The sequence below is a fragment of the Camarhynchus parvulus genome, chromosome 3, assembly GCF_901933205.1.
Source record: "Camarhynchus parvulus chromosome 3, STF_HiC, whole genome shotgun sequence".
NCBI classification, from domain to species: Eukaryota; Metazoa; Chordata; class Aves; order Passeriformes; family Thraupidae; genus Camarhynchus; species Camarhynchus parvulus.
In genome coordinates this window covers 27230320-27291272 of record NC_044573.1, presented here as the reverse complement: position 1 = coordinate 27291272, position 60953 = coordinate 27230320, and the positions used below count along the sequence as shown (strand labels likewise).

Genomic DNA, 60953 nt, shown 5'->3' with positions numbered 1-60953 from the left:
AAGGTGCTCTCAAAAATGTAAACCCATGTGTTTTACTCCAATGTGTTGTAAAATTAATGAAATCTGGTATAGTAAGAGAGTGGAAAAGAATCCAATGCATTGGATATTGATTGATTGCAAGTAGTTTGAGAAACATATTTTATAACTTTAAAAGATGGAAGAATTTTATATATATATATATATATATATATATATATATATATATATGTCTACAGTAGGCATATATAAGAAGAATATGTAATGCTCACAAAAAATCTGGCTTCCATCAATGTGTATAAACCCTGTTGGGCCAGCTCCTCAGCAGAATAAGCAATGGTAATCACTCTGAAATCAATGACTCCAACTCTGACAATTTGGACTGGCTACAGGTCTGCCTGTATTCATTTTTCACATGATAAATACAGAAAGAGCAGTGGTAAGACTGCTTGCCATGCAGGGCAATTGCTTAACTACCCCGATCAAAAGGGATAATTCCCAAATCAGAGTCAGATGATTAATCTGTGCACATTGTTCAGTCCAGGGTCTTTGTATTGTGGTCAGCAGCCCATGAAAAACCTGACTGGGATGGAGCACCACCTCTTCTCCCCTTGGCTGCCAGGCAGTAACAACTTTCTGTCACTACTCATGTGGTCCAGATTCAGTCAGTGGCCTGGAGCTAAAAGGTACATAACAACTAATGAATCTTTGGAATTGGAATTTGGAATTCCACACTTGAATTATGCATTTAAGACTATTTACCAAAATGACACAGTATTCTTTGAAGACGAAAGTTTCTGCTTTTCACAGGCATAATTTTTTATGTCCTCTCTTGGAAAATTGAGGGTGGATTATGTTATGTAACTGTTATGGGTGTTTATTATTATCTGTACTGGGAAATCAATTGGTGCTGCAGAGGATAACAGCAAACACTTAGAGCAAAGAGGAGAGGATACTCTCCTGTGGTGATACAGATGACAATGATGGATGGTAAATAGATGGTCAGAGAAAACCCTACTGTTAGCCTGGCAGGATTGACCTTAAACAGCTATGTAGGCTTACACATATTTTGTTTTTAGCCTGGCACCAAAGCAAAAGTAATGGGTGCAATACACATGGAGGCTGTGTGCCAGCAACAAAATTGCATTTGCATCACTTTTGTTTGTATTTAGAAAAAATGCTCTTGGGTCTGTTTGCTTGAGTAGTGAAGCAAGAATTTCATTATTTCAATGTGAGGCTCTGGCCTGAACTGGAATATCAGCCACTAGTCCTTCACTGCTTTTGCAGGCAAAAAACAATACAAAAATATATCTAAGTGTTTGACTTTCTCATGGTCCTCTGAAAACCTCAGTGACAGTGTCTATTTGGTATCCCATGACCGAAAGCACGTGCCAGTACTCACCTGCACTCCTGGTTCCTGGTTCAGCCTTTCAGTTTGTCCTTTCTGTAGTTTTAAGTGCTGGTGGCAGGGATCTCTCCAAGGATTATCATCACATAAAGGCTTACAGAGGTCACAGTGACATGTCTTAGTGCCAGACTAAGACAAACGCATCATGAGCCACAACACCTGCCTGGAGTGAGGCACAATCCCTATCTGTGGCAAGTAGGAAACCCCCAGTGGTTTCTGCAATAAAGATACAATGCCTAGTTTAATTCCAGCTTGGCTATTTAAGTGGTCCAGCCACATTTGCCAGTGGTATCACTGGGATATAGCACTGTGCGTTTCCTGCTTTGACTGTGGCTCAACAAACTGTTCAGCTGTCACACTGTCACCTGGTACTCACAGCATGGTCATGGGCATTCTCATGTCTGGGAAACAAGCAGAGCTGATTGAACTGCTCCACATCACACTGCAGAATTAATTGCACCTCAGAGAAAAATGAGGTTTTTCTTTTACTAAGTATAGGCCTACATCTACCTCCTCTGAATTCAGTAACAAACGGTGTGACTGATTCTGGGGCAAACCTGGCTCCAGTCCTTCATTAGCAGATGGGCTTTGGATGTCAGTGAGTGAAACTTGCACTGTATGTGTAAGATAATATTGATTTTCTATGGGGCCTAATAAATAAATTTCTGTTACTTCTTCAGGTCATAGCCTTGGCAATTATAAAATCTTGTCATTGTTTTCTGAAGGGCAACATTAGCATTGTTGGGGAAAGCTAGCAACATTCATGTGAAGAAGAAATATAATTAAAATGTGGTAGACTATTAGAAATGAAAGACCAAATTAATGTCTACTGAGGAAAGTGAATCTGAGTGTGTCTAATGACATCCTTTAGAACGTGATACTCAGCTAAGAAGATATATTGTCATTTGTATTGATAATCTGCTATATTAATGCTTTAAAATACTTTAACTTAGGCAATTAAAAAAATTTTAGGGGGTCTGCATTTAAAGATCCAGTGGAGTACCAAAGTGACAGACATTTCTTTCCCATTGAGATCTCAGATATGCTTAGAGTTCATGGTATCAAAAAAAATGGCAAATGAATATGAAAGCCTAAAAGAAAGAATGCTTAATACACTTAATTGAGATGGCAACCACAGTAACAGATGTCAGAATAAATATGTTATAATGCTAGTGAAAAATAAACTGAAATAAAGCAGATTTCATTCTGGCCCTATTAAAATTTGATATAGTTTAAGGCAAGTTGAACAGTCCCTGTCCAACCACAGCTACGAAAAAGTCAAATTAGATTGTACCATCCTGGATACAAGGTTAGCTCATATAGTGATGAATAGGATTTAACTTCATCTCTGATGACTGTTCAGTTGTGATCAGCACATTCCAACAAATTTACCTTGATTTTCCATAACTGTATTTAAAGCATAGTAACATCTGGCTGGGTAGGCAAGGTTTTAGTTTGTACTTGAAGGCTTTGTGCTTTTTAGGGTGATTTTTATGACATAACTACTTCAAAAAAAGCTCTTGCATAGACACAATAATGCAAGGGAAAAAAAAAAAATAAATCAAAAAGAAGTGGTGGTTTTGATGTTATGGCTTATGTTGCTTGCCAGACTGGAATGCATCTTATAGGCAAAAAGCCTCTAATTATGTGGGAGGAGTTTACTGGCAGAACTCTACCAGCACGACAAAACTTTCAAGTGTAAATGGGAGCTAAGTGCTTATTTAAGTCAGCGTGTCTTCTAAACACTTAACAAAGCATAATTTGTTTTCCAAAACCTCCCCTTCCCCAGCCTCACAGTGGGTCTGACTCTTACCCCACTCAGAAGTTAACAGAAGGACACCAGCCCACCTGAGAGGGAGGATCAAGCCTGATCCTTTGGAGAAAGACAGCATTAATGGGATTCTCCCACTAGCAGAGGATGGTATAATGAGAAATGCAACACCTTGGGAAAAACAAAAACATGCAAAAAATTAGTCCTGCTTGTCCTACTCCTAATTACTGACACACTTATGTGACTTTTCACCCTCCTGTGTAACTCACCCCAGCTCTAACTCCCTTACTGATCGGTGCACGGGTGCAGCTGGGACAAAAGGGATTTAAAAGATGTTATGGGACACCAGGCAGTCTGAGCCCTGCATGGAACAGGTTCTCCCTCACCCCATCCAGCTGCTGGCTTTGGCTGCCATAACCAGCTGCAGGAGACTCTTTTCTTGTCTGTGGTGTGGCTAGACTGCATCTGTGTGATGCTGTGTGAGGAAGCCTCACCAGCTCAGGTTGTCAATAGCTTGGCTTGGTCCATTCTTCCAATTCACAGAGCAGATGCACACAGGAAGGCTGGGCAGGAGGTCACATTTACAGGATTACAGCAATGAGCAGTACCGTACCTCCCTGTTGTATTTCTGACTGTTGGCATCACTAATTTAGTAAGCTCTGCCTGTACCCTTTCCACTCTTCCCCCATCCAAAAAAACCCAACATCTAAATCAGACATGGAAACACCTATTTTGTACTTTTTCTTGCATTTGGGTTGAAAAGGGCAGAGGAAAAAAAATAAGAGAGAGAGAGAAAACTGTAAGATCGCATTCCAGAAATATTTTGAAAATCCACAGGCTTAATGAGAGAAAAGAACTAAATGCATGAATGTTGTCACTGGCAAGCCATCTGGAGCATGCAAGTGAAAAATGCTTTCAAAATCTTAAAAGTAAATGATCATGCAAAAGCATGAATAGTCTGCACTTGAGGCAAAAGGTGTTTAATTAGAATGGGAAAAGTCTTTGTTCTAAGTAATTAAAGTTCCAGAGTAGACTAGAGAAATCCAAACTCCTTAAACATTTGACAGTTTTAAAGAGAAATCTGCAAGGGTTTAGGCATAAACCCACACAAGGAGAGGCAGGGGAGGAGGCCAGACTGCTTAGGCAGCTCTGCTGAGACATTGCAAGGGCTGAGAAGTCAGTCCCTGTCCATGTAGGGTGATTCAAAGCACTCAAGTCAGGCATACAGGCATTCCCAGTAACCACAGAGTAGAATAAGCAGCCTCCAAAGGGTGATGAAAAATCCCATGTGCTCATCAGAGAGCTTGAATTAGTCAGGCACCTCAGCTTTGGTCCTTACTCTCAGAGCTGCTGTTGGATTTTATACTAGATGGCATCTACTTTACATGGGACACAAAGAACCAGGGACAAGCAGTAGAGCCAAAGGAATGAAAAGTTCAAAGAGCCTCATGAAACAGAGGTGTTGGAGTACCAGTACTGCCTGTGCTTGGACCACACCTGGCTGCTCAGAAACAGGACTGCAAGTGCATGGAGAATGTCACAAATCTGAGATTCATCACCCAAAGCCCTCATTTGGAGGCTGGTAGGACAACTATGAGCATTATGGTTTTGGGATTCGGCATGGCCAGAGGGAACTGTCTAAGGAGCGAGGCACCCCCATAATTTTGGAGGTCTAACTAAAAAGATGCACATACTGCAGTGACTGCTTAGCATGACAAAAGGTTTTATATGACACAGTCCAATTTCCTAAGTGAAAAAAAAACCCTGAGGAAAAATCCTCAGAGTGCTGTGAGCTGAAAATGTTCTTTTTTCTTTTTCATTTGTTCTGGATACACCATAGTTAGGTATTAGTAGTATAATCTTTGGATTCCAATTGTTTCCAATAAAATCCACACTTTGCAACAAGTTTTGCTGAATGAATGTCATGACTAATCTTTGAATAATTTGGGTCCTATTATATTTTTAATAGCATTTTCCAGTTTAGTGCTTTCTTCCTTCTCTGTAATGGCTTCCATTATAAGTTTATAAGCAGATTTCCCAGCAAGAGGATTTGTTATCACCTAGAGCTTTCCTATGGAGACACTCATCAATATTAGCAACCATTTTTTGAATTATACTTATGACACAATTATACAGCTACCAAGTGCACTGCATTTCTCCCCATTAACAAGATCACTCATGTTTACTGAAATTTATTTTATTGAATTTATGGATATAAGAGATGACACTGTGAAAAGCTGTATTTTTTCTCATTGTTGGCCAAGACAAAAACTTTAAGATTCTATTCCAACTTCTGACCAGCACATGTGAACAGATTCATCATCTGCTTTGAAGCCTAAACCATTTTCTAGCTACATATTTTAAATGGGCTTTCCAGAAGTGGGAGTGTGATAACCTAGGACTATTTACTGCAAGTAAATCATAACAAGCAGGTATCAAATGGTATGAAAAATACACAGATGGTTACCAGAATCTTTCCTTCCTGGTGGAACAGAAGAGTTAATTTATACACTGGCAAACAGAAAGTAATCTCATTGCTCTCAGAAGAAAAAGGACAAATGCAGCTGAGTTTCTTACCCTCAAGAAGGAGTTAAAACTACCCAGTGGTAGCTGAAATCCTGTTATTAAGATCCCTAACCAGACAATTACAGCTTACTCTGATCAAAAAGCACTCTTATTTTAATGGGTGAGTACATGAGATTTTAACTCCGTCACACTAACTTTTCTGGTCATTTAATTGGAAAGAAAATGCTGAAGATTCCTGGGGACAATCCCAAAAAAGGAGCTCAGCTTTGAATGAAGGATTTACACTGCTTAACTCTGACACTCAGCTTGTGCAGAGTGTTGTTTTTAGAACACCAAACTCTGTGAGAACCACACATTGCCCAGGTGCCACGGCCCAACTGCCTGCACTGCAGTATGTACCAAACATGTCCAGTGCACAAACAGAAGTGTCCTGCCCAGCCCTGCTGTGTTCAACACAGGCAAGGTTCTTGGGGAAAAGTAACAATTTTTGCTGTTTTTTTGTTTACTGTGTTGGTTTGGTTTGGTTTGGAATTTTTTTGCTAACAATGTCAGTGCTCTCCCTTTTTTTCTATGTATCTCAATGCTTTCTTGTTGCTTCAGACTAAGTCTTTGGGTTTCTGAAGGTCCTCATTCAATGACCCAACTGCCTGTGTCCCATGTACAAACATTCTGGGAATCTCTACAGGGGCAGAGGACTGCAATGCTTGTCACACTTTTGGCTTTGGATCTTACACAAAATGCAGCTCTGTCCTTTTTTCTTTTACCCCTGTGAAAGCCACGGAAGTGTTTGTAAGAAAATGTTTTCTCTTCCACTTGTGATAGAGACTTAGTAAATCAGCTGAAATTGCTTGGATATTCTAAACTTATAAGCATCATCCCACCAGAGATGTGTTCTTGAATGTTAAATTTAGGCTAATTGGAGGCATATCCTTTAATTTAGCAAGCTGAGGTTACTAATACAGATCAAGAGCTAAAAATTAACAGCGGAGCTGATGTGTGCTAAATGCCTAAGTGATATCTTAACCTATAATTATACAAGTTCTGTTAATAGTGAATAATTCAAATCTTCAGGGATTTCAATAGTCTAATGGGCTGTAGTTATTTCCAATTTACATTATGGTTGCTAGGTTTCATTAAAATGAGCAAAAGGCTGCATAGTATAGCTGAAGAAAATTGGTGTTTGAAGTTATCACCCAGAAATCAAAACATGAAATTTAAATTAGAAGGTGTCCAAGCAACACAATGACACCAAAGCCTAGCACTGATAATGAGAGTAGGAAGACAGGGAGTTTGCAGGGATTATTAAAGGAAGACAGCACTACTAGCAACACGCTCCATAACAGCGATACCTTAAATTCCACACTAGTGTATGCAAGGAGTTCAAAACATATTACAAACCTCCATTAAGCCTTGCTACGTTCTTCTGAATTATTTAAATTTTGTTATCTCTGATTTGCAGGTGGCAGGCTGAGGCACGATAAGGCACGAGGCTTATCTGGAGCCATGGGATGGGTCAGGAGGATGTGAGAGCCACAGCTGGGGGCTGTAGCCTCCCTGCCAGCCTGCTGAAGGTACAGCTACCCCACTGCTCTGGGGGCTGCTCGGCCAGCCCCCTCCTCCAGCAGCCACTGCCAGTTTCAGCCTCCTACCACAGAGTTCAGTCCTCAGCTGGGCTGAGACACGTGTCTTTGGGAGATTGCAGTACACCAGATCACCCAGAGCAACATGGGTTAAAGCTACTGCTTTCCAGAGAGCCAGAGGGAGTTGTTATTCATCTGGATCACTGCAGACACCTGACTTGAAGTGCAGTCCCAGAAACACATCAGCACGGTGCCAAGGATGGAAAATCACTGTGGGGAGGGAGAGCAGGAACTTGGAATGACCATCTCCAGCCAGAGCTGGCACCAGAAAAAGCGCAGCGTGGCCAGCCATGGCCACGTGTGTTTCTCCAGACCTGGGATCCACTTTTGGGAGAGCATGTGTACAATCCCAAACCCAAATGACTGCTATGGCCTCCTCTCAATCAAGCCCACCCAGGTTTGAGAGTAAGGCCAGGTTTTGCTGACTCAAGGCTTGAACCTGTCAGTGTGACTCATTGCTGTGGTCTCACCTACCTCCCGTTCTTCTGAGCCATACTGTATGCGAGTGAACTATTTTTGGAACAAGAGGGTTAAATTAGATTACTTAATAGGTAATAAAAATGCCACAGAATTTAATAGGAATGAGAAGCATTTGTTACAATTTGGTAGAAGTCAAGCTGTCTGACACATTTTGATATGTAAATTTGACTTTAAATTTCTTTGTAAGTTCTTCTGGAGTGTACTTTAAATATAGAGTGTCTACTTCTTATGAGCAGATTAACAACTAAAATAAGTGTTCTTTTCTTCCTAAAGATTAGCTATTTCCTTCATGTTTAGTTAGTTGTTCATGCTGCTTTTTCAAAATTCAGGCTCAAATTCCTCATTTGTATATAATTTCAGTTTATGAACCTACATTTAAATATCTGAATTTCTCTAAAGAGACGGAAGTACAGAGAGGTTTTGTTTGGTCTTCTTTTAAAATTTAAACACTTTGAAGCTCTGCAGTTTCTACCTTAGTGAATAAGCCATGGGATAAAGAGTTATAATTAAATAGTTATTTCTCTATAATATAGGTCTTTCCAACAGCTTCTTTTTACTTCATTCTGAATCAAAGTAACCTCTTACATCTCAGCCTGAAATAGACATATCCATTTTGCAACATATTGCTAAATTTCTCTAATTTACATAAGAAGCAACAGCAAAACTCCACATACATTATGTTAGCTAAATTATTATTATTATGTAATTACATAATGGAGAAATAGCAAATTCAAACTCTTAAAACGCTGATCACAAAGTATATTAAATTATAGCATTGCCTCAACTGCAGGGCAGGTGTGCTCAGTGGCACACCCTCCGTCATGCAGACGATGGGATAAACTGGAGCACAACACAGCTCCTCTCCAAGAGACTGAAGGAGATATTGTAGGCCTTTGCTCTGTCCTGAACCAGGACTAGAACCCCTTTAGGGCTCATGGCTGTGGGTCTAAGGAGAAACAATACCTAGTGATTCACTGTAAATACATATTTCACTAAGTCGTGAATTAATGTGCTTTTGTGGGAAGCTTCCCCCTGAAGCTGCAGGTAAAAAGAAATCCTTCCCAAGCCTGCTTTTAGGTGCAGCAGACAACAGAGAGTCAGCAGGGGCAGATTTGGCTCAGGAACATGTGGTGCATCCATCAGTGACTGCTATGCCCAAAGCCCCCCTGTAGCTTTGTCCTGCAAGCTATGAGTATTCTTGAGCAAACCACTTCAGCCTCCCAGCAGTCCAACAGAACAGTGAGAACCTATAAGAATCACATACTTTAATAATTCACTGGCTGGAAAACACTCTCAGATTGACAGATGCCTTGTTACTACAGAGTCATGTTAAGCAATAACAACACAAATCAATAAAAATCATCAAATAATTAAGAACTTTCAGTCACTTAACACCCACTGTGACCGCCATTAGCAAGAGGTTTGAGGGCTGTTCATAAATCTCTTTAGCATATTATAAATTCCCCATAGAGCACTCAGATGCCCCAGCTATGGTGATTTATGCTGCAAACACTGCAATCCTGTCCCTGTGCTATTACTGTAATGGTTTCACATTTAAAAATTGTGTCTTGAGAATATGGTTGAGGACACAGCACACTGGAGAGGCATTAGTGAGAAGAGACATAGAGCATGCAGGAGACCAGACCATGACTCACCACATAACCTGGAGGAACTTATTTACCTTCTCATTTTAAGTGTAACCCTCAGTGTATGAAATGTGTGTCAAAATTTAATCACTTCATGGACTGTTATGTAGTCTGATTAATGATATTTAGAGAGCACTTGGAGATCCTGGATAAAGGTTGGGTTTTTAGTCAATCTGTTATTTCTGCCTTCAGAGCTTTCATTTCTTGTGTCAGGTCCCAGAGTTTAAAGGAGTTCTTTCCCACTCTCTGCATGCACTTTGTAAAAGTGGCTGCTGGTGTCAAATGCCAGCATATTCACAGGGCGTAAACCATCTGGTTTTGCTGAAACTAAATATTCCCATGTTTACTGGGGAAAATAGATGCAGACACTTTCAGTTCTTGCAGCTGTTCCTTCCTGGGAAACAGTAGTAGAAGATTTTTCTCTCCAAAGCAGAGGAATAGTAAGCTTGATTGACATCCTGCAAACTGCAGATCTTGCAGGCCCAAATTATTTTCCTTGTTTTGCTTCTGAAGTCCTTCCCCCTTCCTCACTTGGGGAGTAACGCCTCAGCAAGTGCTGTGTATTTCTTGTGGTTTGTGGGCAGTAGGACAGGCTGTCAGGGGAACTGAGATTGTATCACATGCTAATAAACATAGTTTAAAGAAAAAAAACCAAAACAATGCTGCTCACACTTTTAAATAGTTCTGACACAGAAGAAGTAACCTGTGATACATAACCCTGGTTATGCTTCACCTTGTCCCTATTTTGCATGCAGCTCCTGGGAGACTCTCTCCTGCCTTCCAGACTCTCTAACCCACCTGGGAGCTGTAGGATAGGGCAGGAGGAGCTGCTCTTTTTTAAAAAATGAGATTTTTTTTTTAATTTTTTACTGTTTCAGCATTGGTTTTTAAAATAAACACTCTGTTTTCTGGGAACATCTAGACCTGCCCTGCCCTGCCTTTTAAATATACATAAAAGGCAATGATGGCATAACTAAATTCACAGGAATCAAGGGTCAGTGTTAATCTACAAAACAATCTTGTTCTTCAGAAAATACTATTGCCTTGAGGAGCATAGCATTTGTGTCTCAATCAAAGATCTCATGATATGTTTCCAACAAAAACTATATTAAGAGAGACAGAACAGCACTAACACTGAATGATTGGGGCACTAATTGGACACAGATCCAGACTGGAGCACCTGGGCCAGTGGGTGTTGCACTGTTTATACAAAGTGCTGCAGTTCCAAGCAGGGATATCAAGAGAACCAGTATGGATGCAGGAGTTCAAAGGAGAGTTTTCCACATCCTTGCTATGTGCCTCCAAATGCAAACTGCTGGCTAGTTTGAGACTCTCCTCCTTAATTTGTGAGGAAGGTTGAGAAAATCTTGGTTTTAGCTCAGTGTTGAAGAATAATTATTTTATTTTTACATCTTAAAATGTTATAACCAAACCCAACTATTTACTCAGTTTTAATGCAAGTACTGAGAAACAAAAAAGGGTCATAAAGTACTACAGAATGGGATTTGTTGACTTTTCTTCTTCTATCTCTTAATCTAAGCTTTTTGGACAAAACAGGAATAAGTTATCTGCAGATTTTGTTTATTTTGAGATTACCTTAATACAGTTCCTTATAATTTCTGACTAAAGAGATAGGATCTTTAAATATTTTTGTAAACAAACTCTCCTAAGGAAATACACTGTCAGTTGGATCACTAATTTCTGCTGGAAAAGGGCACTGAGGAGGCAGCAGTGGTTTAGCTATTGCCACTCAGGGAGGATATGCTCCTAATTACACACTGGAAATTTAACCACATGGCTCCTACTGGCCTCTCCCTCCCATCCACATGAGAGCTGCAGTCAGCCCTGAGTTACAGTGTGCCAGAGTGATAAAGCACATTAGAAATGAGCTGTAGTGATGGCATAATGCTGTAAAATACTGCCATGTACTGTCTACCAGGTACATGATGACAGACCTAGGAGGGAGATGGTTTTTGAAAGTTACAAGGCCATAGTAAATAACATAAAAGTGTTTGCAGTGCACTAACTTCAATGTGCAGTGAGTAGCAGAAGTTCTGTCTGAACCAACACAAGGTCACCAGGAAAGAGTAGGTAACAGCAGAGATGCTGAGTCAGTGCTCTGTAGCTGGGGAAGCAACTCTCTCAAATTCCCAGCAATAGCAGCCTCAGTGAGAACTCATGTCCGCACAGTCACAGTTGAGGGAATGACATTTACTAACACACAGTTGTTTTGCCAATTTCTTAGGAAATTTCTGTCTTTCAGATCTGGCAAACTGAGCAGAAGAGCAGTGCAAATTGAAGGACACCTTGAGACAGCATGTGGATAAGGAAAGTTGACATATGAGGTATTTAGGGTAAATGGCTCTGAGACCAGGTAGGGGAAAGTTAGAAGCAAAGCCATCTTCGTGGACATGAGAGGAATTTCAAAATAACTGAGAGACAAGTTAGAGATTAATTAATGAGATTTTGACAAGGCATCAGTCCAGCTCCCCCTTGTACTTGAATCACCAGTTAGCTGTCTTTGACCTGTATGTGTGCATGGTATATTGCCAAAAATTACTGAACATCCACCCTTGATCACAGAAAATGCTTTCATTGACTATTGCTTTCTGTATTGCAGAAGACAATGTGCCTCATTCTCTGATCTTCTAATTCTGTTTTCTGTACTTGGATTATGTCAATGGGACATGCTAAGTTTTAACCCACTGAGGGAGAAATCCACACACTTGTGTCCCTGCTCAAGCTACAACGAAAGGGGGGTGCAAACTTGACAGGGTTATGCAGCACAGTGAGGGGACCCTCCACCCAGCTGACAGCCCAGGTACAGCTGGTCACTGCCTGTCACCTAGCCATGCTCCCAATAAAGCAAGACACTGGCACAGAATCTACAAGGAAAGAAATGAGCTATTTTTGCAGCTTGTTCTTTTTCATAGCATATCTGCTTATATTAAATTATTTTGTTGTTATGATATGCTGCTGAATTGTTTCTGGAAGATGCTGACATGCCTAGTAAAAACAGTTGTCAGGGGATTGTTTTGCTCAGTGTACCTGAAAGTTTATCATCCTACGGAGTTTGGGAAGGTGCCTTAATTATATTTTTATGCCACGGTGGAAGATAATTTCACATCCCCATTTAATTATCAATGCAGAATGTTCTGCAATAATATATTATTATGTCTGAACTGTCTGAACCTGATGTTGTGATGGCTTAAAATAGCCTCCAGGGCAGTTCAGTTGTGTGAAACGAAACTGGGACAATTCCTAAATGCTCAAGAGGGACTGCAGATCTATTAGTCTTGGCAGCAATAAACTACTTGAGATAAGGATGAACTTTAAAAAGTGGAATAATTATTTTTCCTAGTTAAATGAAAAATGAAAGAAAAACATTTTAGGATTTTTTTTAAAATTTAGATTTCCAATATTAGAAGACTTTGAAAAACAACAAAGGATAGCTGTATGTCCTATCATGAGCAGATAAGCTGAAATTTTATTTCTGTGTATCCTGTCCACCTGTGCACACAATTCAAGAGTGTTCTTTCACTTGACTCTCTGGACAGTTAGCATCATCTGATACCTGATGATACCTGCCCCACCTTGTCCTAATTGCTTTTGTTTTGCTCATACTCATTTTCTTCTAATCAAGAGATAAAAACTGGGTTTCAAATATTATATAAGGTGGCAGCATTTTGCTGGCTTGTAGGGACTGATGGAAAAATTCAAGTTTCTACATCAACATCTATATTTAGGCATATAAAGGAGAGGTCTGTTTTTCCTAGAACATCTGCACTTTGTTACTTTGTCAACATACATGTATTTATCTGCTCTCCCAGTTCACAGAGGGTTTTCACCACCTACATTTTAAAGCACTTCTCTGTCCATCCAAGGCAAGCATCTGCTGACAGAATTATGTAAACATGTCTTAAGAGAGCTCATCTTAAAAAAAAAGTTCCAGAAATCACCAAAAAAGTCCTCTTAGCAGCTCCAGCCGCAGTGAAACACGAACCACAGAGTTTTCTCTGCGAACTGCGTTCGCAGAGCGCTGCAAAGGGCACAACTCGTCGTTCCAGTTATGACACATTTTTTTGAAATGATTTTTAATGAACTGCGAGGTGGCACAGGTGCGGTGCGAGCAGGCGGAGGGCTGACCCTCGGCTGGCACGGAGGCTCCCGGGGCTCCTGTTCCTGCCTCTCCTCCGTGCCCGACCCCGGCGCCGCCGCCGCGGCCCGAGGCCTCCGGACCAGCGGGGCACGGCCCGGCCCGCTCCGCGCGCTGCGCCGCGGGGCCCACCGCGCCTGCGCGCTGCCGGGGCGCGGAGCGGCCGCGGCGGGCGAGGCGGCACATGCGCCCTGGCGGCTGCTGAGGAGGGGAGGAGGCGCGGGGAGGAGCGGTGGCCGCTTTCTCCCATTTAGCTGCGAGGGAGCGGGAGAAGCCGGGCGGCCGCCGGGGACCGCCGGAGGGGGGGGGGGGAGCCACTGTCGCTGCGGCCGCCGCTCCCTGCTCCTCCTCCTCCGTGGAGCGCCCTCCACCCCGCCCTCTCCCCCGCCCGGGACCGAGTCTGGTGGCCACAAAATGGCGGACGGGGAGCTGAACGTGGACAGCCTCATCACCCGGCTGCTGGAAGGTGAGCGGGGCGCCGCGGGGAGCCAGAGGGCACGGCCGCCGCTCCCCGCGGGACGAGCCGGGGCTGCCGGTGCGGTGCGGGGCGAGCGGGGGCAGCGCCTTCCCTGCGCCGCCGGCCCGGGGTGGCGGCCGGGAGCGGGCTCGGCGCGTCCCGCCGGTGCCCCGACCGCCGGCCCTGCAGCCCCGCGGAGGGAGGGCGGGGTGCCCGCCCCTTCTGGCTGCCTTGCTATTTAATAGGAAGAAAAAAAAAAAAAAAAAGGAAAAAAGGCTCGTTTTCCGTCTTCCCTTCTTCACCCCGCTGCAGCTGCCTGGCTGAGGGGCGAGCTGGGGGCGCCTCGCTAGCCGAGCTCTTCTCCTCGCTAGCTGAGCGGCCTTTTCTCCCCCGTGCCTCCGGTCGGGTTGTAGTCGCAGCCCTCCGTGTGTAAAATTACGTGTGCGAGCTGCCTTAGGTGTGGGGTTGTGTGTACGTGAGCGTCGGTGGGAGCAGAGGGATTTAGTGCGCTGACATTCCTCAGCCTGCCCACGGGGCAGTGTCCAGAAGTGGCTCTCATGGGTGGCTGATACAGGCTGTAGAGGGTTTTCTGTGTATTAAATAGTGTTTCTGCCATTTAAAGTAAGCTCGCTTATTGCCTGCTTTTGGAGAAGCTGAGGAATTATTGCTAGCGTTTTCTTTTTATTTTAAGTTTCGTCGTGAATGTTTAGTCTTCTTGGGCCTCTTCTTCCATTAATCTTTCATTCCACATTCAACAAATACCTGGTATGCCGGAGATGAGATGAGAGTACTTGCGTGGGTATGCGCCGTTCATTTATTTGGTTGCTGTACTCCTTAGATAGTTGGATCACATTGCAGAAGGCTTATAGAAAGGAATTTATGGAGCACGTATAGTTTGGGACGTGAAACAAGTTTTGTAAGGCTGACTTTTGTTTAGTCGAGTTACTACAAAGCAGGGGGGTTAGGGCTTCAAGGACTTCTTAGCAGCTGCTATCTCATCTTTTTCGATGTGAAAGAGAAGAACAGCAAAAGCAGTATTTAAAAATACATCAAGTCTGAACAGTTGTGCTTATGTTTGTGATTTAAGTATGCAGTGTAGTATAGTATGAAGAAGCAAGTATCAGTTGAAGTTTCTCTTAGATCGTTAATGCAGATAAAACTCCCTTTTTCTGGATGTTGAAACACAGATTAATAGGTAGGGTTTTAAGACAAACTAAATAGTAACCTAGTAAATGTTGACATTTTAGGGCAGATTTTTTGGGGGGAACATTAAGTTACATGTATATTTATGGTTCTGGGGTTTTTGAGACACTTTAAATAATATATTTGAAAGACACTTGTTCCACAATAGAGTAGTTATTTATAAAATGCTTTAGGAGGAGGGGATTCTGCAGTGTTTTGGTGTGCAACTTGTTGGATTGTTCTGTTCCCTCTTAAGTATTACTCTGCTTTTTAAAATTTTTTTTTTCTGAAGACTTATAAAATACATCTTCCATACAGTTTGCATCCACCATAAATACTTGTGTTAACAACTTCATTGCTTTTTGGGTTATGGTTCTTACTTTGTGTTTCAGCAGCCCACTCTGTGCTTCTTGTCTTCCATAGTACTTTAACCTTTAGGGACATACGCATGTACAACTTCTGAACCAAGCCTTGCTTGTAATTTTTCTTTTCTGTTTTTGAGTCCATTTTTAACTCTGAGCAGAGACTATGAAGATTTTTAAGGGGAATGGGGTGCTTTTTTCTGCTTGTCATCTGCTAACATTCGAGGAGTGCCTGGTTTAACATCTCGTATCTGAAACGTAATAAGTAATTCTTACAGGTTTTGTTTGGGAAAAAATGGCAGCAATTAAAGGAATGCATTGTGTGTCAATTATTTTTGCTTTCTTTTTAACGTCTTTTATTTGTTGCACTGGTAGCATATAGCATTTTAACCTGTTGTTCAAACAGCAGCGTTCCACAATGAAGGTTGGGTTTTTTTGTTTGGTTGGTTTTTTGTTCAATTGGCAGCTCACATTCTGGAGCTCATGCTGTTGCTTAGCTGACCTGTTCTGGTAAAGTGAGTTTGAATCCCTCCCCACACTGGTTGCGCAGAAAAATTTCTGTTGACTCTTATCTCCAGTTAAATTGTTCAAAGCAAGTTGTTTGGCTCCATTACACACACTTCAACTTTGACTTAAAAGGATAATTTAACATGGCTTTTGTGGTGTAAGTGTAAGCACAGTGAAATAATAAAAAGACATTTTAGTTAAATGTTGTCATGCAGTATATATTTAGTCCTTTTGGTTGCTTTGAGTGAAATGTATGGCTTTAAGTTTGAATAACAGTCCACAGTTGTCTCTCAGTGGCTGCTACATGTAATTTTTCAAGGCTAGCAAATACATATCAAAAGCCACAGCAGTAGGAAACTTCAGTGCTGTCACTGTGTTGCTGGGTGGTGACACCTGTTTCTAGGCTGTGATATTAACTGTCAGGAGTTCTTGCTCCTACTTTAATTAGGTTACTCTAACTGTTTTTATCCTTCTGGGTTATATGACACATTAACTTGCCTTTTGATTGGAATTACCTACTTAGGTTGTCTTACTTTCTTTGTGTTTAATTGTGATATTGGTTTCTTTTTGAGATGTCAATATGAAGTGGCCTACAGCTGGGCTGCTTGGGAGAATTCAAGAATATCTTCCCAGTCCTCAAGGAGTGTGCCCACCTGCTTATATTGAATGTGTACTTAGTTACTTTGTAGATCTTTTGAGTGCTGAAAGCCAAATTGATTAACTCTTGAGTTGAATTTAGCGAGAGTTTTCATAGACTCACCTGCACCAGGGTGTGATGAATGTTAATAGTCTTCTATGACATCAGCTTTTAATTTCCATGTTCTTTTGCATATACCAAGTTCTTCTCTATTTACTGGTTAAGTGGTGAATTTAGGAACGGTAAGATCTCGTTTTGAATTTACTTTCTCTTACAATGTGTCTATTTCTTGGCCATTAGTTAGTGGTACCTTATGAATAACTACTGTTTGGAAATGGTAGGAAGGTAAAAACTCAAGTGTGTACATGAAGTCTGAACATGGCAGTGTTTACTTTTCTTTTATCTCTGTCTACCAAGTACCACCTGCCAGATTTAAATTGTCATTCCTGTTGCTTTACTAGAAGAATGAGGGAGATGCTGATGCTTTGACATGTGTGCCTCACTATCTTGATCTTGGAGACACTTTGAGTTTTACTGTCTGTCATGAGTGAATCTGCAAAGATTTGCAGGTCATTTAAATACAGAATTCCATATCTTTGTTAAAAGACTCCTAGAGTGATATGTGACCATGAAAGTGAATAAGCCAAATTCATTGAAAGAGTGTTTCCTTCTTGTGCTGGTATACACAATCACCGATCAGGCTTAGCTATGTTATGGTACATGAAGATGGTGGTCTTATTTTTGCTTCAGTGTGTGTACTTCTAATGTGTTATTATTTTTTTCCTTCCTACTATCCCAGCTATGCCATCTGGTGGATAGATTTTTTCCCAGTCCCTTCTAGCTGTGGACATTAACAGGAATATGCACACATGATACTGGTATGAGCACATCAGATGTGGAATACAGAATAATACCATGGTTTGGGTTGGAGGGAGCTTATAAAGGTTACTTGGTACAGCCCCTCTCCAGTGGAGGGACTGCTTCACCTAGATCAGGTTGCTCAGAGCCATGTCCAGTGTGATCCTGAATATTTCCAGGAATGAAGCCTCCACCACCTCTCTGGGCAACGTGTTCTGTGTTTCATCACTGTCACTGTAGAAGAATTTCATCCATATATCTAGATTTAAACCTACTTTTCTTTTTTAAATTTTTTTTAGTATAAATCCATTTTCCTTGTCTGATTGCAACAAGCCCTATTAAAAAGTCTGTCCCCATCTTTCTTATAAACCCTCTTTAAGTATTGGAAGGCTGTGATTCAATGGTCTCCTTGAATCCTACTCTCCAATGTGAACAGAGAAGTTTTTTTTTCTTGGGCTTTGCAGCTGAAATTGCTACTTGTGTTTTGCCTCATCTAGGAATACCATGTATCCCTCTCTGGGAAATGCCCTGAAATTTGTAACAATGCTGAGCTAAATTCAGTGCACCAGGTCTACATTTAAGTCACATTCTAAGCTAATTTTAATTTACCTTAGATGTGTGATGTGTGGAAGAGGTTGCCCCTATATCAAAGCAAAAATACTGGAATAAGTGTAACCTTGACTTGTACAGAGTGCTGTGAATGGTGTTAAGATTTCCATATTTCTGTCAGGGTGTTGGGCTTCCTGTTTCTGTGCTGTATCCTTAATTCTGGGTGTAAGGCATCCCAGCTGGAATGAATTTCTGCTCTTTTAAATTTATAGGTGTCTTAGTAAACACTAGGGAGTTTACCATATGGAAGAGAGGATGTGCTCAGGGAAACCCAGACACAGTAACCTTAGGTACAAGATGGCTTTCTTGTAAAGGGGCTTCATTTCTGTTGCTGTACAAATAAATTTGCCTTTTCTAGGCAAGACATCTAGCTTTCCTAATTAAAATTAACCATTTGAATTAATCTGACTGAACTTAATGTGGATCTTTTCTAAACAAATGTATTTTTGGTGAGGCTGAGGGCTACTTGTTCTGGTAGTAGCAATGCACCAAAGAAACTGTGAAATATTTATCCAAAAAGCTACAGGTTGGACTACCAGTAGGTGTAGGGAATGGTTGTTGCTTCAATGTTCAGCTAAAAAGGGGATTAAAGGTGATTTTTATGATTGCCTTAATAAAGCTGATTGCATGGTGTTCTTGCCATGTCATGTGTTGTCTTCTAAGAAAGCTGCAAGCTTCATTTTCTTGTGATTTTGGAGGTCTTATAGGTTGTGATAAACATAAAAATTTGAATGTTACTCAACTTTTTAAATGAAAGTTGGATTTTAAATTCTTATGAAGTAGAGATTTTTACTGTTAGTTTTAAATGGTATAGAGCATACTGGTCAAATGTGCTACATTTCTTATTTTGTTACTGTCTTAACTAATTAATATATCCAGCCAGCCTGATGGTGTGGTATTATGATACAGTAGTAATGCTTGCAGTTCTAGGCTCTGTAACTGATGCTGAAAAAGAGAGGTGGTTGTAGAGAAACAAAATAGACCTTAATGATCTATTGCAAAACAATATAAATAAACCATGGAGATGAATCCTGAATAAACAGGAGTTATTACCTGGCTTGATGTGAAATCACTGGATAATTTGCTACTAGAAAAATAAACAAGAATAACTGTGAAAGGACTTGCTTGCAAAGGACTTTTAAAAAACAGTCTTTAAAAAGAGGAAGAAAATAGGCAGTTTTGGTATGTTTCTAGGAGGGTAGGTATTGTATTAACCAGAGAGGAGGGATAAGAAATGAAGTTTGTTTCTGGGTTTGTACAGCAGTGCAGCTATCAGCCACTTCATCTTTAGCTTTATAAGTGCATGACGAATGGAATGGTTGGCCTGAAACTCCGAAGGCCAGGAGCCAGCGCCAGGCACTGTGCTGGGGTTCTTTATTCTGCCTGCCTGTTTGGCCACTTGAAGGCTCCATGATTCACTAACTGTTTCATTTAGATACTCTGCAGCACAGGTTTTACTTGAGTCATTCCGTGTCTTTCTCCCTGCTCAGCTAAACCATAGTATAAAAAGAGAGAAACACTGTTCTTATTTAAGATAACTGCAACTGTAAAGTGTTAAAATTTCTTTTAAATGCTCATTAGTTACCACCAAAGGTAGGAGTGTAACTTTTTCAGAAAGGAAGAAACCGCACTGTGAACCCTGGTCTGTGGTGAAGGCAGCCTGCTATATTTGGCTGTTGCTCACCAAGGTCAGATGCAGTGCTCAGTGAAGGGGCTGTAGAGGGGAATCCACTCTAAACTGAGGTGCCTTTCAAGGTATTGGGTATCTGCTTTATAATTTGAAACGTTGAAATGAACCTTCTGTTGTGTGATTTGTCTTTGTACATTGACTAGGACATTTTAGTTTTGCAGTACCATCTTTTCTGCGTTTTGAGGTGGTATTTTGTGTTTGTTTTTTGGTATTCTTATATCAAGCTTGATATAAAGCTTTTTGTGTATATATCCCATGTAATTGTCTTGGTTAAGTACCAGTGACACTGAGTGCAGAAATTACCTCCAGCTTTTTGTATCATAACTTCAGTAGCTTCTCTCTTTGGTTCTTCTCAGAAGTTACTTCATAACTTTTGTAATTTACCTCCACCTTCCTTGAGTTTTAGGAATTTTATTAGCACTGCTTTAGGAGAAAAGAAAGTCATCCTTTGTGAAATAAGCTGAATTTCTTCATTTCATGAAATTTTTATGCTAGGTTAGCTTTCCAAGTAGACCAGGACAGGAATTACTATCACTGTGTAATACAGCATTGTGAGAGGCTTCTGCCTTTGTTTTTGCTGGTTGCTTGAGTTTTAGCTTCAAGTGTACTTAAGCAAACAGTAAATGCAGAACATGTGATCTTGTCCTTCAGCATTGAATTGGGCAATTCTTGGAACCATGTATGATACAGAATGACTGAGACATCAGTTAGTTTGTGGAACTTCTGTGTAAGGCAGCAGGTGGTCCATGAACAGCTAAAGGATTGGATAAAGGTTGCATGTTTTCATGGGCTTACTGGAGCATCCCCTGAAGGAATTTTACATAATTGTTTCTAAGTAATTTCAAAGCCTCTTCTCCGTGAGTATTAATTTTGCTGGATAGTGTGTATTTGAAGAATGTAAATTCAAGTTTGGGTAGAACAGCACCACTTCATTGTTAGGGGTTTTATCCCATTAAAGGCTTAGGCAGTCTCTTACTCTTCAGTGAACTTGTGCTTGATATTAAATAAGCCTGCTAGAATGAGTTCATAAGCAATCACGGTTCTTTAGCAAAATACTTAATATCAAGGTCATCCAGTGAAGGCAATTTTAGAAAGACTTTAAGGTTACTTGGATGTAAAAGCACAGTTTTTCAGGAAAAAAAAGCTCCCCAGAAGACTGATTATTCTATTTTTAGTGAGAAATTTGGGTGATGTACCCCAGGAAAGATGCAGGGTTGCTGGGTACCCTGCAGAAGAGCTGTATGTTCAGCGATCTGTCCTTGCTGAATTGAGCAAAGTTCTAACAGGTTCCTTTATATTATTGTTGTCCACCAGTGTAACTCGTGAATGAGAGCTATTCTAAGCTTAGTTCTGTCACAGCAGTTCTGAAAATTTAAAACTTGTGTTGCTGGCTTTACTCTCTGTTTTGCTGCAAGGTAGGGAGTGGCTGCTTCTGGATAGCAGCTGAACAAGTCAAATAACAGAAGATATTCTGAGGGAATATAAATTGGGCTTTTAAAATTCAGAATTGCTTTTAAAATCCAGTATGGGATTCTTGACTTAAAGTCATGAAAGTATGTTATTTGGATTTAAAAAATACTAGGAGCAGATAACTTCAGAACATATTTCCAAAATCAGTGTGAGGACTGCTTGTTTTTTTCTCAAGTCATAGGTAATGCTGCCTTAAGCTTTAAAATCTGTTCTGCTCCTACTATTGACAGGCTGTTCAACATTTGCCAAATACTCCAAAATACTTTTAAGTAAAAAAAAAAAAGTTAAATGTCGGAGTTGTTAATCACCAATGATTAAACATCCCACAGAATGTGGGGGGAGTGTAAGCTCAAGGGAATTGCTTGTGTGCAGTTTGTAAAATTGCATGCTTGCAATCTTGTGTTGTAGTCTGGGGGCTTTTTTTTAGATCTGCTCTGGCAAAATTAACTCCTAAAGACATAATTTCAGATGTAAGCTTGGCTGGAGCTACTGTGGAAAGAAGCGGAAGCAGCTCCTCACTCTTTCACTAGCCCTGTCTCAAGTTCACAGAGGATATATTCTTCACCTTGGGGAACTATTTAGATTACATTTTTGATTTGTTGTATCTTTGTCCTAGGAAGAAAATATCGGTTCACTGCAGTTTACTGTGTGGCCACATAAGTGCATGTCTGCAAAAAGAGCAGAGTGAATGGAAAGGAGAGTGCTTATTAGCAATAATGCTGACCCGGTTTTTTATGATACTAGGGAGAAGTCTCTGGGTTTTGATGTTATGATAAAACTGTGAGTGTTACATCCAGTAAACTGGACACTGTGGTCTTGGAAAGCAACACCAGGTGAATGCTTAGGGTAGCTGTGCATACCATAGCTGACTTAGTCATTGAAGAAACTATTAGTGGTGGCACAAAATGAGCACCTTAGCAGCTTAGGCACACCAGAAGCAGTGTGACAGAATAGGTTAAATACATTTTTTTCCATTTCATGAAAGGCTATGGAAAATAGCGATGGAAGTGGAATTTGGAACGGCCAATTCTTGACCCGCTTTCCTTTTCCTTGCCAGTATTGCCTTACATAATCTACTACACTGGCGTAAGTTTAGAGGGATTAAAAAAAATTTTTTTTTGCTGAAGTTTTTCTTACTGCCACTGTGCAGCTCATGTCTTGGATTGAGAATTATTGTTACTGAACTTCTTAAGATTGCTTACCAATGATTGTGTAGATGCAGAGATTATTCTAGTATTAATTAGAGTAGCTTTTAGGTAACTGTAGGATCTGTTGTGCTAAAATGAGTCTCAGTGTTCAATGCATATATTTGCTTTTATTCCTTTTTATCCCGTGCCATGTCACTCTGCTTGAAGCTCACTGGAGGAAGGGCTTGTTCTTTCACAGCACTGTGCACGGGAGTTTGTGTATTACAACAGAAGTACTGTCCCTACTGTCCCTATCTAAAGGCTAATTTATGCAAATCAAAACTTGTTTACAGCATTTTAGATTAAAGAGATTTACCTTAAATGTTGATATATTTCTGCGGTGGGTAACTGACAGCTGTTAAAAATGATGGTTTTCCCAATGCTGTCAAAGGCTGTTTGAGCTACAGATTTTGCAGTGTGTGAAGCTATGATTGGAGTGGTTAGCTATAGTAATTCCTAAATGAGTCTGAAAAACATCTTCTGTGCTCTTGATCTGGTTCTTAGAACCTCCCCTTCAATCTGTTCTTGGGGATTTGGCTTTTGAAAAACTAAAGGCAGTGCTGTTTCCAATCCATACAAAGCTCAGCTGAGTCAAGGGAACTTGAACAAGATTCTAGTTGTAATGTAAGCTGCTGAAATAAGTGCTTAGTCTTACTTGTGTACTTGTACCACAGCTGGGGCACATCTGTTCTGGATGACTGCTTGGCAAACCTTCCAGTGTCTTTGTGAATCCAGTGAAGTGCTGAGCCTTTCAGGGCTCACAGGAGCCTCTCATTTCTCAATATGTAGTACCCTTGCTGATCCAGGAACTGTGGGAGAAAACTGCTTTTATCTTAACTAGTAATGATGATTATTCCTCATGAAACTCCAGGTTTTGTGTTACTTCAAATGCAACTGAACCTGTGTGTTTACTCTGGAGCTGCAGACTGTTTGGGTGGAAGGGGCCTTTGCAAAGGTACAATGGCTCAGATCTGCACCCTTCCAAAGGATGGGAGTGCCTGATCATCATGTGCATGCTGTCTCCTCTTCTGAGAGTGATAGACCTGTCAGAGTTCTAGAAGTGTCTTCTAACCTGGAAAATCTGAAGTGAGGTAATAAGTTGCTTAGTTGATTTGTCTGTTAAGGACTTGCAGCGTTTAGAGCTCTCCTGTTAGAATTAAAGAAATACCATCAAGGCACTGACTTGGCAGTTAATTATGAAGTCAGGGACTTCATGTTCTCTGTGTCTTGCTTCTCATGAAAAAATCCAGCAGCACTCAAAGCATCAATCGTATAAAGCAAATGTTCCAAGTTTAAACCTCTGTGTGACTTTCAAAGGGAGCTAAAGGCTGGTGTTGTAAGAAAAACTGATTGGGTCAAAGTTATTTAAAGTATTATGGGCACCCTACTTAAACTGTTACCTCAGTTTTGGTCTCAGTGCTTGCTCTGGTGCTGCTTCTGGTAATGTCCATGTGGTATATAGTGGGCTTTCCTGGGTTTGAGTTCCAAAATTAGAGTGGATATAAGTGTATGGTTCTGCTTCTTGGTTTTGATCTGTATGAAATGACGTCATTCTGGTACTGCAAGACATCATGAGAGTTAAATACAGAAGAGAATGTCATTGCTTATGGTTAAAAGAATGCACTGTCTGTAGTGGGAAGACATGACTGGAAAGCTTGTTGTGCTGCATGGTGCTTTGATGTGACTTTGTTGCAAGCTATGGGTCTAAAATAGAGCAATTGTTTAAATAAAATTATAGCCATTGTAATATGAAGACTCTGCTTGCAGTTTATATAATGGCAGTTTATTGTGCCTGTCAGAAAGAGTCCCAGGTCTCTGATGGGGGATCATTATAAACTATTGGAACACAAGCATTTGAAATTAGGATTATTGGAACATTTTGGTACCTCACAAAGTGGATAGTGAAGTCCTGTGCAAAGTTGTCAAGCCTGAGGTTGGTTGGTTGTGCTTTTTTTTTTGCTAATAATGGGGCTGAAGATATATCTATAAGAACGTCGCTCATTTGTTTGAAATGTGATGGAATGGAAGCCTCTAGGCATATACTGTTTGCAAGTCACATTGATTGTTTCTGATGTCTGCCTTTGTATTCTTCTAATATGTAAGTGAACATCTTAATGCATGAGGAATAATGACACAGAAATGTTGCTAAAATGCTGTTTACTTTCTCAAGTGTAGTTGAAATCTTAATTAGCAAGAGCAACGTGACTTACCATGTCATAAATATCACCTGGTAGTGATTCACTGAGCAGCACTAAAGGAAGTCCTTTATGACACAGCCTTTTTCTTGTGAGGTTCTAATGAGCTAAGTATTTACAATATATCCTCAACTTCAGAGATACTATTCCTCCTGCTCTTTTGGCACTCAAACTAGCAGTCCCAGGATCTAATTTTGCATCTCTTCCCTGCTTTTGAAAACCGCTCTTCAGTTCTGCCTCTTCATGTGTTCCTGTGACTGCTTCCTAACCTCTGTTTACCAAGTGTTTATTAAAAATAAATATTTATAGCACAGTGTTGGCATGGTCAGATGTGCAGTTACACTGGGACAAGTATGCAGTGATAACCAGAGCAGTAGTACGAGGTGACCTAGGACAAACTGTTTTCCCTCATATCCTTTCTTCCCCATTGCACAATGTAGATAATGCTAGATGTAATTATACTGACCTCCTCTATATAGTAGGTTTTCTAGGATCTAAGAAGAAATACAAGGAAAAGGGAGGTTATGTTAATTAAAAAAAAAATTGACAAGCTTATTTACTCTTCTGTTTTGAAGAGGGAAAGCAGGTGACCTAGGAATTTGCTATGTGTGAAGAAATAGTTCTTGCTCTTCTGTTCACAAATTTATTAGACTAACTGAAGTTGCAGCTAAATTTTATGAAGTAAAGTCTTACTCTACATTAATTTGAAAACATTTGGATTTGAGCTGCAAAAGTTGCATATTACCTTCCCTTGAAGGTACTACCATGGTTTGATGCTGAATGTTACTTTCATCTAAAACAGATGGCAGGACAGGATGTTCGCCTGTTGTAGGCACTGATAGATTCTGGCTTATTTGTTTGAACTCTGAAGTTTGGTTTGTGCTGAGATGCAAGACTGAACTGGCTCGGCCAAAGTGACAACACAATTGTTCTATTTTGCTGCCTCATTAGACACACTGCAGCCTCTGACAGGAATCCTACAGATACTTGTAGAAAGAAGCAGCTGCAGATAGACTTGCCAGAGGATATGGCTTGGAGTGCAATGACATGCAAATGCTTTTGATTTTATGCTAAATATAGGTCTGAGTGCCTGACTTACAGGTTTTGAGAATTCAATTTCACTTCTAATTAGAATGTTCTTGACTGTAAAGGTTTCAGTAATTTAAGAGCCATTATATATGAAAGTTCCATCAAACTTTCATAGTTTTTAGTGTGATGTTTCTAATATGGCAGTTCCAGTTTATTTAAACATAATAATGTCTATGATTTTTTTCTTTATATTTAACTAGTGCTGTTAAACTTAACAGTCCTAAACAAATTTACCTTGTGCTAATGTGGAAGTGTTTTCAGGTTTTCTGTTCTCAAGATTTTTCTTGTCTTTTATGAATACTCTAGCATAAAGGAATTGTTAAATTAAGCACTTCTTAAAACTGCTATTTATTCAGATATAGACAAAAGCACAGCTTAAATTCTTCTATCCTGAGACCTGATTGAACAGGAATGCATACAGATCTTTAAGCACAGATTACTACAGTATCAAAGATTAATTTTATGATTCATTGGACAGCGTAATTCCAAGATGTTTGGTACATATGTAGAAGGTGATGCTGTCTTTTTGTCAAATATAGGTTTTAAATACAGATTATCTGCATTTAGCTATTGCTGTATATCTGTGTGGCAGTTACCTTCAACTGTTAAATATCTCATTTCAGTACGAGGATGTCGTCCTGGGAAGATTGTTCAGATGACCGAAGCAGAAGTTCGGGGCTTGTGCATAAAATCACGGGAAATATTTCTTAGCCAGCCTATTCTTCTGGAACTAGAGGCACCTCTGAAAATTTGTGGTATGTAAGCTTGATAAATACATGTTATATGTAGGTCTATTTATCTAGTTCTGTGCTAGAGGGATTGGAAGAATACTGAGTCAGGCAAATGAGGTTGAGTTGGGATTAGAGGGAGGTCTTCAAAATCTTGAATGTAGTTTTCAGGCAGCTAGCACTTGGTACATTGCCAGTGCTGCTCACGCTATTTTGGAGCAAGTTTCTTTAGCAGTAAGGACTGCTTGTGCCCTCATCCAGTGCAAATTTTGCAACCTGTTCCTTGCCTGCACAGAGCTGGTGCTCTTCTGATCACTATTTCAAAAAGTAGTTAGCTGCTTTTAAAAGGCTCACATGTTGCACGTTGCAGTTGCTCACCTCACAGCATAACGAAACAAAGACCTGGTGAAATGAAACACTTGAAAAATTGAAGGCATTGTTAGTCTTTCAATTGAGAGAGTGAAACTGAATGCAGACTTAAATTAGGCTTAGTTACCATGTAGCAAATTCCTTGAGCTTTACAGCATGTTTTAAAAAACATCAGTATTACTGTGAAACACAAATACAGCATGTGCATTTTTACCTCACTAGGCATTGTAAGATGCTAGACTTCTTCCAAAGTGCACTGCAACTACAAGCTTGTAAAAATTGTTTTAAAAGTTCTGTAAATACCAGATTGTAATCATCCTTCAACTTGCTTATTGCAATAGACAATGCCTTTGAAAGCATAAAATTCCTTGAATTAGATTAGTTGAAGTGTCATATTATTAAAGGGGAAGCAATCTTTGTGTTCATTACTACTTACATCCTCAAACATAGATTAGCTTCTTCTGGGCAAATGCAATGTTTCTTACATTGGGAGGATATTACCAATTAAAAAAACCCCAAACCCCAAAATAAAACAGCCAAACCCACAAACCAACCACAAATGGCAAAGTCATTTTTAAATGACTAATTGCTTGGGAGGGTGGGGAGGAAAAACCAGCCCAGCTTGCCTAATGACATAAAGTTGAAGGTAAAATGCAACTTTATCATGTTGTGGTTTCTTTAGACTTTTTGTTGTAGTGTAGTCTTATTGTATTCCTAGATGAAGAAAACACGGAAACTCGGGTAGGTTATACATAAGTCAAAATCTGCAAAGAATAATTTTCCTACTTCAAAGTAAAATGCTCCTCATCTGTTTAGATGGAGGCAGTTGAATGGACTGTTAGGTGTGCAGTAATAGGTGTAGCTAATGCACAGCTAAATAAGGCATTTGTTATCTTAAATCGGATTCCAAACACAGTGAAAGTACCAGGAAGTGTCAGGTGCATCTAAATTTAATATTGGAGCAATTGTCAAAGCTGCATTCAGATAAAAGCAAAAGACTGATGATTGCTTTCACCAGAAGCAAAATATGCAGCTGGTAATGCTTTGAACTATTACTTTTGTGTGTTCAGGCTATGCCTGAGGAACCATAATAGGATTGTCTTGTCTTACAATCAAGTCAGTTCAAAATAAGCTCTACATCTCAAATGGCTGTGTTTTAATGTAAGATGAAAGATGCTCTTATGTAAATGTCCATTTTAAAATAGATGTGGTTTTTAATGTAAGTCTTATATCTGGTAGACTTCAACTTGTGCTCACATGAAGCTGTATTTTAAAGCGCTAAGTGCCCTGAATGGAAAGGCAAATGCCTTCGTACCTTTGTAAAATTGTTTCTGCAAAATGTTTTTACCCATTAAGTGCATTTGTCCCTCTGGTGCATGTGTGTAACTGAAAGTAGTTATAGACAACATAATAATAATAATAATAATATTTTCTGGAGTGTGTTTACTTGGCAGTTCATTCTGTTAGTGATGAAGTCTGGGGATTTGATCACATGGTTCTGGAGTACTAGACTCAGCATAGAAACAATTTGTTGAGGAGTCCTCTGCTTCTTCAGGTTGTGACCTGGAGACTTCTAAATATCAATTAGAATACAAATAATTCTTGTTGCAACATGTATGAAAGAGATTTTAGCCAGTGAAGCTTCAGATTGTGACTGAAACTGGGTAGTGGATACTGACCACCTCTATTAGAAGAAAATTGGAAAAGTGATTCTTCTCTCTGAGTGAGAAATAGTTATGGGGAAATGCTGCCTAAAGGAGGAAGTATTGCATTTTTCATGGAAAGTTTAAAGGATTATAATAGAGCGTGTACTCTTCTTACCATTGTATGCTTTAAGAGTTGAACCAGAGAGCATACTGGTTTGGGAACCTTTTATCTTTTTTAAGATGAAAAAAGTTATGTGAGTTGTTCTTTTTTCTTTTTTGAGGCCATAGTAGCTCATGCATAACTGGAGAATAACTCTGCTAAGCGAAGTCAGGATTTTGTCAGTGAACAAGCAACAATAGTGAAGATACATCTATGTAATGCTTAATGTACAGGGCCAGGAGGTACTGAATCTACATAACATACAGCTTGTACTGAAGGCTTTTGGCATATCTGTTTTGGATCCAGTCACTCTGATAATAAATTTTCCAGTCAGCTGGAATACATTGCATGTATGCTGGAAGTTACTGTAGAGCAGTTTTGGCCTCTTCACCCATATGGACAGCTCGGAGATAGTTTAGCTTTGGCTGCTCTGATGTGATGCACTGTGCTGGTGTAAATGCCACACAGAGCTGTTCTGTGGAAAACCTAGCTTTAAAACTGGCAGTGGGGAGAATAACATGACAGGTATTTTTCCTAACAACAAGCTGCAGGGTTGATTATCTTGTTAGGGATGGAGTCTTTTGAGTCTGTGTTGCTTGTTACATGCGTCAAAGGAGGAGTTAGTCTAAATGCTGGGGGATGGGATTCTTAGTGCAGCAATGTTATGGAAATTGACCTTTCAAGTGAGTGTGCTTTGCCAGCGCAGTGTTCAGTTTCTCTCCAGTCTGAATTCTTCACTGATCTGTTTTTGCAGTAGATAATGTCATTTTTTTTTTGAGGTATGTTTGCTTCCTGGTCATGTACCTGTTCAATTAGAGGTTTTCTTTCTGACCTTGTTTTAATTTAAGTGAATGAATGCTTGGTTAGAAAGCTTATGCTTTATTGTGAAGATTTTTGTAGCTTTTGCGTTTCAGACTGGCTTTGTACCTGACATAGCAGTTGTGCAGATATGATGAGTTATTTATATCCTGTGAGTACTTCAGCTTTAGTATTAGCATGGTTCTTACCTTTGTAATGCATATTGCCAGTTTTTAAAGGGAATATTAATGCCTTTTTTAATATCTCTGAATAAAAACTAATTAGCTGGCTTAAGTTCTTGACTTGTGTAAGTTTTTATCTTGTTGCACTAATCCTTGGTAAACTTTTTTTTTTTTCAGGTGATATCCATGGTCAGTATACAGACTTGCTTCGATTATTTGAATATGGAGGATTCCCACCAGAAGCTAATTATCTTTTCCTTGGAGATTATGTAGACAGAGGCAAACAGTCTCTGGAAACAATTTGCCTATTACTGGCATATAAAATCAAGTACCCGGAAAACTTCTTTCTCCTAAGAGGAAATCATGAGTGTGCTAGCATCAATCGAATCTACGGATTTTATGATGAATGTAAGCAAAATCTATTACTTTTGGAAGACTATACAACAGACTAATACTTTGTTTTGGAAACACTTGTAGTGGTGACTCTTGTAATGAAAGGATTTAAATATTCTGTGAACCTGCTTTGAAACTTTCTAAGTTCCAAGCCAAGGTTAAAGTCACTCTGGAGCGATATTATTTTTTTCTTCTGCTGTCCTTGAAATGCTGTTGTAAGAGACTGAGATGTAAGTGTGCTCACAGAAATAAAACCCTATGAAGACAGTTTGCTAACATTTTTGCTTAGGCTCTGATATGTATTGCAAGTTGTCTTTAAAAACCAGCTTCCTCTTCCTAATATCACACACTGTTTTTTAGGCAAGCGGAGATTTAATATTAAGCTGTGGAAGACCTTCACAGACTGTTTTAATTGTCTGCCTATTGCAGCCATTGTGGATGAGAAGATCTTCTGTTGTCATGGAGGTAAGCTGATGGCCGCTTTTAAAAGCTGTATCTAAACTTGATTTTGGGCTAATGCTCTACCAAATGGAGTGTGGCTGTGTGTACCTGATATTTAGCTGGAGATATTTAACCTTGTGTTGTCTGTAAAGGTCATGCTTTTCTTTGCACCGGTCAGTAGACTCTCTTTTTTACCTGATACACATGGCCCTGGTTGTGCCTGAGGGGGAAGTGGGTCTGTAAGTATTCCCAGCAGTGTATCCCTCCCTGAAGGTTACTTAATGCTGGGGTTATTGCCTAATTTGCCACATTACCTGTTGCTGTTACTATATATCAGTGCAGCCTTCTCTAACATTGGCATCCCTAGCAATGAAGAGTGGCTGTCACAAGTAACCTTGGCTCTCTGCTCTCAGCTTCTTTAACTGTTTCACAGCACTTTGGTGGGCGGGACCGCTGAGGTCACACAGTCAAGCCTGCAGCTTGAAGTGAGACATTTGTTAACACTGGAACAGCTTGGACATGGCTTGCATGGACTCCATAAAACCTTTGCTGCTAGACAGTCTACATTCTGTGGGTACCTGTCCCAGTGCTGCCCTGTTGGTGTACTGAAAAAAGTGTTGGGTGTTGATCTGACTGAGGACTGTGACTTGTCTGGATATTGCAACATATTTGGGTTCTCTTCCTTGTAGAGCAGGCCTTGCCATGACTTTACAGGCAATGATGCTTAGCAGGTTTTCAGAAGCTAGCAGTGTCAAACAGTTGACAAGAATTTCAATTACTTGTAGAAAAAGCCATCCTGCCTTTTGCAGCTGTGTTTGCAACTGCCTCCATTAATAAGCAACTTAATACCTTTCTCTGAGTGATCTAGAAATGGTTTGGTAGATGTCACACCTGTGTTGCCAGTGAGATGGAAATTAGTGGAAATGAAAGCAATGCAGAAACATCTAGTTTGAACACGTCCGTTTCCAGACTTCATGAGGTTCTATTGATGGCTGCCATCCTGCCTTTGTTAATTACAGGTATCAATTCAAGAGCTATGCCAGTATGGAATGTGCTTTAAAAATGGTCTGGAGTATTCTTGTGTCTTGTATTGAGAGCTTCTGCCTTCACTGCCTGCTAGAATAAGCTAATAGGGTCTTACACATAACGTGCTCTGAGATGTTGTTAAGTCCCTGTAAAAACATAGTTAATGCAGTAATACACTTGGGTCTGCCAGTCTGTGGGTAGCACTGACATGTCAGAATTACTGTTTGTTTGCAGCTCATCTTTTAATCTTATTCTCAAGCCATGTGGTGGTGCTTTCTTCTTTTAAAGGACTGATATCTATCTTATAAGCTAGGTCTCATAGTTTTAAAAATGTGAGATAGAGTCACTTCTGCACCTAGGTAGCCAAATACCATTGGCTAAAAACCCGTGTAATAAATTTGTCTCCAAAACAACTTATGAAAGAATTACTGTTTTACTATCAACATATGTTTTAGAATTTTGGTTTTTGGAAAACAGAGCACGAATAGTAACAAAATACTGGAGTGTTTCAGGCAAACAATTATGTTTAGGCAGAAGATAATCAAAGCAGCTTAGCAGATAGAGCAGAATTCTATGCATTTGAGACCTGAACCATGAGAAAGAAGCCTTGAGAGCTATTTTTCAAGAAAAAAGATTTAAAGTTTCATTGTACATTGTAAATGGGGTGGTGGGGTGAGGCATGTGTAAATTAAAAGTTTTCCTGCTTGACTAAACAAGAGGTTATTTTATGCATAGTATGCTTTTAAGGATCTTTTTATGAAAAGCAGTATTTACTTTGTTATTTATTGCTTATTGCCCTGGAAATTGTACAGGCTTAGTCTGTAACTGAAATTATTGCCACTCTGAACTGATCTGTAGCTGTGAAACAAAGTGAAAAGATTACTAAAGTGCTGTGTGCTCCTAATAAATGGAAGTGGACGTTCAGCACAGAAATAAGTTTTGCCCTTTTTCCACTTTTCTCCAGTCCTATCCAAACTGCATTCCAGATCCAATGAAGTAATGGACTGTCAGCGCCTTTTCATGATGTTACTACTCTAATAGACACTGAGGCAGCAGCACAAACCATTCAACTCTGCTGGAGGTTGAAGCTAGCATATAGATATAAGGTAGGTGCCTTTTTTACTATATTGCGCATTTTTGCATAGTTTATTTTAAAAATATTGTCCTCTGGGATATAATAAAACTTTGCAAAACCGCATAACATAGTAAAACAAAAGGCACCTAACTTCAACCCCAGTAGGCCATCTACAATAGTTTAATATATTGAGTCATCTCTTTTACCTAAACTTTTCTGGATATCTGTTTTGAGTTACCCATCTTGCAATATAACTCAAACTTCTCTTGCTACCCCTGCCTTTAAAATGTTTAAGCTAGTGAGAGCATCTTTCATTGTATCTTTTCCATCAGCTCCCTCTCTTCCCACATTCCTCACACATGTAATAATTTGTCCTTTTTTTAAGGCTGTCCTCTGAACTAACTTCTGACTTTGCTCTTTATCTCACTTCATTAAAGCTTATTCCTTAACTATTTCTGACTTCTCCCTTTCTCTCTGCATTGTATTCTGTACAGCATTGGTCCTTTTATCTATGACAGCACTCTAGCTCTAATCTTTAGAGAACTTACATGGTTAGTTTCAAGTTTCTATAAAGTAAGTCCATATTGTAGTGTCATATTGATGGAATACATTGGTCTTACCACATTCAATTGAAACTCTGAGATGGGAGTTGTGTTTGTACAGTAAAATACTGCATTTATGTAGTATTTTTAGGCTCTGGAAATCTGTTTTTCTTGTGACATTAATGACAACAAACTGGATGTTGATGTTTATCTCTACTTAATTTACATAGTATTCAAAGACTACACTATAGAAATTAGTACCTATCACACTTACTTTACCAATTCCACACAGTCAAAGAGTGGTTCAAATCAAGTTTGATGAGTCTGCCAGGAGTAATGAAAATTCTTTGTTTTCCCTTGGAGAAGAGGTGGTCTTATGCTTCAAAAATATTGTATACTGAGTATACTTTAAGGTATTTTTTCTGTGCTTAGCTGTTGTGACAAGACAACTTTAATGGTGTACTTTGAGTACACTGTAGGTTTCAGCAATCACTTTACTGGCAGCAGCTTTACAGTGAGCTTTGGCATTCTTATATCCTCCAGTCAACACTGATCATGTAGGACTTGTCTCAAATTCATACCTACAGGGAAATCAGCCATTTCTTTGTGTGCAAGGGGAGTTAGGAAAATACTTTGGGAAAGAAATGGTTACAAGGAAGTCTGCAAACCTGTAGGCAATTTGGTAGGGTTTTGCTGTTTTCCAGTAATGCAAAATAGGACAAAAATGGACAGCCACACAGTTGAGACATGGTTTGTAGTAACATTTCCTTTTAAAGAATCATAGAGTGCTTTGAGTTGGAAGGAACATTAAAAAGTCACCTAGTTCCCAATGATCCTGCTGTGGGCAAGGAACCTTCCACTAGACCAGGATGCTCTGTCCCATGCAGCCTGGCCTCGAACACTTCCAGGGATTAAAGGTTTATTTTGGGTGCAGCCTGAAATGCTGAAAGCTGTAACTTCATAGAAAGTCACAGACTGGTCGTGTTTATTTCACTGAGACTGCCCATTGCAATCTCTGGGTGTGTTGCCATGTGCTAATGAGATGTGTGTGCAAATAGATCAGATTGCGGAAGAGTAAGTGGTAGATTCATCAAAGTTTGAAAGATGATTTTCTACTAGACTTTATATTATTATTCCTGTATTGCTGTGTTTATAGACTTGATTAATACTCCCTTCAAGTAGTTTACTGTTAGATCTCCGCCATCCTTTACAACCTCAAGGCAAGAGCATGAAAACATTAGCAAGCTGATGATGATAGAAGGCTTTTACCATAAGACTGCTTCAAGAAAAATAATCTAAAATCTTCATACTTGAAGAAAAGTTCCTCAAGTCTGTATCAAATGCTTTGGTTCCTGTCAAATATCATTGTTCTTGTAACATATACATTGCCACTGTGCAAACTCTGATGTTAGCTGAAATTATTTTACATGGCAAAGTGACCTTTTCAATGACAGCTTTCTTCTGTCCTGTTCAGAGTTCTGGACTGAGTCAAATTGATATGGTTTGTTAACATGAAATGTGTTTCATCAGAAATTAGGTCTTCATGTTCTATATTCAAATTTGCAGCTTTCTTAATTAGATACCTTGGCCTAAGTAATTTAAAACATTTAGGACTCTTATTTAAGGACATGTTAAGGTGCTGTAGCATCTAGCAGGCTCTCTTTCATGCCTGTATGCCCCAAGCAGAGGAGCTTTAGGGTGTGTAAACTCCTCAAAGGGTGTCTTTGGAATACCACGCTTTAGTTGTAGTTGCATGTTAATGGTTAAACTGTTGAAAGGTAGCTGTGTCTGTACTAAGTGTTTTGGGTTTTTTTTTGAGTAATCAAAGTACTGTGATTTTATAATTGACTTAAACAGTAGAGCTACAGTAGATGACAACCTAAAAGGATGGTGATGAGAACCCCTTGCTAATTTCACTTGCATTATTCTTTGTCCTCTATTCAGCAACTTAATTGTCTTATAGCAAACTGCCTTTTGTTTATGTTGCAGTGGAAACAATGGATGCTGTGTGCCTTTGAACCTCAAATCTTGTGTTCTCTGGAACCCTTTCCACAGGTAAAATGCGTATATGAGTCACTTGTTTTCTTGTACTTTTACAGGACTGTCTCCAGATCTCCAGTCAATGGAGCAGATCCGGAGAATTATGAGACCTACAGATGTTCCTGACACAGGTGAGTGATGTGGAATTTACTGTAAATAAGTCTTAATGATGAAACAGGTTTAATCAATTTCTGTGCAAGCAATGTAGTGACTTAACCTCTGTTCACAGTAGAGTATTCCTTGGTGCCTGTATAGGATGTGAGCCCTGTTCCTCATGATGGGCTATGCTATCTGATGTGTTAAAGGTTGTTGTATGTGTTGTTGTTTGTCATAGCAGAGTAGGGTATGTTTTTCTATACATGTTTTTGGATACATTATTCACAAGTTTCCCTTAGAACATCTTAGAAATGCAATGAAAGATAAAGGAAACTGAAGAGGTTGTTCCCCTTGCCTTCTTGGTTAGGCACATACAAACGTTTTAGTCTATCAAAGAACATAACTGTTCGAAGTTAAACAGTAAAACAAAGTTAAATATCCTGGGTATTTAAGTATTTGGGCTTCTCTCTATTTGTCTCCTTCCTCATTAAATTTGAAAAATACAGCACTTACTTCACTGCAGTTGGGATTTCAATTGCATCTATCAATGTACTAGTTGTGAAATTTTCTTCTACTAGGTTATTGTTCTGTTTATAAATGTTGGATGCAAATTGCTAGTGCTTTCTGTACAATGTTCTTTTGAATGGCTTTAATCAGTCTTGCTCAGTGTCTCATTTAATACAGATTTCTTTACTAGTGGATTGAAAAGACTGTTGAGCAATACAGTGGGATAGTTTTTAAAGTGTTGATTTCAACAGTAGTCTGAAATTAACTTTCAGAGGAGATATGAGATCTGAACCTTTTTTTGAACGTAAGTTACAATAAGTTAGAAGAATTTTGTTTCCTGTAATATTCCTTGGCATGGAGTAATTCAGGGACTAATGTTAAAGTATCTACTGTCCCTTAAACAACACCACTTCTGTGCAAGCCAGTATATACACTACTGACACTAAGATGCATTATAGAGTGGCGAGAGATTGTTTCTGTAGTATAAATTACTACACTGTTTGTCCTTTTATCTACTTATTCACTCAATGCATAACCAAATAAATGTCAGCACAAACGAGACAATCTTTGCATATATCAGCGTTCCCAGAAAAGATGGTTTTATTCAGCAGGCGAATAATAGTGCTTGAGGCACCCCCCACTTCAGGAATGCCCTTACAGAACATAGTTCTTGTTTCCATGGACACTCCACTGAAATCGTTTCTCTTCTTAGTACTTCCTAAAAATAAGTATGCAGATTTTTTTGTAAAAGGTTTTGATTTTGTGTAGTGTTAATTTTGCTTTCAGAAGCAATAGCTGTGTGTGTACTGTCAGAGCTAAAAAGAAGTGTCCCATCAGAGGCATGTGTGCTGTGGTGCAGTGACCATGGTCTTCGTCTTTTGGACCTGTTTAAGGAAACCTGTTTTACATAATGGAAGTAAATCTTGCAGAAAATTAAAAATAAACTGAAGTAGTCTCACTTCCATTAAAGTTTTAAGCCCTTCAAAGCTATCCCTTTGTGGAGGGGTGTCACTTGGGGAATATTTGTGTTGATACAAAAGTTTTCGTAGATGATCATGTGGCTGTGCTAGGATTAGAGCATTATGATGGCTTCTTCTAGCCTGATGAAAAAAAGCTTTGCAACTTCAAGTGCAATTTAAAGACATCTTAGGACAGATTTGCCTATTGTTCTCTATGACCCTAAAGATTATATGATTTTGGGGGAAGAATAGAAGAGGAAGCACTTGCTAAACAGTTGAGACAAGCAGCTTCTATCACTTGTTAGAAACTCATGGTAAGAAGCCATTAGGGATTGCAGGGCAATTACTGTTTTGAAAAACAAAGTTGCTCCATATGGAACTAAATTTCAGTAAAGTTTTTGTCATGCACTGGTTGTATTCAGTAGTTTATCTCTAGATGGAATTATTATCTAAAATCCAGTTGTACTTGTTCTGTTCTTCTAAAAACAAATCAAATTTTAGCCTGTTGTTAGAGAGGAGCTGTGTCTGGCGCCGAAGACCACTTGATAAATATATGTAAATATAAAATGGTATAGTCGCACAATAGGTTTCAAGCATTGGTTTGCTTGATTACAGCTTGAAGGATCTGTTGTTTAAGAAATAATATCTTCTATATTTTGTTTAGCAAGTAATCAAATGTAAATGTCGATCAAACTTCTGAATGGCAGATGAAGGAGCCTCCTAGCTTATCTTTCAAATTGTGAGACAATGCTGTTAAGCATTTATATGCCTGTGGGCCATCACAGGTAAAGAAAGTACAATGCCTTTCAAACGTTTGGGGGTTTGTTTGTGTTCCAGTTGGATTGGCCTGGTTCTTTCACATGCCACTATTAATGGAAAGTTCTGTATGTGTAAAGGCATTGCAGTCGATCTAGAGAAATCTTTTTTAATACCTGGTGTTAACTCCAGAGTTGGCTGACCTTTTGTTGGCAGCAAAAAAAAAAAATCTTGACCAGTGCTGAAATGCCAGAGAGGTTTATTGTTCTAGCTTAGCTTCCAGGCTGGCTGTCACAAGGCTTTTTGAAACAGTCGACAGGGGTCCTAGCAAATTGACAGTGCTACGTGAGACAATGTATCAGTGTTTTGCTGTGTGACATTTTGATTTAGTCATCTAAGGTTCTTCATGAATGGTAGGAAAAGTAAGAATCAAAGTTGTTTGTGTTCAGAAACTTAACGGGTACAAAAGTACTTGCTGCCTTTATGTCTGACCTTGCATAGGACTTTTAAATTTACTGTGGCTTTCAAACTAAGCTTTCTCGGTGAGCTGTGAAATTGATAGTTGCCTTTTAATACACATGCACTTTAATATTTTTCAACTCCTTTAATGCTCGCTGTAAACCCACTGAATATTACAATAAAAGATTATTTCAGAGAACTATTTGAATCTGACTTTTTTCATCTCAAGGCTTTCTCAGTGGTGAGGGGGTAAACAATCTCGAGATTCAGACTGTACTCTTTGTCTGAGTTGCGGTGTAAGTATTGTTGCATTTGTTGTTAAGGCTTATTTTCTTTAGGCGAGTTGCTCTGGTAATTACAATAGAACTGGTTTGCATTATAAAATACCTCCTAAGACTGGCATTTTCACTTTTATTATCTTTTGAAGGTTTGCTCTGTGACCTGCTGTGGTCTGACCCAGACAAAGATGTGCAAGGCTGGGGTGAAAATGATCGTGGGGTCTCTTTCACTTTTGGTGCTGATGTGGTCAGTAAATTTCTGAATCGTCATGATCTGGATTTGATCTGTCGAGCTCATCAGGTAGGAATTTTGCTGCTGTAGCTTCTTAAAATCTCTCCTGCTCCTTATCAATAGTGTATATTTTTGAATTTAGTTTGCACTGTGTTACTTCTAGAGAAAAAAATCTTCCCAATAAAGGGCCTGTAAAGGCTGTGTCCTTCTGTTGGCTCATGTTGAACTGTGTCTGATGTCAGTTGAGTAGAATATAGACACTGGATTTCTCCATTGTGGCCTTCCTTTTGTATTGTACTGCCTGTTAAATGTTAGACTGATGTATGTGAACATCACCGGTAAAGTCTCCAGATTTGAAGGGGCAGAGTGACTTGAATTTGAGATTTACGCTGAAGTTTGAGTTCTTCACTTTCAGCAGTAGACAATTCCCTGGTAGTTCTGGCTTGAACTACCTCTACTTTGCTTCATGGAAATATTAAATGCATTTTGACTATCTCTACAAACAAGTCTGTACATAAAAATTTTCACTGTTGCCAGTATTTTGGTTCAGCTATCCAGAGTATTTTGACATAGATTGTTTGTATTTCCTTTATTTCAGTCAGGCAGTTTTTGCATTGCCAATCCTGAGCACACTTTTTTATTAAGTTACTTCAAGCAAGAGTGCTACTTAGTGGACATCAGGTTTCAGTTTCCTGTATAACATTTCAGTTTCATTATTTAGTCTATTTTAGAAGCTCCCTCTTGCTGTGGAACAAAAATAGGCTCTTTATTCTGTGTCACTGTTAGGCTTGGGTACACTATTAGAACACTTAAATTATTTTCTTTATAATTTTACTGCTAAAACATTAGAGAAGATTTAGTGTTGATTCCACATGCTGACTGGATTTCTTAACTGCTGATCAAGATTACTGCCAATTTTCTATAGTTATATAGTTGATTCAGTTCTTTATAAGAGGAGGATGATATCTTATAGAAGATCATGATGATTGCACCAAGGTAAGCAGTTGGGTGTAGTTGTTGTAAGACATTGTAACATGAAGATTTTATTTCAGAAAAGGGAACATCCTCAGGTGATGCATCATACTTCTTACACAATTGTGAAGGTGTATTATGCTCTTAGTCAAGATCTGGCAGAATCACTCTTTTTTTATAATTTTGATGCTCTAAAATCATCTACACTTGAGGTGTGTGTAGTCAACACCAATTAAGCAAAACTTAATTGTTTCAAGTTGCAGTGAAGGTGGTATCCAGACCTTGTGTGCTCCAAACTAATTAGGTCAAACATCCACATTCTGTGTATAAAGCATTAAATGCTGGCAATCCTTACACTGGCAGTGTATAATTGGACTTCAACTATGAAAATATTAAACAGTCTAGCTGATGTGTGCTTAACATTTGAAGTGTCAGACATGGAGTGTGCTATCTGGCCTGGAATTCAGTGTCTGGTAAGATAAAATGAGTGAACTTGTCCTGTCTGAAAGTCAAGACGTAAAATAGCTGTTTGATGAGTTCCTTTATCTTTCTAATATAAAGTCCAGTTTGCATCAAGTTACTTTTTTTTTCTTCAAAACTTTGTATGTGAGCCGTATTGATTTCTCTGGTGTTGCCAGGTGGTTGAAGATGGATACGAGTTCTTTGCTAAACGGCAGTTGGTCACCCTATTCTCAGCTCCAAATTACTGTGGAGAGTTTGACAATGCAGGAGGCATGATGAGTGTGGATGAAACTCTGATGTGTTCCTTCCAGGTATGGTATATTTGTGCAGTAAGATGACTGTAGGTGTTGGGCTGTATGGACCACGTTAGTGTGCTCGTGGCTGTGCTGGTGGTTAGTGTAAAGCAATATTCTTGGGCTACAGAGGGGACTGCACAGGAGGCTGGCATTTGTGAGCAACTGGAACTGCAAACCAACTGTTCTCCAGAAAACTGGAATTTGATATTTTCCAAACTATTGCATATTAAGTTGTTAATTCTATTCAAATGCTCATTTCAAAACTTAAAATTTAATTGGGTGATTTTTTTTTTTGGTCATACCTAGTGATTGGAGTACACAATTATGCAAACTAATGGTTATAGGGACCCTTTTAATATGGCTGCTTTGATCATTTTTTAGTCCCTATTCCTTCCTGGATGTGTTTTCAGCCCCTTTTCTTTCCCCTTTCCACCTCAACATAGTGGTAGAACTAGAAGGATTTAGAGTTGCTGTTACTGTTGCATGTAGAACTAAGAAATTTGTAGGGTTGTGATGTGATTTCCACCTGCCCTACCATCCTCATTCCTATTGTTCTGCTGAACAAGGTTTCATGTGGGCTTAACAGTCTTTGAAATGTTTTTAGTTATTGCTAACTCAAAGGAACTTCTTTATTTTCTCTAAGATATTGAAACCATCTGAAAAGAAAGCCAAGTACCAGTATGGTGGACTGAATTCTGGGCGTCCAGTCACTCCACCTCGCACAGCTAATCCACCGAAGAAGAGGTGAAGAAAGGAAATAATGTAGAAAACACCATCAGATCTGTCAAGGACAAAACTCCATATTACAGTATATAATAAGTGTGCACTGTAAAACCATCCAGCCATTTGACACCCTTTATGATGTCACACGTTTAACTTAAAGAGACGGGTAAAGGATCTTTATTAATTTTTCTAGTAGAAAGATGTGCGACACTGTATTGTAATAAGTATAGCTCCAAGTTCTAATATCCAACATAGAGGGGAAAAAAATTAGGAAAAACTATTTCAACTACATATTCACATTTACCACGGTTTTTAAAGTTGACCAACATCCCAGTTAAAACTTGGTGTAATAGTTAAACCAGATGAGAGCATGATGTTCCATTTGTGTAATGTGGTCTTATTGTTGCTTAATTGCTTTTACTTTGGTTATTTTGTAGCTAGAATGATGCGAATATGGTATCTAGTCTTATTTCCTGGCTCTTTGAAATTGATATGAGGAAGGGGCTTTCTAGAACAGCCATTGATCTCTTATCCTCCCCCTAATCCCCTGTTTTTTCATCATAATGCCGTGTGCCCCATTATAATGCAAAGTTTATAGTACAGTAGTCATAAAAAGGCAAACTGAGTCCCAAATGGCCAGACTGGACAGCTTGGCAGCCAACATACATTAAGACAGAAAAACCTGTCCTGACCTTTTAACTTAAACTGCCACACAATGAATTTGTGCACTACACTATTTTAAATTATTGACGTAACACTGTGCGATGGCACTTCATTTAACTTAGATAGGACAAAAATGGTATTGCCTATTAGTTGGTAACTTGATTTAGTGGTACCTTGGCTTTAGTTTTATTAGCATGAAACACCTTTGGCATGCTTAGCTTCCAGGTAACTTCCTACCTGCATCAAAATTCATCTTACGTAGTTCCACAGAACATGAAGATCCTTATTTGCTAAGCCTTTGAAAGCTGACATTCTTTTTCAGAAAAGGGTGTGTTTAAATGGATGTTCTTCAACATACAATAGGCTAGATGATGGGTGGTGAGCTGAAAATGCTACGGGAATGTCCAACTTTATAGTAAGGCTTACATCACTAAAGAATCTATCATTTGGATTTTCATGATCAAATTTCATATACTATTGTATAGACTTCTGCTTTGTAGTGTACTATAGTAGCAATAATTTCTGTACGTGATCAAGAGTTAAGCAGTATTTTCAGTTCTCTCCTTTATTAAAAGAGCTAACATTGGCAAATGGCAAGATATAGAGAAGATACAAAATATATAGTAGGATAAATGAACGGCACAGATTTGTGATGCTTTAGGATGCAATACTTATTGGACACAACTACAAAAGCTTTTACTGAATACTGTCAAATTTGTTAGATTCTTTGGGGGAAGGCTGCAGATTTACACCATTCTAAATGTGCATCAGTAGATGTAAAACTCTTGACTTCAGTATTGTCTTTGAAAATGTTAAATTGAGGATTCTAGTAACTTATGTTTTATGAACTGGCACATTATATAATGCAAGAGATATATTGATTTCTGACACAGTGAGCAAGTTCTTTAAAATGGATTTAAGTCTCTTTTCTAATTCCATTTTGTTTTAAATGCATATTTTAAATGTAGGATTTTTCATTTAGTAAAAGTTGTCTAATTCATTTGAATGAAGTCTGACTGGTTATTTTAACATACCTGACTTACTCAAAACGTGTGGAGTTGGTTGTTTTTAAAGAAAAGGAAGTCTTACAATATATCTATCTGTTACTGATTTATACTGGGTTGGTCTGTGGTTTTGAACAATGGTTTATTCTATCCCACTTTGAAGCAAACATCAGTTTCAATGCTTAAAATAAAATTAAGTAGATTTTTTTTCATGTTGTTCAAAGACACTTGTTCTTGAAAGTCAGCAGAAAGAGCTGTATGAGAGTAACTACAGTTTGGGACATGGTAATTAATGAAATCTAATCTGTAAGCATTGACATGGTAACTTTGTGCTCTAAGTCAGTGCTTACTTGAGATTTATTTTTGCAAGTTTTGAAAATGCTGGGTTTTACCAAGTACCAGCTTCTGTGTTACCAAACATCTGGATTAACCCCTTTCCATTTTTTCTTTTGTTTCTGGAACAATGTCTTCTGTATCATAAAATGTCCAGGTGTAAAGCTGTATGTTATGTGAGTACCTAACATGCTCGCCTGTGTTAGAGATGCTATGTCAAAAGAAAAATAAAGTCTTCGGGCCTTCTTCTGTGTCCTAAAGAAATAGGAAATTTTTAGTTTGTTTAATGGCAATAGTAAGCCACATTGAGTGCTGGTATTCTGAAGAATTGCTATTTTTACATAGCAGCAGTCATTTGGAAATTATTGGAATGTTGGTTTGATTTCTGGAGAGTTGGAATGTCTGCTAACATCCCTCATCATCTATATGGTGGAAAACACGCATGGTGTAGTAATCTTACCCCTACAGATATGACTGATATTCCATACTAAAAGCAAGTCTGATACATAACAGAACTCACCACTTCAACTTACATTTACAGGGTTAGTATGGATCTCTATTTTTAATATTGTCTGTTCTGGGAGAAGTAGAAAAAATAACCTCAGTAATTCTGCACAGATAAAATTAACTTTCTTCCATGGAAATTGCTAGTGGTCTAATGCCTAATAATTTTTTTTCACATAAACATCTTGTCTATACAAGCCTTGAATACTGTTAAATAGCACGTGTAGTGTGCTGGGAATAAACAGGAACATTCTCATATGGGCTGTTGAGAGGCATATAAAACATTACACCATTTGAGATGTGCTTTTGCATATTTACCCCCCCACCTTTATCTGACAGTAATATTCATTCCATATTTATAGTAGAGTACACATGGCACACAACCTCTTGTCCTGTTCCTTTCTGGTTGATGGGCATGTTGAATTTCCCAAATACTAATTTAAAGTATGCTGCAAGGGATGCAGTTTTGGTCTCTTTTGTGTTGATTGATACAAGATGCTTATTTTGCATCACTTTTTTTGTATGCTTTATAGTGCTCAGTGTTTTCTATGCGTAGATAATTGTCCGCTGCTTTAAGGGAGGAAAAAAGTTTCTTATACTTGTGGTTGTGCTGCTCTAGTACCTTGAACACTGTTTTTGTTTAGCACATTGGTTGTAATGATCTGGTGTATTTCCAAAAACTGCTGTAGAAATAGGCTCAGTGAAAACAGTGTGAGGGTCTTAAACGAGTGGATTTGGTTTGCTGCATATAGACACACAAGAATACTTGTGGCCACTGAAGTCTGAGTTGGTAATTTTGCTTCCAGGTTTAGTGTGATTAATTGCAAGTGTCCTGCTGCCAGGTGTCACCAAGTTTCAGGAGCCTGTTATGAAGACAATCTGTGTTTGTCCTTTACTCTCTGTTGAGAGGGAGGCCAGTAGGTAGGTGTGACATCAGCTTGTGACAGCTTGTAGCAGCCCAGTGCTGTGCACTGCTGTGCATACATTTACTTGCCTGGGGAACTGATGGAAATTGATCTGATCTGCAGAAGGAAGTTTCTTTTACGGTTAGTAATTTTACATCCCTGTTGTAAGCTTGTTTCGTTGTAGAAATCCACCTTGCTGTGTTTTTGCCAAAGTCAGAATAGATGAACAGAAAGGTATCTTTAAATGAAGAAGTGTTCCTGTCTGTGGCTTAGCTTTTGATCAGTCTAAGTGGAACCTGCCAGATTGAATTGCTGGAGCTCTGTATGATTAGTTTGGGGCTAGGAGACACTTTTTTTTTTTGCTCTCTAGCAATAGAAATATAAAAGACACTATTGCTGTCGAATATGGTTGAACTGAAGGTGATCTGAGAGTAACTGGATAGCTGGAATCTTCAGAATTTGTAGATGACAGATACAAATGTTCCATGCTTGTCCTTTAATGTAAAGCTCAGAGGTTAACAGAAAAGGGATTCTGCTTTGTAGAGCTTTATGTAGATAACAATTATAAAAGCCTAGTCTTTAACTAGGTATTCAACTTCTTGCTGGCAGACTACTAATTTTTGTGTCCATGGCTGATGTTTCTGGGACTGTCCTTGCTGCCATCTTGGTTAGGGATGAAGATGCATTATACAAACTTGCCAGGTAATATTGCAGCTTAGCACAGAGCAGGGACAGTGGTACTTCAATGTTGTATTCCTTTTGAACTCATTCGAATTGCAGCTTGATTCATGATTGGTATCCATCTGCTTTGGAATGTACGTGAGGATTAATGTGAATATTTGCCTTCAAATGAACTTGTGAAAAAGTAAGGATGAGAGAATTCTCTGTATGCTGGGGCAGAGATGTCAGCAGCACAATCGGGTGTCTGAGTCCCCATGGGTTAAAGTTTTTTGGGAGGGTTTTTTGGTATAAGTCAGAGTTTGCAATAAAGTTCATGCATATAGCCATTCTTGTCAATAAAAAGGAGCTCAGTGAATCAATACCAAGGTTGGGACATTTAAGCAAAACCCTGGATGTTTTGTTCTGCTGTCACTTTTCTTGCTTCTGCTAATTAGCAGTAGAAACTTTCAGGTTCACTCTCAGTGCAGCTGAATACTTTTTTTACCCGGATCATACATGGATTTTGCTTGTCTTGTTCCAAAGGTTTATCAAGGTTTTGGGGACAGCATCTAACCAGGTGGCTGTGTGCAACTCGTGGGCTTATAACCAAGTGTTCTCACTGCATGTACTGGATGATCAAAGCTGAAGGAACCTCAGGCTGTGTTGGGCTGAATGCTGAAAACCATGTGGCTGTAACTCGGTGTTGGGTCAGTAAAGAAGTTATGCAGATAAGACACAGGTTTAGGTACTTGTTTTGGCTTTGCCAAATTCTCATCTTTTATGGATTAATAGAACTGGTAGTGCCTGAGCATCTTCCCTGCACAGCACTCGAGGTCTTGGGAAAACTGCTAAGCTGGGTTACTTGTTTTGTGTCTCATTGTGCCTTGTTAAAGTAGATAATAATGTTAATGGGTAATGAGGACACTTCATTCTTTTTCCCAGTATCCTGTTTCAGCTCATTAATCTATGCATCTCTGTGTCCCAAGAAATGAGACTTCAAAAGAAATGAGAACAATTCAAAATAAGTGTCTGCTACAAGCCTTTGGCAGTACATGACTACAATAATCTTTTCCAAGAAAAACTCACTGCTGCCTGGAACAGTCAGAACAGGTGGAGCTTTAAGCAGAGTATATGCACTGTCCATGGCCTAGCACAGCCCCTTTCCTGGGTTCCACTGCCTTGGCTGGCAGAATATTCATCCCAGGCTTCCTTTTAGTCTTAGAAGCAGCCATATCAGAAAGCAGGTGATAACTAGATCCAGCTGCCGATAAAGAGCAGCAAAAACTATTTTGTATCTTCAGGTAAAGATGTAAGTTTTATGTGAAGGATAGAAAGCTCATAGACTGAACTGTAGAAATGAGCACCACTTGAAGAAGTTCTCTTTATATAGGTTAGACATGCCCAGATGTTAAGTTTTAGTGTTTTAACTTCATCCAAGTTACTGTTAAAGGGGGGAATTAAAACAAATAGGAAGGATTATAATTGTCTATTCTTAGAGATGGTTCGTAATAAAAAATAGTAAATTATGTTTGTAGAAAGCAAAGTAATTAGGCTACTGATTTTTTTTCTTGGTAGAGAGTTTTCCCTCCTATTGCTTTAAAGGTTTGACTCTTCAGGGTGAAAAAGAGAATGCTGTGGATGGATCCAATTAATTATTGAAAAGGCTTAACCAGAGAAAAATGGTGTCTTGAGGATAAAACTGGTGCAGCTCACGACATGAAGCAGAGGAGCGCACAGCATTGATGAATGCAGAGGACAGCTGTGGAGAGTGAATATATTCCATTGTAAGTTTCTCTCCATTGTTTTGAAGTCCCAACAAACATAATGTGAAAATAGTTACAAGTTACAGTTCTTTCTGACATCCAAGCAGCATTTCTAGGGTTGCTCCTGTAACTCACTCACCACCTTGTCAAATGCCTGGGCATGTATAAATCAGTAGTTTTCCATTAGCTACCCCAGAATATTTCATTTTTATATTTCAGGTTCCTGTTCCTGGGTGGCCATTTGCAACTTCCACAAAGACAGGATGTGTAACACTTCTGTGGAATGCTGTGAGAGGGAACATTTTAGGAGAATTACATGTTAATAGGCATCTTAGCTGCACCTTAATTTCATCTGGTTTCCAGGAGGACGAGTTAAGAGAATGAGCTAAAAGACTTAAGGCTGTTTTCTTGAAGCAGTACTGGAGAACAAATATAATATTTAATTCATTCCTACTCAAGGCTCTTACCTAAAGGTACAGTATATGACTGACATGGTAAGCTTAGAGGCTCTTGACTTGCCTTTACCACCTGGAGTAAGAAGACATACTTTTTAACTTGGTCTGACTTGTTTATACTAATACTATTACAATGATTTAGCAGGCTTACTTAATAAAAAAAGACCCAATCCTGTTGATGTAATTATTTTTTTTCTCAAATTGGTCTGGCATGCAGATGCCATCTAGTGGTCACAGGATAGTGCATGGAAAGCTGTTAGTGCAACTGCAGAACTGACATTTATTCCATATTTATTCTGCTCTTGTCTCATGTGAAAGCTTTATTCCTTGATCAGTACTGAAATGGTGCATGGTTCAAAACAACTCGGTCCTTCATGCATTAAAACTAGGCTTAGCTCAGCTAGATGTACAAATTTGTTTCCTGAAGTTTTGCAGACTTTGTGAAATAGCTTCAAGTATCTGAGGATTCTGAAGGGGGTAGTGAGGGATGGAGAGCATCGGAGCTCCCATGAAAAGTGTAGAAAAATTAGTCTTTGTCTTGGGTGAAGATTTTTTGATTTCTTCCCCCACCTCTGGAATCTTCTGTTTTCAAGTCTAACAGAGTAGGGGGAGATTATAGATTATCTGCATTGTTTTCCAGTGATTGGAGAAGGACTGGTGGAAAGTATATAAGAAAAAGTATGAAATATGTTTAGATCTGGTATATATCAAAACTACAGAAAAGAAAATATATTAGTTTTGGCTTTTATGTGGGATTTTAATTGGGAGATGCTATCAGAATAGGGCTGCTATTAAATGTTGACGCCTTACCTAACCAAATATTGTACTGTTTGTGTTTCTTTTAGTTACATCGTTCTTCTTCATTCTACTTATGGGCTGGTTATTATAGGCATATACTGCTGAAAAGAGATTTGCACAGTTTTAGACCTGATTTGAGAGACTCACTTGGTGTTTAATTGAAGTGAATCCTCCTGATTGTCCTCATGTACTGCTTTGGATTGCAGAGCTTCTACTGTTTTATGCAGATTAGGTCTTTTGGGTTAGTTGTATGCAACAGAAGTTTGTTCCTAGTGTATGCCCATGGTGTCAATGGTCCAAAGTACTGAGTCCCCACTGAAGTCTGTTACTCTGCTGTCCCACAATCTGCACAATATCCTTTCTGTTCTTTTTGTCATGCTTTCTGTTTCTCAGACTGGGCAGAAAAGCAGAAATGGACAATAGTGGCAAAGTCTTTGGCTTCCCAGGTGTTACAGTATGGTGGTACCTTGGGCTGCAGTGAAATACTCATTTTTCAGTCTCTGATGAGAGGGATGAAGTCTTTGGTGCCTGGATAACCTAGCAGCAGCAGGAAGAGAGGCTGTGTACTTCAGCAGTACCTGACTACCAGAAGGTCAGCAGTTGGGGTATGGAGTACAGTTCAGAAAGGATGAAGAGACCTTCTTGAAGTCCCGGGCAACAAACATTTTGAGCATTTGTCTTTACTACAGTGATACTGAAGAGATCTCTTCAGAAACATTCAGCTTCCTGTGCAACTGAGATTGACCCCAGGTGAATTTACTTTTTCCTATCCAGCTTGTTAGGGTGGAGGAGGGGGACAGGCATGTGAGGCTTCAGATGGAACTACTACATGGGGCCTGAGTGTGTGGAGAGACAGTGAGTTGCTAATGTGAACAGGAGGGCTGATGTAGGTCTTTAAAAGCAATTCCATAGAGCTGTGAGGTGTAGGAGAAATCTGCCATGAAACAATTTTGCCTCAAAGTGCCTATTTTCTGCCACGTGAGGTCTGTCCAAGGAATTATGTGGACTGCACACAAGGATAAGGGGCCTGTGTAACCTTCCTCAACTTTCAGAGACAATACAGTGTCTTCCTCTCCCTGAATGCTGTAGGGGATGAGCTGATGACAACTGCACACAATCCTGTGAACAGTAGCAGGGACAAGTACTGGTTGAGGTGTCAGTTCACTTGAAATGAAATAAAAGGCAGTTACCTGCTGACACCATAGTAATGTTTTTTCCCTTCCACATTGCAACAAGCTTGAAAGGTTTTTTGGCAGCTGTTCCTTAATCCGGTCCTGGGAGCAACAGCATGAAGTTTGTTCTAGAGGAGATGCCTTGTACCACTGTGTGGTCACTGCAGGATTAGAGATTTGGATGTCAGGTACAGAGCTGCTATTTCAGTAGGCAGCTGCAATCATGGACTGGTTTGGGCTAGGTGCCTCTGTGCTGGCAGGAGAAAAAGGATGTGTTGTCCTGCTTGCTGACATGGTTTTCCAAACATGTAGCAGTCCAGTGAGAGGTAGACAAGGTAGTATGACAAGATTTCAAGCACTGGTTGCTGAGGGGAGGCTGTGCTGGAAGGTGTGCTGTTCATAGTTGTGGTCTAAGGTACAAATGAGAAGGGGGAATAGAGAGGGAAGAGCTTGTAGACAGCCCTGGTCACAGCTGCCTACAACTTAGCGCAGGCCTGGCAGCAGTTCTTGGACAGCCTGTGTGCCTGAGCCCCTAAGGCTCAGAAGCAGCAGACTCTGGGAAGGTGGTGGGAACACTGATATCTTCAGGAGGCATTTGACCCTCCAGAGTTCGCACATGCTGTTTCTTGATAGCGAGTCGTGAGCCAGCTGCAGGAAAAAACAGGGTCAGCCTGATCCTTTGAGAAGCTTTCACATGCTTCTGGCTGTCAGATACTCTCTGCACTCGGGTGGGTGAGCATGAGCTTGTGTCGTGTGGAAACACAGCCTGTACAGGCTTACTGGTCCTTCAGCCTTCCTCAACACTGGGGTGTATATTTGCCCCTTAGGTTAAGCTGCACTCTTAGTTTTCAGAGGACTGTGTTCAATCTCTAAGAGAAGTTTGTATTAATCCACTCATACCTATCTGTTTCTCTATCCCTGAAGTTCTAGGCCCCAGTGACTCCCTGAGAGCCTTGTGTTTACCCACATGAGGGTTATTCTCATGGAATACAATTTAGATTTTGCTGACTTGTGGTTTTCTAGGGAAGAAACTAAGCCATGTGTGAAACTAGAAGGGTGTGATAACTCCAAAAAGGAGCCTTCAATAAAGGCTGGGCTCAGAATAATTGGATGCCTTCAGCTTTCTGCTGAACTATTGGTTCAAGCATCTGCATGAGAGTATAGCATGTACTTGTTTTGCAATAAAATATATTCCGTTCTTCTAGCAGTAGGTGGTAGTTCAGAAGAACAAATAGCTTTTGCCCTCAGGGCTCTGTAGTGTTGAACTGAGGAAATGAAGCTCTGAAGCTTGTGGCCAGCATGTGAAGGTGTCATTGAACATACCTTGTTGGGCACCTCTGGCAATCATGCAAGAGCTTGACTATCACATACTTGTCAGGCATCAGTTTATTCCCATACAATGTTGTGTATTCTTTTTGTAGGTGACAGCAGAAAAATCTCAATGGACTGAGTATTTTTTGCTTGGATGAACTGCTTTTGCTGCCTTAACAAAGAAAAACCTTAGTAAAACCTTAGTAAAATTAAGTAGTAGATGCAGGAAATTGAGTTATGAAAACAGCCAGGTGGTGGCATCAGTGCACAGCAAATAAGCATTTGAACCCTTAAGGAAGACCAGGACTTGTTTAGTCACCCAGGCCTGTACAAGTGGGCCAAGATAGATGAAGTGCAGCTTTTTAATGATCAATAACTAATTATTTGCAGGCATTTATGGTTAGCTGTTTTTAAGGGGTTTGGATGTGGTAATTTTTGTACCCAATTACTCAAACTGTATTTGTGTGCCAGTTTGTACATGTAGGTTTGTTACAGGTTATGGTAATATCTTGAGTCACTGGTTTTGGTGTTCTAGTCTTCAAACTGCAGAAGACTTTTTCTGGGGGGCTGAAGTTCGTAATGTTAACACTCTAGGAGAAGAAATGTTTCTCTTTGTTACAAACCTCATTCATTCCTATCCTGCTTTTATGTTTGCATAATAATCCACCCTTACCTGATCAATAAATCTGCCTCATAACCTTTTAAGGTAAATAAGTATGATGGCAGAAAAAAAAATACCAAAGGAGTTTTTGACAATAGTGATACTGAGGATTAGAGTGAAGATGAGAGTTCTTGACTCAGGCCTGTGGCCAGGGTTAGATTCCTACTTAAAAATAGTAATAGTGTCCTGTGCACAGTACTGCCAACACTGGCCACTATTTCCTGATAAAGGGTTTTGGCTTTTTGCTTGGAACAACCCCAAAACTTTGGTTCTGCCTTAGTCTTTGTTTTATCCAATTTCTTTTTTTTTTCTTCATTTTCACTGAAAGAAACAAAACCAAGCTTTGCCCACATCAAACACTGCTTTGTTGTGGTTTTGCTGTCCCACAAATAACACTTCTAAGCAGCAGCTGAAGCAAACACTGCGGTTCTTCCTTCACAACGGTGTTGTCCTATTGGCAGTAGCACTGACCTGCCATGGTGTTAATGTGCAAAGTTTAAATTGCCTTGCATTGTTGGCTGCTCATCTGCCTATGCTGATTGCTGCTAGATACCAGCCTTGTCTTTTTGTACTTGAGGAACTGATGCCTGAAATTCTTCGAATTGGTTCAACAGAGGAAGAAGCATTGTGAGACAAGAAAAAAAATCTTGATCCTTGCTTAGCTTTATTACTTGCACATCCCAGAGGATTACCTAGGCAATGCTGGGCTGATGGTTGGGAATGCTGCAGTGGGCTTGCGTGTGAGAGTTAATTTCTATGAAAAATGGGGATGAAGGCATCTGTCTGCATTCTTCCCATTGGAACCATTTGTTAGTACCTGTGGAAGATCCCATATCAACATGTTGTCCATGAGGTAGGACAACTTCACAAGTGCTTCTTGCTATCCCTGTCCACAAATTTCAAGTGTCTGTAATTCTTTAAAACTCAGTTGTGCACTTGTTTTGCACATGTCCCATTTCTTAAAAACCCATAGCATATATTCTTACATTTACATAACATTAGCCTGTGATATTAGAAGTTACTGTACATCTGTCCATGTAGGAGATAGTACACGCTGCTGTCTATAACTTAAAAGAGAAACAAGAGCAAGTGAATCAAGGGGAGAGCACTAAAATGGCACACATACTGCTTTGAAATAGGCATCTGAGCCTACTGCTAACTTTTGCTGGAAACCACTCAAAATTCCTCTCTGAAATAATATTTGCAAACGAACTGGTTTAATCCATTTTCCTATAGGAAAAGCAGAATGGTGTGCTGCAGGTGATGTTTGTCTTGTTTCAGTATTTTGTTTCAGCCTTTTTTCCAAGAAAATGGTCCACATATGGCTTCATCTAGCTTGAGTATTTCCAGTCTGGGAGTACTAACCATTGTAGGCCTGGTGGGAAATAAGCTAGTTGTATAGTTTCATACCCACTTACGGTGGTCTTTATGTATCCACTTTTTTCAGTCTGAAAATCTGCCTTTATTTTAGTTGCTTCTGCTTTGTGTTTATTATTTTGTGGCTTCTGCTGCTATCCTTTCTTACAGGTAGCTGTTTATGTGTATGTATATACATTTTCAAGTATCCCTCAACTTCTTTGGTTAGGTGGCCAACCTGAACCCCCCTAGACACCCAAGCTCATTAAAAGCAAAGCTAAAAGAAGCAGTTGAATTGCAGTAAAGGTTAGCATACTCTGGTGAGTATGTTAATGTGTTCTGTGCTGCTTTAGCAAGTGTTTTCCTGGTATCCAGGCTACCTATCATATTGCTATTCAGCTGGAGGTGGTGATAGTTGGTAATACTGTTTTATAAACAGTACAACTCAGTGTGAATAACCCCAAGGAACAAATACATCTTTGAAATGTGTGGTGCTGCTGGCCAAAAGAGTAGACAAAGTGGCCTTTCAAAGTTAGAGATAGGCCTGTACTCACTTAAATGTGAACTGCAGTTATTTAGGAAAATAGCATCTAGATGTTTCTTTTACTAGCTAAAAGACTTTTTCAGTTGAGTTGTGTAATCTATAAAAAAGATAGTGATAGAATTTATATAATGCTTCTTTTACCCAAGAAGCAAGACTTTATCTGACAAAATAATGACCTCTTATACTTACAATTAGTTTGTCCCAAGAATAATTGTCCTTCAGCAATAGTTACTTGTGTAAGAATGTCTAGAAACAGAAAAAAAATCCCATAACTGTTTTCAGTGGCAGGTCATCTATATATCACATGCTTTTCTTCCTCCTGGCATGATGTTCATAAGGACTGTGGAGATGCTGCAGGGAGATTGGAGGATTGAACCACAAGCCTGAACACCTGGAGTTCAGTCTATGGACCCTGGACCCAGTATATTTCTAAACCTCCTTAGCTTGCTCTTCCAAAGAGTTGAACTCTTGAATATGCTGCCCCCTCATGCTTTTATTGCAACAGTTCACACTCTATTTATGATGTGCGGTAATGTGAGACTGTCTTTTTTTTTAAGAACTCCAAACTGCCACAGATTGGAGCACTAACTGCAGCCATGTACCATCTGTTGTTGTCTCTTGGCCATACGGGCATGTTCCTGAATGTCCCCTGTGTCAATATCCCATGTGTGATAGGTAGAGAGGTTTAACCATTTGTTGATGAAGCACCAGTGTGTTAATATCTTTTTAAAGCAAGTGATTGTCTTGCATTAGATGGTGATTGCCCTGTATCACATACTGCTTTAATTCAAACCGTTGTTACAGCAGGTATTTTGGAGAAAAAACTTGTAATTTGCCAGGCACATTAAATGTTCATTGATTTCAAATTCATAAAACTCACAGAGTTACCAGAATGTAGCTGTATCCACAACCAATGTATTTCTGTAGTTATTGACTTCCTTGAAATGCTATTTCACTAACAAGAGCAAATGTTGTTCCATAAAAAGCAAGAAGCTTATGTTGATCCCTGTAATTACTCTTTAAACAGATGGAACATACGTGTCCAGCTCATTTCGGAAGCCCCAGGCACAGCAGTTTTGCAGTTATGAGGATTTAGTCTCACTTCCATGAAAGGGAGTGGCAGGAAAGATAATTTGTTAACTCTTTTTGATTCTTACTGTGCAGCAAGAGTATTGCTGAAAGGACATGGAAAGCCTTGGAAAAGTAGCTAAATAGAAATGAATGCTGCCTGCACTAAGTGCCCTAGGCATTGAAAAATGCTCTTTTTCAATGTCAGCCATTCCCAGCATGAAGCTTTCAGTGCTGTGATGGCTGTGCTGTGAGGCAGGCCAGCCCTAGTGAGTCAGCTTTTCTGGCCAGAATCCCTCATGGATCATTAGCAAGTAGTATCCAGTAAAAAAACCTGGAAATCAAAGGTTTCATCTCACACTGTACAAAAGCCATCTATTTGGGATCAAGGTTTATCTACTACTGCATGGGATCAGCCTTTTATTGAACATGAAAGTCTCATTTGAAGCTTGTCTAATGATTAATATCTGCAGAATGTCTTTTGTTGGATCCCAACAAAAAACCTGTCAGGTCATGTATTAATTGAGGCATGACAAGCAACTGATTTTCTCTGGATGATGGCAAAAAAGCAACAATTTCAAGGGCTACAGTTGCTAATTTAGAACTAAACTGAAAGATAGGATCTGGATTTCTTTCTTTTGGCTTGTACTTTATCATTGGGATTTCTGAAAGCAGCTGGAACTTCAGCTAAACAGAAACAGACTCTGTCTGGCTTCAGCTGATGAGATGTTGCACTGCCTGTGCCAGCTGAGCCCTGTGTCCCAGAGGAAGAGTTCTGCCCTGTGGGAGGGCACGTGGTGGTAGTGCCTCCTGTCCTCCTGGCTCTGCCAGAGCAAAACCTAACTCTCTGGGGGAGTCCAGGAGAGGATGCCCAGAACCTCTGCACTCTTTTGTTGCCTTGGCAACAGCATCTTCCTTTCCGAGCTGCTTCTATGCCACAGGTACTGCTGCACACCCCAGGGCTGCAGCTACCTCTTGCTATGATCTCCTTTCTGTGTTTCCAGTGATGCAGAGCAGGTGGGCTTAACCTTCCTGGTGAAAAGGTCTGTGTCCCCTTGCACATATTCGCTTCCCACTGATTTTGGTGAGAAGGCACACCCAGAGAGGAACTACCACTGTTTGAGTGTTGGGTTTGATGACCTTAGAAGTCCTTTCCAATGTAAATGATTCTGTGATTCTCTATAGCCATGAAATAATAAACTAACCTTACTAGCCAGTTCCTCTAATACATCCCTGTACATAATGAGTCTTCAGATCAAGCACTCACCTCAGTCCGTTCCTGTTGTCTGAGGTATTTTATGAAGTATTCACCAAAGAATGTCTGTAGTGAGATGTAGCAAGTCCAGATAACAGAAATCTTCTGCCCTCTCACTCTTACAATAAGTTCTTGTTGTAAGTTAATCAGTTCATGCATTGTCAGATCTTTCTTCTGCAGTGTAGAATTGGTACATGTGGATGTTTTTGTAAATGGCATTTTGGCATGGGTGAAAGTGTGTCAAGGTTTGTGCTAAAAAATAATAGAGCGGCTGTGTGATAGTGCTTGGCCCCAGTCTTAGGCCCTCTTTAGTTCACTCCTACAGACATGTCTGAGTCCTGCAAGACTAAAAAAATGCATCCTGAAGGAAGCTGCATAATGTGACTGTTGAAACTTCAGTGAAGCCCTTTCCAATAGCTCCTCTCATTGTAGTCATCCTGTTCAGTATCTAGTCACTGTACAATCTGAATTCCAGGAAAGTTGCTCCAAAGCTTAATCCTATATTTATGGGGGGAAAAAGGTGACCTGGGAGCCTTAGCAACCTGAAGTTTTATTTATGTTTATCTCAAGACTGTTACTAAGGAAGGGAGACCTGCCAGCTGCCTCCTGAAATGAAAGGGTGTCCTTTGAAGGGAAAATGACTTTGGACAGGTGATATGCAATACAACTGAGTGAGTGGAAGTAAGAATTGCGCTTGGAGATTGCATTTATCATCATCTGTAACCCTCTGCTGACAGGGAAGAGCAGTCCCTGCCTCTTTACCCCTCTGGAAAGTGTTTGAGATAAACTGCTAACATCTCCAGGTCTCCAGGGACTGTGTAAGATGCTGGAACCTGTGTGAGGGTATATGAGGAAGATGATGCCATGGGAACCTCACCCCAATACAGCCTGAAGAAATTGAATTCTCACTCACTCACAAGTCACTCTCTCCCTTGTGAGACTGTTCTCTAAAGAGGAGGAAAGAAAACTCACGATAACCTTGATTGCATTTATGTTGCTGACCTGTCCCAGGGAGAGTCTTTATTGTTGTAATGATGAAATGAGGTGATACTGCTTCCTCTCTCTGATGTTTTCAGCAGAGGGCAGGTCTGCTTCCTCTGCCTTTTGCTCATCAAAGGTTTTGGGCCTTTGTTGGTGAAGAAGTATTGTAGCTACATGGACTTTGATTTTGCAGTCTGCAGGCTGTAGTACCTATCAGTTGTTCAGATGGATTTGTTTAATCAGATTAACTTGTGGGAGCAAGAGGACAGGCCTTGCCTTCCACTTGGGTAATCACTCTGTGAAATAATTTGTACGCCAAGACGAGTAGTACATTATATAAGATTTGAAATAGTGTATAATTTAAGATATGCTGAGTCTGTATTCTTTTCTAGTGGGTGAAATAAATGTTCAAAAAGAAAAGGCTTTGTGCAAACATGAGAATTAATTGGAGATGAAAGTGAAACCAGAAACATTCTGACATGTCTTGTCATACTGTGATTTCAGTAGTGCTTTTAAAGCCAATAGGGCTTACTTATGTTAGGGTTCCACTGGTTTTTTGCTTTATCTTTTGGTAGTTTTGCACTATTGTAGTGTAGAACAGTAGTGGTACTCTAGCCTTTCAGACCAATTTATTCAATCACATTCTTCAAGTATATATAACCTAGAATGAAGGTTTTATATGGATTAGCAGTCCTTAGTCCTTGATTTAGTCCACTGATTTAGTGGAGAACCAATGTGTGTACTTAATTAAACACAGAAGTAGTTCCTTTTGTCATTAAGAGTATTTGTATATTGAAATTCATGTGGCTTTCCCCAAAAAGCCACACCCTAGATTCCAGAAAAACTCTCTTCCAAATCTCTAATTCAGTTTCCAGAGCTTGTTCTTATTTGCAGGATTTTTTATTTTTTTATGTGGGGAAAATGCATTTTTAATCTCACCCAGAAAAATTATTGAAGTGGGACTGTTTGCTAAGAAGGTGAAAAAGAGCCCTGAAGAAGGCTCTGCTGAGATCTAAAGGGTTAACAGTGGGGAATGTAACAGGCATCCACCTGTGTATCTCTACACTACAGACAAACACAGTTTAAGATCAGAATCAGATCTTTAAAAAGATCTAGCCCATTCCTTGAGCAAATTTACTCCAGTCATTTGATGTTATTCTGAAAACCTCACAGAATCCCAAATCTCACTAGCATTTGTGCAGTTGCCTGCAGGCTCTGTTCTCAGGTTTTTTTCCCAGGATTTCCCATAACTCAAATGCCTCATTAGGTTACTGTTTGTCCTTTTCATGTAAGTTGAATGCAGACCTTAAAAAAAGTAAGAAATTGAATGCCTCAGGCCATTTGAGAACTGCAATTATGTCCTCCTTTCTTTGAAGGGATAGCAGCTCATAGAGGAAACTTGATCCAAAGTTCAGAGAGGGTATTAGAAAGGCAATGAGTCTTGTTAGCCTTGTATGAGGGTGTAGATATGTGCAGGTGTGGATTTATCTGTGGATCAGTACCTTGCCCATGCAGTGTCCATGTGTTGCAGCCTTGGCTTAGGATTCTGTTCTCCCTTAACTGCAGCTGCTTGCAGAGTTACTGCAAAGACTTTAGGAATGAAATTACAAGAGGAGTAAATGTTGGTGTCACAAGCAGTTCACAGAAGGGAATTTCAAGTCCACTAGAGTGATTGGAATGTCCGGTTCCTATTCCTTCTGATAGGAAGTATGTGTATACCCAGATGGCATTGAGAATCTCAGCCTCTGCTTGTTTTTAAGTATAGCCTCTCTGTATGTGACAGTGTTACACATGCAATCTTTCACATGTGCATGTTGCCAAGCTACAATTGTCATGTTACAAACGTTGTGACGTCTGTTTTATTTTGGGAGGGGGAAGGGCTGTGGTGTCAAACTAAATAGATGCATCTTGTGTACTGCCCTTAAATATATAGTGTTTTCTATAGGAAATAATTTTGTTTGCATGAACAGTAGGGGCAAGAGAAGAAACATGATATATCTCAGCCAGCTTCAGTAAATTTACTGGTGTTGGTGTTTGAGTGGTAAAGGGAAAGAACACAGACAAAAATGACTTGTTCAAGTTTTGTTGTATAAGCCGGCAGCTCTGTAGAACTCTCTGTAAGTTACAAAGCTTTCAAGGAACATCAAGAACTACTGGAAAAACAGCTGAAAGGAATTCTGTAAATATGGATCAACTTGCAAATGCACATCAGTATTGCATGGTGACCTTTCTTCATTATTCATTACCTAAGTTATAGTGCTGTCTTATATTAAGATGTTGAATTAGACTTTTTTCCCCCTTTTTAAAATATATATAAGCCACTTGGGTTGTCCAGTCAAAGTATCCCATTTTGCTGCTAGGAAAATTTGGTGTGTTTCTGGTGCTGCAGTGATTGTGCAGTGCCAAAGAAGCTTCAGGCAGCTTCAAGGGAATATTTTGCTAGGGAGACTTACCAGCAATTTAGTAGAGCCTGGGTCAACATCTGGGAAGTATATATCCACTTCAAGAATTAAAAGCAGCAGCAAGAAACCAAAGCCTATTGTTTTTAACTGTCTTGTTCCACTCTCCACAATTTTAATACAATCTGGGTGTAACACCCAGTATTACACGTCAGGCAGTCGTGCTTCCTTCCTAGGAGTTGTAAAAGGATGTTACAGCAGAGGGCAGTAGGAACCTACCTCTGCTGAAAGCTGGTTTGGATCACAAGCGTTCAAATATCTCTTTTCTCCCCACTTGTCTTCCCTTCTTTAATGATATTCAAGGACCAGATAAAGCTTAGAGATGGGACCTGCCACAGCTGTTGTCACTGTATTTGTCATGGAAATACAAGGTGTGTGTCTGTAACTCCATCTCTTGTCAGTGAACTGACTCTGAAGATTTCATGGATGCTGCAAAAAATCCAGGCCCAAGCTAATGGCAGCAATTGAGCAATTTTGTATCTCAATTCAGAATCCTCTAACAGTTGATAGAAGGGAAATGATGTGACAAATTATACAGCTTATCATCAAGCATGTCTTTCTGATACTTGCTGAAACACCTTACTGTTCTGGAAGGCTGTTTCTTAATTTCCCAGTACAATATCTAGGATTTGAAAACCAGAGACTTTTAAAGTGCATGCATTTAGGGAGGGGAAAAAAGCCAATGCTGCAAAGTAGCCTACAGCTTAGAACCTTTCAGATCCACACAGCATGATGATGTCAACAGTGCCAGGATTACCTTCCCTCTGCGCATCTCCTCGCTTTGGTCTTCGCTCCCCCTCAGCATCTTCTGCCAGTGCTCAGAAGCCACTGTAGTTCACTTGGATTTGGTTGTCCTTTTCCCCTGTTAATTCAAGTCAGTGTTCCAGTACTGTCAGCCACCTGAGCAGGTTTGGGGTTTCCCTGCTATCCTGTTTTTATTTCCTGACGGGGGACATGCTGGTACACATTCTTCCCTGGCTCAGCAGACTTGTGTCTCAGCAGCAGGCACAGATGTCTCTGAGCACAATGCCAGTTCAGAGCAGAGATCAGCAGAGGCTTTGAACTTGCTCCCTCCTTTAATTGGAAGTGGCCCGGATCTGATGAGCTTCCCGACAACATTGCTAAGCTCAGCTTTCCCCGGCCCCCGGCTCCTCCAGGCTGTGAGAGTGTAGGTGTGTGGGAAGGAGGGAGTTGTCATTGTGAAGAATTGTTCAGGAGAGTGGGGAATTACTCATTTCCTAGTTTACTGGTGAGGATCTGCCTTATGTATTGCTACACCTAGGATGTATTTTTAACTCTCCTGTGGTAACTATAGCATACGTACAGATGGACTTACTGAAGGATAGATAAAACATACTACAAATTACACAGACTGTAATACAGGGATACTAGGAATGTGGCTGGCTGTAGAAGTACCTAGCTCTTGCAGTCACTCATGGTTTTTAAATTGAGACAATACTAGATAGTCTGGTTTCTTTTTTTGTCTTTTTTTTCTTCATTTGTTTGCCTATACTCTTGTAAAGGATAGGTTGAAATCAGGACTCACGTAGCAGAGGCATTCACCAAGTGGGCTGCTTCTGAGGCCAGACCAGTCCCATCTGTAAAGGACAAAGGCTGCTCACTGCATGGTTGTTCAGAGCTATTCCAGGATGGAAAACGCAAGGAATCACAGAGGTGAGCTGCAACTTCTGAAGATTCCTTCTATCTTGTTCTGGTGCTTTTCTTTCCCTATTCCTCAGATGAAGTCCATGCCTGGTGAAGTCCCATTTTGGGCAGAGAACTGTCTTGTAGGATAAGCAGCAGGAGGGGGAGACAGGGTAATGATTTAGTAAATTATATTGCTTTGGTGATGTCTGCAGCTTGTGACATGAACATTGCACCACTGCAGCTCCACGTTCAGAGGACCCCTCTCTGCCATGCTGTAGTGCTGCAGGGGATCATGGAATTCATGAATGTTTGGCTGCTTCTCTGAGAGCTGTGCCCACGATGCTCTGATACAGGAAATATCCACTAGGTACTGAGTGGAGAGCACACATCTCTCTGGGCTATCTATGCTTTCAAAGCTAAAGATTCCT

The 60953-nt window shown here is 39.7% G+C and overlaps 1 protein-coding gene across 1 annotated transcript; it reads left to right on the top strand.

Annotated features, from left to right (window-relative positions):
* The first annotated feature begins 13776 nt into the window (after positions 1-13776).
* Positions 13777-43232, top strand: PPP1CB (protein phosphatase 1 catalytic subunit beta). The gene is made up of 8 exons (XM_030944479.1): positions 13777-14069; positions 26470-26601; positions 29907-30137; positions 30483-30587; positions 35306-35377; positions 38451-38602; positions 40144-40278; positions 40907-43232. The coding sequence occupies exons 1-8, from the start codon at positions 14018-14020 to the stop codon at positions 41009-41011; spliced, it is 984 nt and encodes a 327-aa protein (XP_030800339.1). The 5' UTR covers positions 13777-14017; the 3' UTR covers positions 41012-43232.
* Positions 43233-60953: the final 17721 nt, after the last annotated feature.

Excerpts from the sequence above, each read along its gene's own strand:
- PPP1CB (XM_030944479.1), top strand. The coding sequence starts at position 14,018 with ATGGCGGACGGGGAGCTGAACGTGGACAGCCTCATCACCCGGCTGCTG. Across the intron at positions 26,602-29,906 it reads GGCACCTCTGAAAATTTGTG|GTGATATCCATGGTCAGTAT; the intron begins GTATGTAAGCTT and ends TTTTTTTTTCAG. Across the intron at positions 30,588-35,305 it reads GATCTTCTGTTGTCATGGAG|GACTGTCTCCAGATCTCCAG; the intron begins GTAAGCTGATGG and ends GTACTTTTACAG.